Source organism: Elephas maximus, chromosome 26 (genome assembly GCF_024166365.1).
Source record: "Elephas maximus indicus isolate mEleMax1 chromosome 26, mEleMax1 primary haplotype, whole genome shotgun sequence".
NCBI lineage: Eukaryota > Metazoa > Chordata > Mammalia > Proboscidea > Elephantidae > Elephas > Elephas maximus.
In genome coordinates this window covers 40503908-40575996 of record NC_064844.1, presented here as the reverse complement: position 1 = coordinate 40575996, position 72089 = coordinate 40503908, and the positions used below count along the sequence as shown (strand labels likewise).

The following is a 72089-nucleotide window of genomic DNA, read 5'->3' as shown; positions in this document are numbered from 1 at the left end:
TGTTCAACTGCAGTGTAAAAGGTTTAGAGCAAGGAAAGGGAGAGGAAGAGGGAGGGAGGGAGAAGGCAAGAGGGAGAAAAGAAAAGGAGGAGTAAGGAAGACACACATAGCTGTTTTGTTTGGTGATCTCTCTTCAAACAGAGTCAGGAAATGTGATTTGGAGAAAAGAGATCTGGGAAGGTGGGCAGAGGGACAGTGGGCTTCCATGGGGCTTAGAGCTGGGGTGTGGAGAACTGCTAATCCATGCCCCTCTGAAACCCACACTCGTTCTCCAGTTTTTCTGGAACCATTAGGTGTTGATGGCATGTCTTTCAAGAATCATAAGCAAATCACTGTGAGTTCTGTGAGGTGTTTGGATCTCAGAGGCAATTCCAGTCTTTTTTTCCATGATTCCTTCACTAAGAGATTTCAACTGGCTTGAGGATGTAGGTCTTCAGTTCCTCCAAGAAAATCTTCTGTTAAACACCCCAGATAGCTCTGGCCTTTGCTCACCGCTTCTGTAGGCCTATAGCAAACACATAAATCAAAAACAAACCCACTGTGTTCAAGTCGATTCCAACTCATAATGACCCTATTGGACAGAGTAGAACTGCCCCATAAGGTTTCCAAGGCTGTGATCTTTATGGAAGCAGGCTGCCACATCTTTCTTCTGAGGAGTGACTTGTGGGTTTGAACCACTAACCTTTTGGTTAGCAGCCGAGCCCTTTAACCACTGTGCCACCAGGGCACCCTAGCAAGCACATAGCCACCACTAGTATAAAAAAACCATCCATTTTTTCTCTTCCGTGTGACACAAAGCAATTTAGCCAGACAGGGTCCCTGCCCACCAGGGGCTTAGCACAGAAAATGTCGTTTATTTGTGCCTCTTGCTTTGTTCGATGCCCTGCTCACTGCAGACCTGGTACCCTGATTTGATAGTGATGACTGAGTTTTACATCATGCCCTGCCAGGACGTATTAGTGATTTAGAGCACTTTAAAAATCTGTTAAAAAGAAACCTCTTGGCTTTTCTCTGGTGTTATTTTGTATAAGAGAAAAGGGCTTTTCAAAACAGCATTCTGAAACCTGGACAGTTTGGGAACTTAAAAACTTGTCCTAAGACAAGTCAACCAAGCTAAGCTACCCCAGCCAGCTGTGGGAAAAGGAAGATACACGGGAATAGATTGAGCAAATCTCTTCTTATCTGGGGAAGAAGAGATGGGTTTGCCTACCTCATTTCTTTACCTAGGGAAACAAATAGAATGCAGAGAGAGTGATTATTTGAGGTCTTTCCATCCTGCGGTGAAGGGAAGTATCAGCACTGAGGTAGCGGGGATTGGGGGCCAGAAGCTCAGAACAAATGGTCTAGAGGATGCTTTGGTCTGAAACAAACCTGACTGCCAGCAGAAGCTTTTGACTCTAAGCTGTGATTTATAAGATTTTTTTTTTTTTTTTTTTTTTTAATGTGCAGGTGTCAAGAGAACGGTTTGGTGAGTTTTGACATATATGTATATATACCCATGCAACCACACCCCAACCGACACTTAGGACATTTCCATCACCTCTGATCTAAATGAATGGCACCCCTGGAGCTTTGCACCATACCATCTGTGTGGACATGTGTGCTGGCCCAGCAGGCACTCCTGGTAAAGAGCCACTGGTGTGCAGGATAATGAGCAGGTTATTTGGCATGGTAATTATAATTATTATATTCTGCTGTTCAGTTTTCCAAACACTTTCACACACATTTCCTTAACATTTCATCCTAGAGGATGATGATAATGATGGTGATAATAATGTCAACAACGGCAATAATAATAAACAATTTCCACTCTGCTCAGCACCTTCTCTTCAAGCCAGGTATTTAAAGTGCTACTAGATGATGAAAAACAGAGTATTGTTAAATGCAAATCTCTTGAAATAGCTAAACTCACACAAAATATCCTGTGGTGCAGTTTTTATACTGAAAACTAATCAGTTGGTTAAATGAAGATCAAAGGAAAGGTGCTGGTTTCCTGACGGACATTTTACACAGTGTCCTCCACTTCTGTGACAATAATATGGAAAGAAAAAGTGTCTTGGATGATTTAACTGAGGTGGAGCTAAAATGGAATTCTTTTCTTCAGGCTATTGAGAAGATCACTTTGAGATGAACCAAGTTGCAAATTCCTTTTTCTCATCCCTTAAAGCAAAAGAAACTCTGGAAACATGGGTAAGCATGCTATGGGGGGTAGATTTACAGCTTTTTTTTTTCCTCCTTACTTCCCCATTCCGTGAAAATAAACCAGTTGCAGTCAGGAAAAAAAAAAAAGTTGATACAATGCTTACTTTGTGCCAAGCAATATTATAAGGTATTGTACATATAGTATTATATTTAATCCTTTCGCCAGTCCTTTAAGGTATGTATTATTTTGTAGATGAAGACATTGAAGTAAAGAAAGTTTAAGTAACTTGTCCAAGATCACACAACAAGTAAGTATTAGTCAGAGAAGTCTCTAGAAATTGTGCTTTAACTAAACATAAGAGGTTCAGAAAGGCCAAATGACACATTAACAAAGATCACACAGCCAATTCAATAGTGGATCTGGATTCTATACTAGGCTTTTTAAGCCTGACTCAGCTTACCCCTTCAGCCTCATTCCTGCCCCCCGCCCCTGACCCTGTGCACCTTCCACTCTGTGCCTCAGCCCCACTTGCTGGTCCCTGAGCTTACCATCATCTTTCAAGTCTCTGTGCCTCTGAATGTGTTCTTTCCTCGTCTCCTATTGGGAAAATCTCACCCATCCTTTAAGTCTCAGCACTTTCAACACCTCTTCAGTGAAACCTTTTGAACCTCCAGGAGCATGGTCTGTTCCCTTGTTGATATCTTTGAACTACCCCCATTCATCCCATTGATTTGTCTTTGTCTTCCCCTGCAGACTACGAGCTCTTCAAGGATAGGGACTATGTTTTTTACGTCCCTCTACTTCTGATGCCCTGTTGGCACAGTGGCTAAGCACTTGGTTGCTAACTAAAACGTTGTCAGTTTAAACCCACCAGCCACTCCACAGGAGAAAGATGTGGCCGTCTGCTACTGTGAAGACTTACAACCTTGGAAACACTGTAGGGCAGGCCTACTCCATCCTATAGGGTCTCTATGAGTATTTCTGGAGCTTAGCACTGCACTGTGATTGACACCCAATATGTGCTCAGTAAGTATTTGCCAAAGTACCTAGTCGAGTATTTTTTACTAAACTATTTTAATGAAATATTATATTTTCAATATTAAAGGGGAAGAAATGCTTATGTCTATCTCAAACAAATCTGTAGATTATGTCTTACCACTTGGAACCCATGGCTGTGAGTCACCTCTGCCAGGTGGTAGCAATGTGCCCAGTTTAGGGGTTCCTTTTCCAAGAGGTAAATGGTATCCTCTCAAAATCTGGTTGCTAAAATTCCAGACCAGAAGTTACAAAAAAATATTGCAATGAAAGGTGATTTTTATTTATAATTCTGGAACAAAAATAATATGGCCTCACCCATTTATATCTCTAAGAATCTGAACTCCTGCCAGTGAGCCTTTACCCAGACTTTTTAATGCATGGTCAGAACCTTCTTCCTAAAATTCTCCATACCATTATTCCACTCTTTATTTTCATATGATCTTCTCCAAGGAGTTTTTGTGTTGTTGTTATTGTTAACTGTTATTGAGTTGGCTCCAATTCATGGTAACCTTATGTATAAAAGTACAAAACATTGCCTGGTCCTGCACCATCTTCCTGATCTTTGATATGTTTGAGCCCACTGTTGTGTCACTCCATCTCATTGAGAGTTTCACTCATTTTTGCTGACACTCTCCTTTTCCAGAGATTGGTTTTTCCTGAAGACATGTCCAAAGTAAGTGCGCCAAAATCTTGCCATCTTCATTTCTAAGGAGCATTTTACAATATACCTTAACTCAGGATTTCATAACTGATGTTCTACAAACAGTTATCTAGGTAATTCAGAGAGAGAGAGAAACACTCAAGATTAAACATGCATGGCAAGTGCTGAGTTAAATTGGTTTATTGAGAGCAGCTTTTTACAGAATCTCTATCATTCAGTGTTTTACAATTTACTGAAATAGGCAACCCATTTTGGCGAGACTCCAAGAATACTATGCCTATAACAGAGTATGGTAAGTATTGCTGTAATCATTCTTCAACTCTCATGTGTAAATATTCTTGACTCATTTTCCATCTCAAAGTGTATTTCTAGTTGTTTCTTTATGTATAAGACAATGTTGAGTACAACCTGTACTGGGCTATACATTCTCTGAGGACTGTAAGACTAGATTCTACCACAAATTTCAATATAAAATGTGGCACCCTCATAAACACCAGTTGACTGGCAAGTGGTTGAGGCTGGGATCCCCACTTTGACCTGCAGTGGGAATTTTGCTCTGGAGTCTGCTGTATGAATGACTGACTATTAATACAGACTATGTCCCGTGGTGTGCTATCATCCAGAAAACAAAAGTCCTGGGCCATGCCCTCAGTAGCCAGGCAGTCTGGTGTGAGTCTTTGATGTATTTACAATATGGAGTCCTATTTGGGCTTTTTCCATAGACTGAGGTGTAGATAACTGTTACTAGGTGCAGTTCTAACTCAGCATCCGTAAAGTGTATCAATTGGTCAAAAACTTCAGTGTCTTCTTTGTTAAAAATGGGCACTATCAGGATAATACTAACAATTTCACAGGCTTGTTGGGATGACTGAATGAAATGATGTCTTGAATGCACCAAGCGTAGGGCTAGGTATGTAATAAGACTTCAATAAATGGCAACAGTTATTTAAAATCACACTATTAATAGTAATTAATTAGTTAATAGTAATCCCCACTTGTCTGTCAGTTTGTCGTGCTGTGGGGGCTTGCGTGTTGCTGTGATGCTGGAAGCTATGCCACTGGTATTCAGATAACAACAGGGTCACCCATGGAGGACAGGTTTCAGCTGAGCTTCCAGACTGAGACAGCCTAGGAAGAAGGACCTGGAAGCCTACTCCTGAAAAGCATTAACCAGTGAAAACCTTATAAATTGCAGCAGAATACTGTCTGATATAGTGCTGGAAGATGAGCTCCCCAGGTTGGAAGGCACTCAAAAGATGATTGGGGAAGAGCTTCCTCCTCAAAGTAGAGTCAACCTTAACGATGTGGATGCAGTAAAGCTTTTGGGACCTTCATTTGCTGATGTGCCGTGACTCAAAATGAGAATAAACAGCTGCAAACATCCATTGATAACTGGAACCTGGAATGTATGAAGTATGAATCTAGGAAAATTGGAAATCATCAAAAATGAAATGGAACGCATAAATATCGATATCCTAGGCATTAAAAAATTAGTGACCTGAAATAGACTGATATTGACCATTTTGAATCAGACAATCATATAGTCTCCTATGCTTGGAATGACAACTTGAAGAGGAACGGTGTTGCATTCATCGCCAAAAAGAATGTTTCAAGATCTATCCTGAAGTACAACACTGTCAGTGATAGGGTAATATCCATACACATACCAAGAAGACCAGTTAATACTACTATTATTCAAATTCATGCACCAACCACTAGGGCCAAAGATGAAGAAACAGAAGATTTTTTTTAGCTGCTCTAGTCTGAAATTGATCGAGCATGCAATTAAGAAGCATTGATAATTACTGGTGATTGGAATGTGAAAGTTGGAAACAAAGAAGAAGGATCGATAGTCAGAAAATATGGCCTTGGTGATAGAAACGATGCTGGAGTTCGAATGAAAGAATTTTGCAAGACCAACAACTTCTTCATTGCAAGTACGTTCTTTCACCAACATAAACGGCGACCATACACATGGACCTCACCAGATGGAACACACAGAAGTCAAATTGGCTACATCTGTGGAAGGAGATGATGGAAAAGCTCAATATCATCAGACAGGACACGGCCATGGGCCGACTGTGGAACAGACCATCAATTGCTCATATGCAAGCTCAAGCTGAAACTAAAGAAAATCAGAGCAAGTCCACAAGACCCAAATTATGACCTTGAGTATATCCCACCTGAATTTAGACACCATCCCAAGAATAGATTTGATGCATTGAACACTAGTGACCGAAGACCAGACGAGTTGTGGAATGACATCAAGGACATCATCCATGAAGAAAGCAAGATGTCACTGAAAAGACAGGAAAGAAAGAAAAGACCAAGATGGATGTCAGAGGAGACTCTGAAACTTGCTCTCAAGCGTTGAGCAGCTAAAGCAAAAGGAAGAATTGTTGAAGTCAAAGAACTGAACAGAAGATTTCAAAGGGCAGCTCGAGAAGACAAAGTAAAGTATTATAATGACAAGTGCAAAGAGCTGGAGATGGAAAACGAAAAGTGAAGAACACACTCGTCGTTTCTCAAACTGAAAGAACTGAAGAAAAAACTCAAGCTTCGAGTTGCAATAGTGAAGGGTTCCATGGGGGAAATATTAAATGATGCCGGAAGCATCAAAAGAAGATGGAAGGAATACACAGAGTCATTATACCAAAAAGAATTAGTCAAAGTTCAACCATTTCAAGAGGTGGCATATGATCAGGAACCGATGGTACTGAAGGAAGAAGTCCAAGCTGCCCTGACTGCATTGGTGAAAAACAAGGCTCCAGGAATTGATGGAATAAAAACTGAGATGTTTCAACAAACAGATGCTGCGCTGATGGTGCTCACTCATTTATGCCAAGAAATATGGAAGACAGCTTCCTGGCCAACTCACTGGAAGAAATCCATATTTATGCCTACTCCCAAGAAAGGTGATCCAACCAACTATGGGAATTATAGAACAATATCATTAATATCACACGCAAGCGAAATTTTGCTGAAGATCATTCGTAAATGGCTGCAGCAGTGTATAGACAGGGAACTGCTAGAAATTCAGGCTGGTTTCAGAAGAGGACATGGAACCAGGGATATCATTGCTGATGTCAGATGGATCCTGGCTGAAAGCAGAGAATACCAGAAGGATGTTTACCTACGTTTTATTGACTATGCAAAGGCATTCGACTGTGTGGATCATAACAAACTACGGATAACACTGCGAAGAATGGGAATTCCAGAACATTTAATTGTGCTCATGAGGAACCTTTAGATAGATCAAGAGGCAGCTGTTCGGACAGAACAAGGGGATACTGATTGGTTTAAAGTCAGGAAAGGTGTGCTTTAGGGTTGTATTCTTTCACCATACCTATTCAATCTGCATGCTGAGCAAATAATCCGAGAAGCTGGACTAAATGAAGAACGGGGCATCAGGATTGGAGGGAGACTCATTAACAACCTGCATTATGCAGATGACACAACCTTGCTTGCTGAAAGTGAAGAGGACTTGAAGCACTTACTAATGAAGATCAAACACCACAGCCTTCAGTTTGGATTGCACCTCAACATAAAGAAAACAAAAATCCTTACAACTGGACCAATAAGCAACATCATGATAAACGGAGAAAAGACTGAAGTTGTCAAGGATTTCATTTTACTTGGATCCACAATCAACAGCCATGGAAGCAGCAGTCAAGAAATCAAAAGATGCATTGCATTGGGTAAATCTGCTGCAAAGGACCTCTTTAAAGTGTTGAAGAGCAAAGATGCCACCCTGAAGACTAAGGTGCGCCTGCCCCAAGCCATGGTATTTTCAATCACATCATATGCATGTGAAAGCTGGACAACGAATAAGGAATACCGAAGAAGAATTGATGTTTTTGAATTGTGGTGTTGATGAAGAATATTGAATATACCATGGACTGCCAAAAGAACGAACAAATCTGTCTTGGAAGAAGTACAAACAGAAGGCTTCTTAGAAGCAAGGATGGCGAGACTGCACCTTACATACTTTGGACATGTTGTCAGGAAGGATCAGTCCCTGGAGAAGGACATCATGTTTGACAGAGTACAGCGTTGGTGGAAAAGCGGAAGACCCGCAGAGAGGTGGATTGACACAGTGGCTGCAACAATGAGCTCAAGCATATCAACGATTTTAAGGATGGCGCAGGACCTGGCAGTGTTTCATTCTGTTGTGCATAGGGTCGCTATGAGTCGGAACTGACTCGACGGCACCTAACAACATTAATTGTAATGACCATAACAAAATTTGTGCACTACATTATTTGGGACATGCTGCCTTTTGTTACTTTGCAGTCCCTGACACATAGTAAGCATTTAATAAAATTTTTTTGAATGAATGAATGAATACCAGTTTATATGTTCTCTGCCTACATTGACCAGTTTGTCTCCATGTGCTTATGACAGATTTTCTTGTCTGTTTCCTTTGTATCTCCTTATTTCCAATGGATGTCCTTACTTATTTCTGGTACTCCCTTGAGCCACTTGGGAAAATAATTCTTTTACCTTTCCAGATAAAGCGGGAGGAACTCAACTCATACTTGCTTAAGAAAAATGAAAAAGGAATATATGTTTACTTACATAATTTAGAAGAAAGGGCTAGAGAGAGCCTCAGACTTGAGTGGATGCAGGGACTCAAGTGACATCATCAGGGCTCTCTTCAACTTTGAGTTCTGATTTTTTTCTCTGCAATGCCCTCACTTTCTCCTTCTGCAGATGGACTTCCTCCATGCAGTGGCAGGGGAGTGTGTGGCCACAGGAAACTCTAGGCTTATGTTATCTGAACTGGCACTTCCAAAGGAGGGTAAACTCTTCCAGTTTCCATGTAGAAAATTCCATGTGTGGCAGATATTTTTGATTGTTTTCCCAATATCAATTGCTCCCTTTTTATTGGCAGCAGAATCCTGATTTGGTTGAGTGACCACGAGCCCAACCCCTGACAGTGAATTACCATTGGTCTAGAACTATGATTAACACCCTGTTCCTTTTTGCAGTGATTGGTATGGGGTGGGAAAGTGGCCCAGCATTAGTCTAGGGAGAAACCTGCTGGAAGAGATATGGTACAAGAAGAGAAAGCACATTTGCCCCTTCCTTTATTCCCTACTTTGGACACTGTCTTCTGAGGACATGACGCCTGGAGTTGCACAGTTCACTTGACCATATGAAGATAAGCCTGAGATGAGAGTGGGCATTCCAAAGAAGGAAGATGGCAGGTTTGGGTGGAAAGAACCTGGGATCTTAATGCGTCACTGATCCACCAAACCAATCATAGAACTGCCTACCCCTAGACTTCTTATTAAATAAGTGATAAATGTCCATAAGATTTAAGCATTGTTAATTAAGTTTTCTGTTACTGGAAGCAAATGTATCCCACCTGGTAAAACTTGGGAAGAACCGGAGTCACAACAGCACTCATGGGAATAAAAAAAAAAATAGGTCCAAAGTATCACGGGAACTATGATTACCTAGGCCTGAAACACGTGTCCACCCATCACTGGGGGAGGGGGAGTCTGGAGGCAAAAAGTACTGTGATTTGTACTGCCAGAAACATATGCAAGGGAAAGACAGCTCTCCAAAGGGAAGGTGGCGTAAGAGGATGCAGTTACCTGAAAAAGGAGGAAAGAGATGTTTAGCAGGCCAAAACAATACACACCAACTCTGCAAAATGTCTCACTGTAGGGAAACGATATTCCCTCTTTCAAGGGTGCTGACACATATATGTTCCTGCTACATTTTCTGCCGCTGGAGGTTTATTGGCAGTCATTTAAGCCACTTCAGAATGTTCTGGCATCATGGCGGATACTGGTGCAACTGCCTAGAAAACAAGGAAGTTGGTCTGCACCACATTTGAGTATTAAGAGCCATTTGTATGAGGGGTTGTTTTCTGGAGGAGTAATTGTGTGAAACTTTTGTGCCTTTTTGCTTCTGCACAGCAGGATAAATTTTTCAAGTATGTTTACTATTTCCTTTGTGTTATTGGCAAGATACGATTATGGGCCTTGGGAAATATTCAAGCAAATGAATTATTTTTGGAGTGAAAACAGTTTGTGTCGCACTTCCTGGGCCATAGGACCAATATGTGCTGTGTGTGTGATGTACTTCCTGGAACACGGAACCAGTATGGCCCATTTCATTAGTCACCTCCCCAATGGCATTCTCAATAAAGCGTTTGTCTCCCTTATGACACCTTTTATAAAGTGCTTGCCTCCCTGAAAACAGTTAGTGATGTACTTCCTGGGCCATGGGACTGATACGTACCGCATTTGTGTTGTACTTCATGGAACGTGGGGCCTATATGGTCTGCTTGCAATTGGTACCCCATTTTTTTCAAATAATAAAAAACTACCAACAAACAATGATTCAGTATCCATTCCGTTAGTGAAAAAAACATGACATCATTAAAAATAACAAAAACAAAAAATAATAATTCATCCTTTAAAGAATTTTAATGGAATATTATTTCAGCCATTGAAAGTAATAATACGTAGAAATATTTATAATAATAATAGAGAAATGGAAAATTATTTTCCAAATTTTCTTTGATAAAGATACTTTAATAAGAGTTTTGAAACATTATATTTAAGTAGATGAGTCAACCTTTGCTAGCTATTGTAAGAAATAAAATGTTGTTTATGTTGGTATAACACTGAATGCCTTATTTAGAACAATGAGTTGATATCAAAATTTATGCAAAGCTAAACTTTTAAGTGAGACATTTGGCATGTGAAAAGAAATTTAAGGAGATGAAAAGATGTCAAGAACAAGAGTTTGGAATGACAAAAATTTTAAAGGTAATGGATTAAAACAGCTCCAAATTCCTCTTCTCGGCTACTATAACAGAAAAACAACAGCATCGTCTGGAAAAAAAAAAAGGAAAGAAAGAAAATCAACAGCAAAAGCCCCAATCTAGGCTTCGCTTCGTAAACAATGGACAAATCTAAGTAAACACAGTGACCCTGATTCAATTAACCAATTCTGTAACACCAGCTAAAGAAGCTACAGAAAGGCAGGACCAACTCCTGAAGGAGGCGTGAATGACTTGATAAGCTTAGTAAAATAAGAAATGATTGCTAAAAACAGAACAAGTGGCAAAAACAAAGGACTGCCGAAAATGTGGAAAAACCGTAAAGAGTGAAAAAAAGACCACAGGAGGCTGTTAAGAGCCAAATAAGTACAGAAGCCCAGAAACTCAAGAATGGCTAAATATCTCAAGCAGCTGATAGTCATAAAGAGAAGTGGAAAACCATGAAAATAGAGGAAATTCATGAATAAAAGGGGCACTAGAGGAAATAGGAAAGTCAAGCCCTGTGGATACAAGAATCAGGGATATAAGGAAAAAAAAACAACTTCATTAAATAAAAGAAACTACATTTTAAAATTATAAAGGTCCAGAGAGTCCCATTTGAGAATGGTCCTCAGAGAAAGGCCCCTCTTACTCCATTTTGTTGTAACATTTTGAAATATGAGGTTAAAAAAAAATGGCAAGGAGCCTTTCACTTTTATTCTGAAAACTAACTTTTAAAGACTTTGGAATAAGTGTGACTTTTTATTACTTCAACCATCAGGTTTTAAGGAAGAAAATGACTTCAAAATGGTGTGTGCATATATGCATGTGTATGCTCCTGGTTTGAAAAATCATACAAAACTAAACGCAGAGTTATTGAAATGTAGTTATCACCCCAGTTGCTTACTCTCTTAAGGTGTCTTTTTGAGATTTGAACACTAATACTTCATACTCAAGTCCCAGATAAAAACAGTTTTGTGCTTTTACTATTCATCACATTTACAAAGAAAAATTAATTCATGTAGCCATGTCAGGTGGATGGAGCTGTTCAGGCAATGGTTCAGAGAGAGGTAGGGGGCTTCCTGCTGCTGAGCATTTTCGAAGAGTCTGAGTGAGTTCTATTAGCATGTGTATGAATTTTTAAATGTGAAGTGAGTTCTACTTTCAAGATGCAAAAACTTCAGGGTCTCACACCAAATCCACAGGAGAAATAGAGGGAAAAAAAAGAGAAGATTAAACTACAGTGGAAGAAACAAATATGAATTACTTGAGGATAAATCTGATAAAAGAGATTCAAAATCTATACCCTCATGAAAAAAATGTTGCTGTAGAGTTGATTCCAACCCATGGCAACCTCATGTGTGCAGAGTAGAACTGTGCTCCACATGGTTTACAAAGCTGTGACCTTTTGGAAGTAAATCATCAGGACTTTTTTCTGAGGTGCCCCTCAGTGGATTCAAACCATCGAACTTTTGATTAGTTGTTGAGTGCTTAACCATTCATGCCACCCAGCGGCTCCATACATAGATGGTGAGATAGAATGTTTTCATAGATAGGAATGCTTAATATGTCAGTTTCATCAAATTGATTTATAGATTCAATCCAATCTCAATCAAAATGCATTTTTTGGTAAAAGTAGATAAACTGATTTTAAAGTTCATGCGGTAATACAAAGTCCTTATTAGAGCCAAAGCAACTTTGAAAAAATAAGAACAGCCAGAGGAGGAAAAATACCTGATTTTCAAAAGTATCATAGAACTACATTAATCAAGACAACATGGAATTGGCATCAAGCTAGACAAATAGATCAGAGTAGAGTACAGAAATAAACGCACATATAAATGGACAACTGAAATTTTACAAAGGTGCAAAGGCAATGCTGTGGAGAAAAGATTGTCTTCAAAAAATGGTGCTGGAACAATTGGATATCCACACGCAAATAAATGAACTCAGAACCATACTTTACACTATACTCAAAAATTAATTTAAAGTGAACCACAGATTTAAACTTAAAGCCTATGTCCTAAGATTCATAGAAGAAAAAGTAGAGGAAAACCTTCCTGACCTTGGATTTAGCAAAGCTATCTTAGAAACAACACCAAAAGTAGAATACAAAGAAGCAAACTGATATATTGGATGTCATTAAAATAAAAAATTTTTGATCTTAGAAAGACACTGTTAAGAAAATGAAAATACAAGCCACAGACGGGGAGAAAACGTTTCCGATACATATATCTGATGAAGGACTTGATTCCACAATATATAAAAGCTCTCAGAACTCAATAATAAGAAAACAAACAACCAAATAAACAATGGGCTAGAGATTTGAACATTTTGCCAAAGAAGATATATGGATAAAGCAGGAAAAGATGCTCAACATCACTGATCATTATTAGAGAAATGCTAATGGGGGAGGTACGAAACAGAAAAATAGGGTGAGAATGCACAACTCCAAGAATGTAATCAATGTCACTCAATTGCACATGTAAAAAACCCATTGCCATTGAGCCGACTCCAACTCCTAGCGACCCTACGGGACAGAGTAGAACTACCCCATAGGGTTTCCAAGGAGCACCTGGTGGATTCGAACTGCCGACCTTTCTTTAGGTTAGCTGATGTAGCTCTTAACCACTACACCACCAGGGTTTCCAATTGTACATGTAGAAACTGTTAAATTGGTGTATGTTTTGCTGTGTATATTCTCAACAGCAACAACAAAAAATTATAAAATTAAAACAAACACCCAAGGAGATACCATTACACACCTATTAGAATGGCTAAAATTAAAAAGACTTACCATAGCAAGTACTGACAAAGGATGTGTGCAACTGGAACTGTCATAACTCCTGATGAGAATATAAAATGGTACAACCACTATGGAAAACAGTTTGTCAGTTTTTTTTTTTTTAAAGTTAAACACTCACCTAAAGAAAACATAGCTGTTCCATTCCTAGGTCTTTACACAAGAGAAATGAAAGCACTTCTTCATGCAAACTCTTCTACATGAATGTGTATAGCGGCTCGGTGGCACAATGGTTAAGCACTTGGTTGGTAAGTGAAAGGTCAGTGGTTTGGACCCACCAGCCTGTCTGTGGGATAAAAGACCTAGCAATTTGCTCCCATAAAGATTTCAGCCTAGGAAATCCAACAGGGCAGTTCTACTGTACCATATAGTGTTCCTTTGAGCTGGAATTGACTCGATGGTACACAACATTTGGAATGAGGAGCCCTGGTGGCTCAATGGGTTAGTGTTGGGCTTCTAACCAAAGGCTGGCAGTTTGAACCTACCTAGTTTTTTTTTTTTTTTTTTTTTTTTAGCATCTCTGTAGGAGAAAAGACCTGGCAATGTTTCTGTAAAGATTACAGCCTGGGAAACACTATGGGACAATTCTACTCTGTCATATACGGTCTCTATGAGTCAGAATCAACTCATTTTTTTTTTGAGTCAGAATCAACTCGACAGCACTCAATGACAACAGCAACATTTCTAATAGCACCAAACTGGAAACAACCTAAACATCCATCAATAAATGGATAAACAAATTCTGGTAGATCCATATAATGGAATACAATTCAGCAATAAAAAACAAATCAACTATTGAAACACGCTACAACACGGATCAATATCGAGATAATAATTATGTTGAATGAAAGAGCCAGAAAGACAGGAGTATGTACTATATGAGTCCATTTATATAAAATTTGAAGAAAATGCATGCAACTATATAGTGACAGAAAGAAAATCAGTGGTTGTCTGGGGCACAGAGGGCCAGAAGTGAGGGAATACAAAGGGAGAGAAAAAGTCTGAGGGTGATGGATATATACTCATTATTTTGACAGTTTCACTCTGTATGGATGTGTAAAAACTTATCAAATTACACACTTCAAATGTGCAGAGTTTGTTGAATGTTGCGGTGGTTAAGATTGTGTGTCGACTTAGCTGGGCCGTGGTTCTCAGTGTTTATATGTGATCACTCCTGTGATAGAATCTGCTCTGAGCAGCCAATTAGTTGGAAGGGGGTTTCCTTAGGGGCGTGGCCTGCACTCAAATATAAACAGACATTCTAGCTTTTTGCTTGCTCTAGATCCTGCAGCTGTCTCCTTTTTCTCTGACCTTTTAGTTCTTGGGACTTCAGCTATCAGCTTATCTGCCAGTCTTGGAATTTGTCTATCTTTGCAGCCTGTGAACAGAGCCTTGTTCTCCAACCTGCAGATCTTGGGTTCTCCAGCTCCTGTAGCTATGTGAATCAGGAGAAACCTTGCAGTCTTGCCTGCCGATCTTGGGATTTGTGCATATTCACAGCCAGTAAGAATAGCCCTGCTTACTGACCTGCAGATCTTGTGTTTCCGAGCCCCTGTGGATATGTGAATCAGAAGAAGACTCAATCCTAATCCAAATACTTGGGACAGTCCAGCTCTACAATCGCATGAGCTGTTTCTTTGATATAGATCTCTCCGTATATATTTATATGCTTCACTGGTTTTGTTTCTCTAGAGAACCCAGCCTAAGACAAATGTCAATAATACCTCAACAACATCAAAAAAAAAAAAATACTATGGGACTCAAGTAAAGCAGAGTTAAGAAGGAAATGTATGACTTTAAATGAAATTTAAATTTTAGAAAAGACAGTGGTTGAAAATCAATTATCTAAGCTTCCTCCTTGAGAAACTAGCAAATAACAGCAAATTAAATTCAGAAAAAGTAGTATAAAGGAAATCATAAAGATAAAGATATAGGACTTCCGGTCAACAGGGCACATAAACAGAAGCACCATGCCGCCTCTCCACAGCAAAGACCTGAAAAACTAAGTAAAACAGAAACAAATGTCTTTCTTGGAACCCAGAGTTTCAAATGAAGAGATAAAGAACTCAGCCAAATACTGGATGGAATAAGAAACTGACAGAGGACTGAGAGCAAGGAGAGATATGCAGCACGGAGTCACCATCTGGGACTCCTGTCAGAGACTGGCTAACAGGGAGTATAAGAAAGCAGCTTCACAGAGCTCCCAGCAAGAGACAAGCACCCAGTAACCAGTGATACATGCTTTCCCACCCCCTTCCTTTCCCCCTGCTCTACCTCCATGCTTCCTGGCTAGCTGCGGTGGCTCAGATGGCCAGGAAGTGTAGCGTCCACGCCTCTTGGATTCGCCCCACCCACATCACACATCAGCAAACAGGGAAAGCAGCTTAACAAAGTTCCCAGCACAAGACAGAGCACCCAGTAACAAGTGATATACGCTTTCCAAACATCCACCCTCCTTCTCCTCCCCCTTGGACTTCCTCTGCTTCAAGCCAACTGAAGTCTCTTGCTGAGGAGGCAACTGCTTCCACCCCAGGCCACTTGAATTTGCCCCATCCACACTGGCCGGGTCCCTGAGCTGGTGTTGCTTCTTTCCATTTCCTTTGGTTTCTTCTGTGCCTCCCAACAGCTCCCCCTCATTTCTCTTGAGCACCTGGCCTTGTGTGCCATCTTTGTTTCTTCCTGAAAAGCTGTAAAGCCATGCTCAACTGGAGATCCACTCCCCCAGCCCGTCACAACACACTGGTGGGATCCCTAGGGCTTTTTTTTTTTTTTTTTTGCATGATTTGTTTTGCTTTTTTCTGTTTAGCTTTGTTCTGTTTTGTTTTATTTGTTTGTTCTCTTTCTCTTTTTGCACTGGGATCCCCTTCTAGCTGGGCTGCACCATGTGGCCCAGGAGACACTACCCTAATCTGCACAGTCACCTCGGGGGAATTCCTGGGATCACTTCTTTTTTTCTCTCTCTTTTCTGTTTTTTTTTTTCTTTTCCTTCTCTCTTTTTCTCTTTCTGTCTTTCTTCATTTCTCATTTCTCCTCTGTTGATACTTATTTTTTTTTCCTGACTCCTGAATACCTGGTGCTGTGTGACATCTATACCCCCACAGGCCAGGCTACAGAGACTTCCCCTGTCTTTACAGCCACACTTGTGGGACCCCTGGGGGATTTTCTTTTCTTCATTTTTTTCCAAATTTTTACCAAAATTTTTTTTCTTTTTCCTTTTTGAGTCTCTATATTTCTTGGATTCTCATCTTTCCACTCCAATGGCAAGCTCCCTTTACACTCTCGTTTGTGTGTTTCTTTATTTTTCCTTTGTTTGTTTTTGGCCCCTGTTTGTCTATCCTCTTTCCCATACCCATACCCAGCTCCATACATCAAAACCACACCCCTCTTTCCTGCCTACCTGTACCTTGCACTGAGCAACACACCTCCAAACAGTACAGGCATGGCCTATCAGAACCTACCTAGTACTGATTCCTGGCCCACCCTATCAGCCCTAGTACATGCCTCAAACAACACAACCCAGTGCCTCCCATTTGGCTGGACCTGCCCTGCTGCACCATAGCTGAGTGACTGGCCCCACCCATTGGACAAGGAGGTGAAAAGTATTGTGACTACAAACAACAAAGAAGCCACAGCCTGCCTGCTCAGACATAACCAAATAAATCAAAAAAGGAGGATGAAACAAATGAGTCTACCATCAAGAAATGAAGAAAATAACCACTGAATGTCCTGAAGACAGCAGACAATACCAAAACACATTTAAAAAATAACAGGAGAGGATGGTTCCAGATAACTTTCCCGTAGAAGAAAAGGCACTAGAACTACCTGACAGGGAACTCAAATCTCTAATAATCAGAGCTATCCAAGAGTTGAAGCAAAAAGCAGAAAAAATGGACAAATTTTTGGAAAATACAGACAAAAAATGGAAGAATTCAGGAAAATAATACAGGAACAAATGCCAAAATAAATTCGCTACTAGAAATTGTACAAAAACAATTAGAAATCCAAAAGATAAGCAACAAGATTTTAAAAAAATAGTGTCATAGAGCACTGAGAAGCAGGTTTGAAATGACAGAAGGCAGGGTTAGTGAAATTGAAGACAAACACTTGTATACAACTCTGAGGAAAAATCAGAAAAAAGAACAAAGGAAAATGAGGAAACCCTGAGAATTATGTGGGATACAGTCAAAAGCAAAACTTTGTGAGTTATCTGAGTTCCAGAATAGGGAGGGAAAATGGAAAACACAGAGAGGATCTTTGAAGAATTGCTGACAAAAAACTTCTCTAATATCATGAATGATGAAAAGCTGATAATCCAAGAGGGTTAAAGAACCCTATATAGGATAGACCCCCAAAAGAAAAACACCAAAGTATACCATAATCACACTCATTAAAACCAAAGATAAAGAAAAAATCCTGAGAGCAGCTCAAGAAAAACAAAAAGTCACATACAGAGGAGAAATAATAAGACTAAACTGTGATTACTCAGCAGAAACCATGCAGGCAAGAAGGCAATGGGATGATATAAATAATACCTTGAAAGAAAAACATTGCCAACCATGAGTAATATATACTGCAAAACTTTCATTCAAATATGATGGTGAAATTAGGACATTTCCAGATAAACAGAAACTAAGGGAAAATGTAACAACCAAGCCAAACATACAAGAATTATTAAAGGGAGTCCTTCAGTCTGAGAACAAACAACATCAGACCACAGCCTGAATCTAGGATGTGAGGTTGTACCAGCAGGATACCACTGTAGGAAACAAACTCTTAAGGACCATCCAAACCCAAAAGAATTGCAACAGGAAATGAGAGAGGTTAATCTCTCAGTAACAATGTCAGAACAATAAAAGCAGGAATAAACAGTACTTTCTAATGGAGAAGGAGGCAAGGTGAAAAAGTAATAATAGATTTATTCAAAATAGGAAGATAAGGGTAAACTTCAAGGTAACCACAAAGAAAGTTAACAAACCTACTCATCAAAATAAAGAAGAAAATCATGAAGTCTCAATAAAAACTAAACCTGCAAAACAAAAAAGAAATCCACAAACAAAAGGAACTTAGCACAGGAGAGTAAGAGGAACAAAGAAAATGTTAGCACCACAAAAAAGCACTACAGAGGCGGGGCCAAGATGGCGGACTAGGTGGACGCTACCGCGGATCCCTCTTGCAACAAAGACTCGGAAAAACAAGTGAATCGATCACATACATAACAATCTACGAACCCTGAACAACAAACACAGATTTAGAGATGGAGAACGAACAAATACGGAGAGGCAGCGATTGTTTTCAGAGCCTGGAGCCAGCGTACCAGTCAGCGGATTTTCTGGAAAAACTAGTTTCCCAGTGATGGCTCGGAGACAGCAGTCCATATCAAACCACATAAAGAAGCAGACCATGACAGCTTCTACAACCCCCCAAACAAAAGAATCAAAATCTTTCCCAAATGAAGATACAATCCTGGAACTATCAGATACAGAATATAAAAAACTAATTTACAGAATGCTTAAAGACATCACAAACAAAATAAGGCACTCTGCAGAAAAAGCCAAGGAACACACTGATAAAACTGTTGAAGAACTCAAAAAGATTATTCAAGAACATAGTGGAAAAATTAATAAGTTGCAAGAATCCATAGAGAGACAGCATGTAGAAATCCAAAAGATTAACAATAAAATTACAGAATTAGACAACGCAATAGGAAGTCAGAGGAGCAGACTCGAGCAATTAGAATGCAGACTGGGACATCTGGAGGACCAGGGAATCAACACCAACATAGCTGAAAAAAAATCAGATAAAAGAATTTAAAAAAATGAAGAAACACTAAGAATCATGTGGGACTCTATCAAGAAGGATAACCTGTGGGTGATTGGAGTCCCAGAACAGGGAGGGGGGACAGAAAACACAGAGAAAATAGTTGAAGAACTCCTGACACAAAACTTCCCTGACATCATGAAAGACGAAAGGATATCTATCCAAGATGCTCATCGAACCCCATTTAAGATTGATCCAAAAAGAAAAACACCAAGACATATTATCATCAAACTCGCCAAAACCAAAGATAAACAGAAAATTTTAAAAGCAGCCAGGGAGAAAAGAAAGGTTTCCTTCAAGGGAGAATCAATAAGAATAAGTTCAGACTACTCAGCAGAAACCATGCAGGCAAGAAGGGAATGGGACGACATATACAGAGCACTGAAGGAGAAAAACTGCCATCCAAGGATCATATATCCAGCAAAACTCTCTCTGAAATATGAAGGGGAAATTAAGATATTTACAGATAAACACAAGTTTAGAAAAAAAAAAAAAAAAACAAGTTTAGAGAATTTGCAAAAACCAAACCAAAGCTACAAGAAATACTAAAGGATATTGTTTGGTCAGAAAACCAATAATATCAGATACCAGCACAATACAAGGTCACAAAACAGAATGTCCTGATATCAACTCAAATAGGGAAATCACAAAAACAAACAAATTAAGATTAATTTTAAAAAAATAAATAAATAACAATACACATAACAGGGAATCATGGAAGTCAATAGGTAAAAGATCACAATAATCAAAAAGAGGGACTAAATACAGGAGGCATTGAACTGCCATAAGCAGAGTGATACAAGGCGATATAGAATGAAACAAGTTAGGATTTTACTTAGAAAAATAAGGGTAAATAATAAGGTAACCACAAAAAAGGTATAACAACTTCATAACTCAAGAAAAACGTAACGACTCAACTAACATAAACTCAAACACTATGAAAATGAGGATCTCACAATTTACTAAGAAAAACGCCTCAGCACGAAAAAGTATGTTGAAAAATGAAATTGCCAACAACACACATGAAAAGGCATCAAAATGACAGCACTAAAAACTTATTTATCTATAATTACGCTGAATGTAAATGGACTAAATGCACCAATAAAGAGACAAAGAGTCACGGACTGGATAAAGAAACACGATCCATCTATATGCTGCCTACAAGAGACACACCTTAGACTTAGAGACACAAACAAACTAAAACTCAAAGGATGGAAAAAAATATATCAAGCAAAGAATAAGCAAAAAAGAAGAGGAGTAGCAATATTAATTTCTGACAAAATAGACTTTAGACTTAAATCCACCACAAAGGATAAAGAAGGACACTATATAATGATAAAAGGGACAATTGATCAGGAAGACATAACCATATTAAATATTTATGCACCCAATGACAGGGCTGCAAGATACATAAATCAAATTTTAACAGAATTGAAAAGTGAGATAGACACCTCCACAATTATAGTAGGAGACTTCAACACACCACTATCGGAGGAGGACAGGACATCCAGTAAGAAGCTCAATAGAGACACGGAAGACCTACTTACAACAATCAACCAACTTGACCTCATTGACTTATACAGAACTCTCCACCCAACTGCTGCAAAGTATACTTTTTTTTCTAGTGCACATGGAACATTCTCTAGAATAGACCACATATTAGGTCATAAAACAAACCTTTGCAGAGTCCAAAACATCGAAATATTACAAAGCATCTTCTCAGATCACAAGGCAATAAAACTAGAAATCAATAACAGAAACACTAGGGAAAAGAAATCAAATACTTGGAAAATGAACAATACCCTCCTGAAAAAAGACTGGGTTATAGAAGACATCAAGGAGGGAATAAGGAAGTTCATAGAATGCAACGAGAATGAAAATACTTTCTATCAAAACCTCTGGGACACAGCAAAAGCAGTGCTCAGAGGCCAATTTATATCAATAAATGCACACATACAAAAAGAAGAGCCAAAATCAGAGAACTGTCCCGACAACTTGAACAAACAGAAAATGAGCAACAAAAGAACCCATCAGGCACCAGAAGAAAACAAATAATAAAAATTAGAGCTGAACTAAATGAATTAGAGAACAGAAAAACAATTGAAAGAATTAACAAAACCAAAAGCTGGTTCTTTGAAAAAATTAACAAAATTGATAAACCATTGGCTAGACTGACTAAAGAAAAACAGGAAAGGAAACAAATAACCCGAATAAGAAACGAGAAGGACCACATCACAACAGAACCAAATGAAATTAAAAGAATCATTTCAGATTAACTACAAAAAATTGTACTCTAACAAATTTGAAAACCTAGAAGAAATGGATGAATTCTTGGAAAAACACTACCTACCTAAACTAACACATTCAGAAGTAGAACAACTAAATAGACCCATAACAAAAAAAGAGATTGAAACGGTAATCAAAAAACTCCCAACAAAAAAAAGCCCTGGCCCGGACGGCTTCACTGCAGAGTTCTACCAAACTTTCAGAGAAGAGTTAACACCACTACTACTGAAGGTATTTCAAAGCATAGAAAAGACGGAATACTACCCAACTCATTCTATGAAGCCATCATCTCCCTGATACCAAAACCAGGTAAAGACATTACAAAAAAAGAAAATTATAGACCTATATCCCTCATGAACATAGATGCAAAAATCCTCAACAAAATTCTAGCCAATAGAATCCAACAACACATCAAAAAAATAATTCACCATGATCAAGTGGGATTTATACCAGGTATGCAAGGCTGGTTTAATATCAGAAAAACCATTCATGTAATCCATCACATAAATAAAACAAAAGATAAAAACCACATGATCTTATCAATTGATGCAGAAAAGGCATTTGACAAAGTCCAGCACCCATTTATGATAAAAATTCTTACCAAAATAGGAATTGAAGGAAAATTCCTCAACATAATAAAGGGCATCTATGCAAAGCCAACAGCCAATATCACTCTAAATGGAGAGAACCTGAAAGCATTTCCCTTGAGAACGGGAACCAGACAAGGATGCCCTTTATCACCGCTCTTATTCAACATCGTGCTGGAAGTCCTAGCCAGGGCAATTAGGCTAGACAAAGAAATAAAGGGTATCTGGATTGGCAAGGAGGAAGTAAAGTTATCACTATTTGCAGATGACATGATCTTATACACAGAAAACCCTAAGGAATCCTCCAGAAAACTACTGAAACTAATAGAAGAATTTGGCAGAGTCTCAGGTTATAAAATAAACATACAAAAATCACTTGGATTCCTCTACATCAACAAAAAGAACACCGAAGAGGAAATAACCAAATCAATACCATTCACAGCAGCCCCCAAGAAGATAAAATACTTAGGAATAAATCTTACCAAGGATGTAAAAGACCTATACAAAGAAAACTACAAAGCTCTACTACAAGAAATTCAAAAGGACATACTTAAGTGGAAAAACATACCTTGCTCATGGATAGGAAGACTTAACGTAGTAAAAATGTCTATTCTACCAAAAGCCATCTATACATATAATGCACTTCCGATCCAAATTCCAATGTCATATTTTCAGGTGATAGAGAAACAAATCACCAATTTCATATGGAAGGGAAAGAAGCCTCGGATAAGCAAAGCCTTACTGAAAAAGAAGAAGAAAGTGGGAGGCCTCACTCTACCTGATTTCAGAAGCTATTATACAGCCACAGTAGTCAAAACAGCCTGGTACTGGTACAACAACAGGCACATAGACCAATGGAACAGAATTGAGAACCCAGACATAAATCCATCCATGTATGAGCAGCTGATATTTGACAAAGGACCAGTGTCAGTAAATTGGGGAAAAGATAGTCTTTTTAACAAGTGGTGCTGGCATAACTGGATATCCATTTGCAAAAGAATGAAACAGGGCCCATACCTCACACCATGCACAAAAACTAACTCCAAGTGGATCAAAGACCTAAACATAAAGACTAAAACGATAAAGATCATGGAAGAAAAAGTAGGGACAACCCTAGGAGCCCTAATACAAGGCATAAACAGAATACAAAACATTACCAAAAATGATGAAGAGAAACCCGATAACTGGGAGCTCCTAAAAATCAAACACCTATGCTCATCTAAAGACTTCACCAAAAGAGTAAAAAGACCACCTACAGACTGGGAAAGAATTTTCAGCTATGACATCTCCGACCAGCGCCTGATCTCTAAAATCTATATGATTCTCTTAAAACTCAACCACAAAAAGACAAACAACCCAATCAAAAAGTGGGCAAAGGATATGAACACACATTTCACTAAAGAAGATATTCAGGCAGCCAACAGATACATGAGAAAATGCTCTCGATCATTAGCCATTAGAGAAATGCAAATTAAAACTACGATGAGATTCCATCTCACTCCAACAAGGGAGGCTGGCATTAATCCAAAAAACACAAAATAATAAATGTTGGAGAGGCTGCGGAGAGATTGGAACTCTTATTCACTGCTGGTGGGAATGTAAAATGGTACAACCACTTTGGAAATCTATCTGGCGTTATCTTAAAAAGTCAGAAATAGAACTACCATACAACCCAGAAATCCCACTCCTCGGAATATACCCTAGAGATACAAGAGCCTTCACACAAACAGATATATGCACACCCATGTTTATGGCAGCTCTGTTTACAATAGCAAAAAGCTGGAAGCAACCAAGGTGTCCATCAACGGATGAATGGGTAAATAAATTGTGGTATATTCACACAATGGAATACTATGCATCCATAAAGAACAGTGATGAATCTGTGAAACATTTCATAACATGGAGGAACCTGGAAGGCATTATGCTGAGCGAAATGAGTCAGAGGCAAAAGGACAAATATTGTATAAGACCACTATTATAAGATCTTGAGAAATAGTCAAAACTGAGAAGAACACATACTTTTGTGGTTACGAAGGGGGGAGGGAGGGAGGGAGGGAGAGGGTTTTTTGTTGATTAATCAGTAGATAAGAACTGCTTTGGTGAAGGGAAAGACAACACTCAATACATGGAAGGTCAGCTCAATTGGACTGGACCAAAAGCAAAGAAGTTTCCGGAATAAAATGAATGCTTCAAAGATCGGCGGAGCAGGGGCGGGGGTCTGGGGAAAATGGTTTGAGGGGACTTCTATGTCAATTGGCAAAATAATTCTATTATGAAAACATTCTGCATCCCACTTTGAAATGTGGCGTCTGGGGTCTTAAAGGCTAACAAGTGGCCATCTAAGATGCACCAATTAGTCTCAACCCACCTGGAGCAAAGGAAAATGAAGAACACCAAGGTCACACGACAACTAGGAGCCCAAGAGACAGAAAGGGCCACATGAACCAGAGACCTACATCATCCTGAGACCAGAAGAACTAGTTGGTGCCCGGCCACAATCAATGACTGCCCTGACAGGGAGCACAACAGAGAACTCCTGAGGGAACAGGAGATCAGTGGGATGCAGACCCCAAATTCTCATAAAAAGACCATACTTAATGGTCTGACTGAGACTAGAGGAATCCCGGCGGCCATGCTCCCCAGACCTTCTGTCGGCACAGGACAGGAACCATCCCCGAAGACAACTCATCAGACATGAAAGGGACTGGTCAGTGGGTGGGAGAGAGATGCTGATGAAGAGTGAGCTAATTATATCAGGTGGACACTTGAGAGTGTGTTGGCAGCTCTTGTCTGGAGCGGGGATGGGAGGATAGAGAGAGAGGGAAGCTGGCAAAATTGTCACGAAAGGAGAGACTGAAAGGGCTGACTCAATAGGGGAAGAGCAGGTGGGAGTACGGAGTAAGATGTATGTAAACTTATATGTGACAGACTGATTGGATTTGTAAACGTTCACTTGAAGCTTAATAAAAGTTAATAAAAAAAAAAAAGAGGACCCTGAACTCCAGATGGGCCGCCACTTACCTGCAACTTTGTAAGAGCCTGAGGAGAGGACCCAACTCTGCTGTGCCTGGACTCTTGACCCACAGAAACTGAGATAATAAACGTATGATGTCTTAAGCCACTAACTCTGTAGTAAATTGTTATGCAGGCAAAAAAAAAAAAAAACTCTACTACATTACTGAATCATTTCTACAGGATTGTTCTAGGTTCCATGAAGGAGGGACTAGTCAGAGTTTCTCCGAAAAACCTGTGAAATTATGCTAAACTTCTCCAAATCAGCAAGCACAACTATCATATGGGCTGGTTTATTACTAAATTCTGGTCACCTATTACCAAACAAGGCCAGAGCAGTGGAAAGCCAACAGAATGTGCTCACCTTGGCAAGAGTGTCCTCCAGTGCCCTAGTCACATCCTGCGCCAGAGCCATGGGGCAGCAGAGGCGCAAGTCATTGAAGGCGACCAGAATATTGTTGAGGAAGCAGGCAAGGGGTGGAAAGTCTAACAGCACCATGGGTGGCTGCAGTGTCCCCGGCTGAGTCACCGGCATGGCAGCAGGAATGTTACTGCTGCCCAGGATGGCTGGAATCAAGATGAGAGTGTAAGAGTTCATTTCATCCTGGAACTTCTGCACAGCTTCCTGAATGGCTCTTTGGAAGGTGCTGATGGCCACCCGCTGGAAAACAGGAGCCAACTGGCCCCAGAAATCAGCCCCTACTCAACTGAAGGAAAGCCCAAAGTACATGCACTGGCCTAGCAGGGAGTCCAGCCGGCCGCCTACCCCCCAGTGAAGGTCGGCCTCTAGCACCTGCAGGAACTGTGAGACTTTCTGTAGCACCCAGCCATGGAAGATGGCACTGTCATTCACAGTGTGCTCCCCCTTGACAGGGAGCAGCAGTGGGTCCTCATCTGAGAAGGCACGGTACTGGGTGATGATATCGAAGAGGTGGACTCGGCAGGCCTCAATGGTTTTTGTGATGTGAAAATAGGGATCATCATTGGGGATGGCAGTCAGGATGGAACGCAGCCAAGCATCTCGCGCCTGAAGAAACTTCACCCTCAGCTCAGCCTCTGTGAAGACATCCATGCGCCACAGGTAGCCAATGACACGGAGGCAGGCGGAGAGCTGGATGTTGGTTCTCAGCTGTTGGATCAGCTGGCTCAGCATCAGCTGCATGGACTGGCGCACTTCGTTCACAATGCCCTGACAACACAGGGGGTTAAGTTATACCACGCTGGTGAAAACACTCACTGGAACACGTTCCACTAACCCTGAACACTGCAGACTACCACTTCCACTGGTTTCCTGACATAGGAAGTTGTTTTCCTAAAAGTGATGCTTCCAGGCTCACCAACAAAGATCTGGTTGGGCCACTCACTTACTTAAATGCTTAAAACGCTCCAATGACTTCCCATTGTAATCAATAAAGTTCAACCATTCACCTGGTCTGGCTCTGCAAAAAAAAAAAAAAAAAAAAAAAGCACTACAAAATGATATTAATCAACTCACATCTATCAATAATTAAACTGAATGTAAATGTCCTAAATGCTCCCGTAAAGAGACACAGAGTGACAGAATGGATTAAAAAAATAGGATCCATCAATAAGCTGTCTACAAGAGACACACCTTAGAAACAAAGACATAAATTTATTAAAAATGAAAGGATGGAAAAAATAGATCAAGCACATAACTACCAAAAAAGAGCAAGAGTGGCAATACTAATCTCAGATAAAATAGATTTTAAAACAAAATCCATCATAAAAGACAAAGAAGGGCACTATGCAATGATTAAAGGGACAATCTGTCATGAAGACTTAACCATAATAAACACCATTGCACACAATGACAGGGCTCCAAAATACATAAAACAACTCTAACAGCACTGAACAGAGAAATTGACAGCTCCACAATAATAGTAGAAGGCTTCAACAAACCACTCTTGGTAAAGGACAGAACATCTAGAAAGAAACTCAGCAAAGGTACAGAGGAGCTAAAGGGCACAATCAGCCAACATGACCTCATAGAAATATAAAGAACACTCCACCCAACTGCTGCAAAGTACACATTCTTTTCCAATGTACATGGAACATTCTCCACGTCTTAAGCACAGAGCAACCTCAACAAAATCCAAAATATTGAGATAATACAAAGTATCTTCTCTCACCATAATGCCATCAAGGTAGAAATTAACAACAGGAAGGGCCAGAAAAAAAATCAGTTACATGGAAACTGAATATCACCCTGCTTTAAGCCACTGGGTAATAGAAGAAATCAGAGATGGAATCAAAAATTCCTAGAATCAAACAAGAATGAAAACACATCATACCAAAACCTTTGGGAAACAGCAAAGGCAGTCCTCAGAGGCCAATTTATAGCAATAGATGCACATATCAAAACAGAAAGGGACAAAATCAAAACATTAGCTACACAACTTGAACAAACAGAAAGAGAACATCAAAAGTGGACCACAGCCACCAGAATAAAGGACATAACAAAGATTAGAGGAGAAATAAATGTAATACAGAATAGAAAAACAATAGAAAGAATCAACAAAAACAAAAGTTGGTTCTTTGTAAGGATCAACAAAGTCTACAAACCACTGGCTAAACTGACAAAAGGAAAACACGAGAAGATGCAACTAACCCAAGTAAGGAATGAAATGGGGGACATTACAACACGCCCAACTGAAATAAAAAAGATCATAACAAATTTCTATGAGAAATTATACTCCAACAGGTTTGGAAACCTAGAGGAAATGGACAAATTAATAGAAACACACTACCTACCCAAACTAACACAAAATGATGTTGAAAATCTGAACAGACCCATAACAAGAAAGAGATTGAAAAGGTAAAGAAAAAAAAACTCCCAACCAAAAAGAAGGCCTGGCCCAGATGGCTTTACTGGAAAATTCTACCAAACATTCAGAGAAGAGCTTATACCAGTGTTACTCAAACTATTTCAAAACATAGAAAATGAAGCAATAGTTCAGAATTCATACATAAATCTGATACGAAACCAGGCAAAGATACCACAAAAAAAAAATTACAGACCAATATCTCTCATGAATATAGATGCAAAATTTCTCAATAAAATTCTAGCCAATATAATTCAGCATCATATCAAACAAATAATACACCACAACCAAGTAGGATTCATACCAGGTAAGCAAAGATGGTTCAGCATTAGACAAGCAATCAACATATCCATCACATAAATAAAAAGAAAGAAAAGAATGACATGATCATCCCAATCGATGCAGAAAAGGCATTTGACAAAGTCCACTACCCATTCCTGATAAAAACTCTCAATAAAATAGGTATGGGAGGAAAGCTTCTCAACATAATAAATGGCATCTATACAAAACCAAAGGCCAATATCATTCTTAATAGAGAGGAGCTGAAAGCATTCCCCCTGAGAACAGGGACAAGACAAGGATGCCCTTTATCACCACTCCTATTTAACATTGTGTTGGAAGTCCTAGCTAGAGCAATAAGGCAAGAAACAGAAATAAAGGGCCTCCAAATTGGCAATGAAGAAGTTAAACTTTCTCTATTTGTGGATGATATGATACTATACATAGAAAACTCAAAAGACTCCACGAGGAAACTACTGGAACTAATAGAAAAATTCATCAGAGTTGCAGGGTACAAAATAAACAGACAAAAATTACTTGAATTCCTATATGTCAATAAAGAGAATGATGAAAAGGAAACCAGGAAAACAATATTCAAAATAGCCCCTAAGGAAAAAAAATACTTGGAAATAAATATAACCAGGGATGTAAAAGACCTATAACAAGGAAAACTACAAAACAGTACTACAAGAAATCAAAAGAGATCTGCATAAATGGAAAAACATACCAGGCTCATGGATAGGTAGACACAACATTGTGAAAATGACAATTCTACCCAAAGCGATTTACAAGTACAATGTGATACTGATCCATATACCAACAACCTTCTTTAAAGAGATGGAAAAACTTATCACTAACTTTATATGGAAAGGGAAGGAGCCCCAGATAAGTAAAGCACTACAGAAGAAGAATAAAGTAGGAGGATTCACACTACCTGACCTCAGAACCTACTGTATAGCTACGGTAGTCAAAACAGCCTGGTACTTGTATAAGGACAGATACATGGACCGATGGAACAGAATTGAGAACGCAGATATAAATCCCTCCACCTAGGATCACCTGATCTTTGACAGGGGACCATCAAATGGGGAAAAGACAGCCTTTTTTAAAACGGTGCTGGCAAAACTGGATGTCCATCTGTAAAAAAAGGAAACAGGACCATACCTCACACCATATACAAAAATTAACCCAAAATGGATCAAAGACCTACATATAAAGCCAAAAATCATGAAGTTCTTAGAAGAAAAAAGTAGGATCAATGCTAGAGGCTCTAATACACGGCATTAACCAGATGCACACCACATCCAACAACATACAAGTTCCAGAGGATAAGCTAGATAACTGGGATCTTCTAAAAATTAAACACTTATGCTCAACAAAAGACTTCACGAAAAGAGTAAAAAGAGAACCTAAGGACTGGAAAAATTTTTTTGCCTATTACAAATCAGACCAAGGTCTAGTCTCTAAAATCTACAAGAAAATCCAACACCTCTACAACAAAAAGACAAATAATATAATCCAGTTTAAAAATGGGCAAAGAAAATGAACAGACGCTTCACCAAAGAAGACATTCAAATGGTCTACAGACACGTGAGGACATGCTCATGTTCTCTAGCCATCAGGGAAATGCAAATCAAAACCACAATGAGATACCATCTCAACCTGCCATTACTGGCACGAATCAAAAAAACAGGAGATAACAAATGTTGGAGAGGCTGAAGGGAGATTGGAACTCTTATGCACCACTGGTGGGAATGCAAAATGATACAACCATTTTGGAAAACGATATGGTACTTCCTTAGAAAGCTAGAAATAGAAATACCGTATGATCCAACAATCCCACTCCTAGGAACATATCCTAGAGAAATAAGAGTTGTGACATGAATAGACATATGCACACCCATGTTCACTGCAGCACTGCTCACAATAGCAAAAGAATGGAAACAACCTAGATGCCCATCAACAGGTGAATGGATAAAAAAAAAAAACTGTGGTACATACACAAAATGGGGTATTACAAAAAAAAAAAAAACCCTGCTGCCATCGAGTCAATTCTGACTCATAGTGTCCCTATAAGACAAAGTAGAACTGCCTCATAGAGTTTCCAAGGAGCACCTGGTGGATTCAAACTGCCAACCTTTTGGTTAGCAGCCATAGCTCTTAACCACTACGCTACCAGAGATTCCAATGGAGTATTATGCAACAATAAAGAGCAAAGATCAATCTGTGAAGCGTCTCATAACATGGATGAATCTGCAGGGCATTATGCTGAGTGAAGTAAGTCAATCACAAAAGGACAAATATTGTATGAGACCATTATTGTATGAGACCGCTACTGTAAACAATATTGGATGGTTACGAGGGAGGAGAGGGGTGATGTCTTAGTCATTCAATGCTGCCATAACAGAAATATCACAAGTGGATGGCTGTAATAAACAGAAATTTATTTCCTTACAGTAAAGTAGGCTAAAAGTCCAAATTAAAGGCCTCAGCTCCAGGGGAAGGCTTTCTCTCTATGTCGGCTCTGGAAGAAGGTCTTTGTCCTCAATCTCCTCATGGTTGAGGAGCTTCTCAGGTGCAGGGAGCCAGGGTCCAGAGGACTCATTCTGCTCCTGGTGCTGGTTTCTTGCTGTTATGAGGTCCCCAACTCTCTGCTTGATTCCCTCTCATTTATCTCTTGAGAGATAGAAGGTGGGTGCAGGCCACAGTTCAGGGAAGCTCCCTTTACCTTGGATCAGGGATGAGGCCTGGGTAAGTGTGGTGTTACAATCCCACCCTGATCCTCTTATCCACAGGCAGAGATTATGATCCACAACACACAGGAAAATCACAAAATGGAGGACAACCACACATGGCCTAACCAAGTCGACACACATTTTGGAGGGGACACAATTCAATCCATTACAGGTGGGGGTGGAAAAAACACTTAATAGATAAGTTGAAATTTTGATGAAGGGTAAGACGGTACACAATACTGGGGAAGCCAGCACAACCTGCACAAGGCAAGGCCATGATAGCTCCATAGTTACATCCAAACTCTCTGAGGGACCAAATTGCTGGGCTGAGGGCTGTGGGGGCCATGGTCTCAGGGAATATCTAAATCAATTGGCATAACACAGTTTATAAAGACAATGTTCTACATTCTACTTTGGTGAATAGCGTCTGGGGTCTTAAAAGCCTGTGAGCAGTCACCTAGGATACTCCACTGGTCTCATGCCTTCGGAGGAAGGAAGAATGAAGAAAACTAAAGATACAAGGGGAAAATTAGTCCAAAGGACTAATGGACCACACATACCACGGCCTTCACCAGACTGAGTCCAGTACAAGATGGTGCCCAGCTACCACCGCTGACTACTCTGGCAGGGATCACAATAGAGGATCCCGCAAAAAGCTGGACAAAAATGTACAACAAAATTTTCTAACTCAAAAAGAAAGACCAGGCTTGCTGGCCTGACATATATTGGAGAAACCCTGAGATTATGGCCCCCAGATATGGCCAAAGATTGAACAGACTCATAGAACAAAACAAGACTAAAGGGGTGCACCAGCCCTGGGGCAGGGACTGGAAGGCAGGAGGGAATAGGAAAGCTGGTAATAGGGAACCCAGGGTTGAGAGAGAGAGTGTTGACAGGTCTTGGGGTTGTTAACCAATGTCATAGAACAATGTGTGTATTAACTGTTTGATGAGAAACTATTTTGTTCTGTAAACCTTCATCTAAAGTGCAATTTAAATAAATAAATAAGAGTAGATAGAAAAATACAGAAAACTAGGTAATAGAAAACATAAAATAGAAAATAATCATAAATTGATCAAAAAGTCAAAAGTTGCTTCTTTGGAAACTTAAGTTGAAAAACCTTTAGCAGACTAATCAACAAGAAAAAAAAAACAGAAATTAAAAACATCAGGAGTAAAAAAGAGAACACTGCATATCCTATAGAAATGACAAATGTAAGAAGATAATGTGAACAATAAATATTAAAATTTAGAAAAAATGGACAAATTCCTAGAAAAAACACAATTTACTGACACTGACACAAGGAAAAACAGAAAACAAACCTCTGAACAAATCCTGTGTCTATTTTAAAAAATCTTATCTATAATTAGAACCTTTCCCTCAAATAAAATCCAGGCCCAATGACTTCATTGGTAAATTCCTAATATTTAAGTTAAAAACTAAACAAATTAAACCTAAAGTCTTCTAGAGACTTTCCAACTAAATTTATGAGGCAGGCCAGCATATCCATTAAGCCAAAACCTGAGAAGAACATTACAAGAAAAGAAAATTACAGCCATTATATGGTTAATATAGACACAAAAATCCTAAATAAAGTATTAACAAATCAAATTCAGCAAAATATAAAAGATATCATGACCAAAGGATGTTTATTGCAGGAATCAATTTAGTATTTGAAAATCAATCAAACAGCAGGTAGCCCCCAACTTACAATGGCTCTCTTATAAGCTGGTTCAGACATAAGTCGAACACCTCATTTATTTTTTTATTTCACATTTTTATTGCCTTTTATTGTCAATATCTTTGTAAATCATAACATCGAACAGCTGTAAGTGAACATCTGAGAATGATAGCATCAGCAAAATATACACTGCAACATTGTGTGTAGCACATGTTGCTAACAATGAGGTGTACACACACCAGAAAACAAATGGTCATAACTTCAGTATGCCATAAGCCGGAGACTACTTGTAATTCAAAACATTAGCAGGATAAAAAAGAAAAACCCGTATGTTATCTAAGAATATGCATAAAAACCATTTGATCAAATTAAAAACCTATCACAATAAAAATGCTCACAAACAAGTGATTGATGAAAATATTCTTAATCTGATAAAGGGTAATGAGAAAACATTAATAGTTAACATTATACTTAATTTGAAATACTGAATTGTGACCCTGGGATTGTGAGAAAGGCAGTATTCAACATCGTATTAGAGTCTCTAGCCAGTACAATTATCCAAGAAAAAGAAAGAAAAGATATACAGATTGGAAAGAAAGAAAAGAAACTCTCATTATTTGCAAATGACATGATTTTGCTTGTAGAAAGTCCAAAGGAATCTACAAACTATTCATAGTAATAAGTACATTTTAGAATGGTCTCTGGATATAATATCCATACAGAAATTAATGTTATTTCTACATACTATCAACAACAAAAAAAATCATTGAAAAATGAAATTTAAAAATACCATTTATGATAGCACCAATAGACATCAAATGGAGCAAATGTAATAAAACATATGCAAGACCTATATACTGAAAACTATAAAACATTGCAGAAAGAAACAAAAAAAAGACAATAATATATGGGAAAAATATGATGTTGATGGATTAGAAGGCTTAATATTGTTAAGAACTTTTCCCTTCAAATTAATCTATAGATTCAATGAAATCACAATCAAAATTCCAGCAAGTTTTGTGTGTGTGTGTAAGGAAATTGACAAGATGATTCTAAAATACATATAAAAATGCAAAGGCCCTAGTATAGCCAAAGAAATCTCAAAATAGGACAAAACTGAAGTACTTACACTAACAGATATCAAAGCTTATTATAAAGCTACAGTAATTAAGACAATGTATTATTGGTGAAAGCATAGAGAAATAGACTAATGAAACTGAATAAATAGTTTAGAAACTGACTCACATGTGTATAATCATTCGATTTACAACAAAGCTACCACTATAATTCAGGGGAGAAATGATGGTCTTTTCAATCCAAAAAAAAAAAAAATCCATTGCTGTCAAGTCAATTTAGACTCTGTCAGCAAGTAATGATGCATATTCTATTGAAGTAAAAGCAGTCCAAACTGAAGTTTTGAAAACAGTCCAAACTGGGGAAATGTCTTATCTCACAAAGTAAAACAAATGCTCTACTGTGATGGAGCTGCTGAGACATAGTGTGAGAACAAAGAATTTAAGGTATGTAATTATGATTTTTTTTTTTTTTTTAATTATGATTGGAAGTTACAAACTTAGGCCAGGTGGGATCATTGGAAACAGGAGCTCGAAAGAGATTGGTTTATCAGAGTATGTGTGCATTCTGGATTGGTGGCTTACAGTTAAGCTGTTTGTTTCAAGACTCCTTGGGAACAAGCTGCAGATAAGCTGTTTGTTCTAAGTGACCTTGGGAACAAGCCATAGAGATGAACTGTTTTAAGGCTACCTGGGAATAAGTTAACAACATTCTGGTGATTAGTGAGTTGAGATAGTTGAGGGTGGGCTGTCTGGAAGCAGGCCTTTTGTATGTGGACTCCAGGGCTTGGATACAGTGATTGCAGAAGTACATGCTTGCAAGGACATCACAAGGAGGTCACAAGATGATTACATTATGGATTCTATGGGAACAGAGGGTAAAGATTAACTTGTTTAGGGGAAAGTTCTCCTGAGAACATCTTACACAAAGGGTTTCTATATTATTGCTTCTCTTAACTTCATATGATGTGATTTTTACATTCTGTAACCTAGCTACAGAGAAAAATATTTCCTTGCCATATGATTAAGTCTGTACAAAGATTAAGTGTTGCTATGGCAAAAACAGAAAAAGCAAAATGGAGTCTGACCGAAACCTGAGCCAGCTTTTTCAGATTACCGGGCACCTTAATTTTAAAAGCCCTTACACAATCCCTCCCTTTGACCAAGATTTTCAAGAGAAACTTGATCACTTTATCAACCACCATTGAAAAGAGTGACTTCTTCTGCATGGATTTCAGGCATGCAGTTATTTTGGATGGCTGCCCATCCTCGTGAGCCTTTGAGACCCCAGGTACTACATTTAGGCCATGGGTTGTTTGGCAAGTTCTTGGGGTAGCCAGGCACCATCCATCAAGTTGACAACTTCACAATGCTATAGCTTTAACTTCTTGCTTCTGTGGTCTCTTTATGTAGAGTTAGTGTAGGGCAAGGCCATATTACAGGAAATACCTGGGTTCTGAAGGGCTAGCTCAGGACTGAGCTTGAGTCTGAAATATGAGTACTGTCAATATTCACTACTCTTTTCATAGGCATTACATTGGATTTTTGAGTTATAAAATTTGTAAAACATTTCATACATTTAATTACTACTAGAATAACAACTGTGGTAAATACCAACAAACCAGTGAGTAAAACAAAGTGAATACAAGATAATACCCCTTAGGTAACCAACTGAAGATATCAAGAAAGGGAGATTTGGGCATAGGAAGCACATGGAGCCAAACAGCCTTCTGGCTTATCTGTCTAATGTCTTTTTTCATCTCTCTTGATGTACTTATCCATGAGCAGCAGGAGGTGTTAGCAATAGCACAGACTCCTCCTTGCTGGCCAGGATAAAATCAAGAACTATTCTATAATCTAGCACAACTTTGATAAATGAGTTTAAAGAATTTTGTTGAGATGTCATTTCATCAACAACATCACTACCTATCCATGGTAGGTGATAGGTTACAAATAGATCTTTCAAGCTCAGGGATACCACAGACTGCTAGGAGGCTCAGAGGAACATGTATCCATCTCCTCAGTCTTCCTACTATAGACCCAACAATCTCCCTACAGGATCAGGTGAAAATTTTTAAACCATGTGTTCACTGAATAGATTTGTTGCAAGCATGGAGGGCTAGTGGAACTCCCAGCATTCCTAAGGTGCACTGGCCATTCATATTCCATCCAACTAAACAAAGTAAGGCCCAAAATAAAAGGTTTGACATCAGAATTTTTCTCTAGTTTAACACTCCATATAGGAACACATACCCATAAGGGGCACATATCTCTTCAGCTCTGGTTCAAATAGAGAGAAAAGGAATAGTCCGGTTTACTTTTTCAAGCCATTTTCCAGTAAGGGAGTCATTACACATAGACAAGCTTCCTAATTCCAATTTTTCTTTAAGATAGGAACAAACTGGGGCCTCTGAATCCTGATAATTACAAAAAAAAAAAAAAAAAAAACTGCTAAAATCAGTATAATACCTGTTGTTGGCGAAAAAAGCAATAGGATATCTGTCACCATAAATGACACCAGGACAGGTGAATGCATGGGCAAGATAAAAGCAAGTCACTGAGGGATAAACAGGGGAATTAAATGCCATAACTTGATGTAGATGGCTCATCTGACAATGGTGCTGGCATTGATAGCAGCAGTAGATACGTGTCTATAGCTGAAAATGGGCAACACTAATGGATCAGAATTATCATGTACAATTTGTGGAGAAGGGTGATAAATCCAACATTCAGTTAAGTTACTGGCGCTTGCCACTGATTGGGCAAGTTTAACAAAGGCATTTTCATGCCAAGCCTCAATGGAGGTTATGATTATGACAAAGAGATATTCTGAGAAAAGCTTCATAGGGAAGGAAAACTGCCTAAAATAATAAAAAAGCATACAAATTGCAGTAAGTATGAAATAATTGCCTTTGGTTACTGGCATATATGAGAATAAAATACTTGAAAGGAGGCAAAAGATAAGAATAGTTCCAATACTAAAGGGGAAGCTGTAAAACAACAGGGATGAATGTATTTATTATCAATCGATAAGGCCTAACACAAAATAAAGCAGTTCCAAAGGCTATGATTATTAAGCAAAAGGCAATAATTTCAACAGTTTACATTACTAGGTAGTAAGACCTACTTTACATAGTGCATAAATCTCTATAAGAAAACTCTAAACCAGAAAACACAGTCCAAAGATGTCTTCAACTTTGATTTTCATGAGGTCTTGTTCCATGATCTTGGGAGAAGCTTTCCACCTTGGGTGCAGTCATCCGCTTCTGGCCCCCAGAACAACTGAATTTTAGTTTAAGTTCTTTGATTGGTTGCACAGTCTAAGTAGGGACTATGGTTCTCTTTAACTAGGAGAGATGAATCCAAGTTTTGACTTCCTATAATTTAGCAGCACATGGATTAATGAGAAGGATCGGATGAAGTTCCTTCCATCAAAACTCAGTTGAATCTTTTAATTGGCGTCTTTACCAATAAACATAATCTCCAAGGGCAATGTTATACAGATTTTTGGATTCCAGTCAGCAAAGATTTCTTGTACCTGTGAAAAATATTCCTTAGATTATTGGATTAAAAAAAAAAAATTTTTTTTTATTGGATTAGAGACTAATATTTCAATAATTCTGGTTGAACAATATTGGAATCAGTACAAGCAACATAAAGGATGGAATGGGCCTTCCAATGTCTATTTTAGAGGAGGGAAGCTTGTGAGATCCAAATGACATCAACTTCAGGTATAAAAAAAGAACTAAAATAAGGGAAAAACTGGTCTAAGCTGACTAAGGTGCCAAGGTGAAGGATTTATATAAAAGGAGCAGTTATCTGAATAATTTGGCACCCACAGTTTGTAATGTATGAATATGTTTCTCTAAGGATGTACAAGTATCAACAAGAAAGCTTAAACTATGTCCATATTTTGACATAAGAGAATGCATTAAAATATTTTAAATATATGTACTGTTATTTCTATGACTACGTTTTTTTATGGTTTAGTCTCTACTAATCACATTGTTTATGGTCGCTTTAAGTTTAATAACATAAACAGTTTAAACTTGTAGCAAAGTTAATCTTATCAGCCTGAAATTTTATATATTAGACATTCTTTTTTTCTGAGACAGAATCTGATCTTCATTTTCATATATTATTAAGCTTTTTTATTTTAAATTATCTTTAGATTTGTAGTCCACTTTACTGCTTTCTGACTATAATCTTATCATTTTTATGCTCAAGTTATTTTTTTTAATTTAGCTCTATTGACACTGTACTTACATACTCATAGACCTTTCATTTACACAGATTTCCTTTCTTTTATGTTAAACCTCATTTTCATAGGCTCTTTCCTTCCATCTCTGTTCCTTAAGCCACTGTCTTAAAGAAAAAAAAATTACCAGTCATTTTTCCTTCTTTCTTGTTTTTCAGAACATACTAAAACTTTCAATCTGATTCTTCAGGTGGTTTTTTTTTTTTAAATAATTTTTATTGTGCTTTAAGTGAAAGTTTACAAATCAAGTCAGTCTCTCACATATAAACTTATATAAACCTTACTGCATACTCCCATTTACTCTCCCCCTAATGAGTCAGCCTGCTCCCTCCTTCCAGTCTTTCCTTTTGTGACTGTTTTGCCAGTTTCTAACCCTCTCTACCCTCCCATCTCCCCTCCAGACAGGAGGTGCCAACACAGTCTCAAGTGTCCACCTCATACAAGTAGCTCATTCCTCATCAGCATCTCTCTCCAATAAATTGTCCAGTCCAATCCGTGTTTGATGAGTAGTCTTGGGGAATGGCTCCTGTCCTGGGCCAGCAGAAGGTTTGGGGATCATGACTGCTGGGATTCTTCTACTCTCAGTCAGACCATTAAGTCTGGTCTTTTCATGAGAATTTGGGGTCTGCACCCAACTGTTCTCCTGCTTCCTCAGGGGTTCTCTGTTGTGCTCCCTGTCATGGCAGTCATCGGTTGTGGCCGGGCACTATCTAGTTCTTCTGGTCTCAGGATGATGTAAGTCTCTAGTTCATGTGGCCCTTTCTGTCTCTTGGGCTCATAGTTAACCTGTGACCTTGGTGTTCTTCATTCTCCTTTGATCCAGGTGGGTTGAGACCAATTGATGCATCTTAGATGGCCACTTGTTAGCATTTAAGACCCCAGACGCCATACTTCAAAGCGGGATGCAGAATGTTTTCTTAATAGAATTTATTTTGCCAATTGAATTAGATGTCCCCTGAAGCCATAGTCCCCAAACCCCCACCCTTGCTCTGCTGACCTTTGAAGCATTCAGTTTATTCAGGAAGCTTCTTTGCTTTTGGTCCAGTCCAGTTGAGCTGACCTTCCCTGTATTGAGTGTTGTCCTTCCCTTCACCTAAAGTAGTTCTCATCTACTATATAATCAGTAAATAACCCTCTCCCACCCTCCCTCCCTCCCCCCTCTTGTAACCACAAAAGAATGTGTTCTTCTCAGTTTAAACTATTTCTCAAGTTCTTCTAATAGTGGTCTTATACAATATATGTCCTTTTGCATCTAATTTCACTCAGCATAGTGCCTTCCAGGTTCCTCCATGTTATGAAATGTTTCACAGATTCATCACTGTTCTTTATGGATGCATAGTATTCCATTGTGTGAATATACCATAATTTATTTATCCATTCATCCATTGACGGACACCTTGGTTGCTTCCAGGTTTTTGCTATTGTAAACAGAGCTGCAATAAACATGGGTGTACATATATCTGTTCGTGTAAAGGCTCTTATTTCTCTAGGGTATATTCTGAGGAGTGGGATTTCTGGGTTGTATGGTAGTTCTATTTCTGACTTTTTAAGGAAATGCCAGATAGATTTCCAAAGTGGTTGTACCATTTTACATTCCCACCAGCAGTGTATAAGAGTTCCAATCTCTCTGCAGCCTCTCCAACATTTATTATTTTGTATTCTTTGGATTAATGCCAGCCTTGTTGGAGTGAGGTGGAATCTCATCGTAGTTTTGATGTGCATTTCTCTAATGGCTAATGATCAAGAGCATTTTCTCATGTATCTGTTAGCCACCCAAATATCTACTTTAGTGAAGTCCGTGTTCATATCCTTTGCCCAATTTTTAACTGGGTTGTTTGTCTTTTTGTGGTTGAGTTTTAAGAGAATCATATAGATTTTAGAGATCAGGCGCTGGTCGGAGATGTCATAGCTGAAAATTTTTCCCAATCTGTAGGTGGTCTTTCTACTCTTTTGGTGGAGTCTTTAGATGAGCATAGGTGTTTGATTTTTAGGATCTCCCAGTTATCTGGTTTCTCTTCGACATTTTTAGTAATGCTTTGTATTCTGTTTATGCCTTGTATTAGGGGTCCTAATGTTGTCCCTATTTTCTCTTCCATGATCTTTATCGTTTAATCTTTGTGTTTAGGTCTTTGATCCACTTGGAGTTAGTTTTCGTGCATGGTGTGACGTATGGGTTCTGTTTCATTTTTTTGCAAATGGATATCCAGTTATGCCAGCACCATTTGTTAAAAAGACTATCTTTTCCCCAATTAACTGACACTGGGCCTTTCTCAAATATCAGCTGCTCATATGTGAATGGATTTATATCTGGGTTCTCAATTCTGTTCCATTGGTCTATGGGCCTGTTGTTGTACCAGTACCAGGCTGTTTTGACTGCTGTGGCTGTGTAATATGTTCTCAAATCAGGTAGAGAGAGGCCTCCCACTTTCTTCTTCTTTTTCAGTAATGCCTTACTTATCCAAGGCTGCTTTCCCTTCCATATGAACTTTGTGATTTTTTTCTCCATCACATTAAAAAATGTCATTGGAATTTGGATCGGAAGTGCATTGTATATATAGATGGCTTTTGGTAGAATAGACATTTTTACTATGTTAAGTCTTCCTATCCATTAGCAAGGTATGTTTTTCCACTTCTGTAGGTCCCTTTTAGTTTCTGTCTTTTACGTCTTTGGTAAGATTTATTCCTAAGTATTTTATCTTCTTGGGGGCTACTGTGAATGGTATTGATTTGGTGATTTCCTCTTCGATGTTCTTTTTGTTGATGTAGAGGAATCCAAGTGATTTTTGTACGTTTATCTTGTAACCTGAAACTCTGCTGAACTCTTCTATTAGTTTCAGTAGTTTTCTGGAGGATTCCTTAGGGTTTTCTGTGTATAAGATCATGTCATCTGCAAATAGAGATAATTTTACTTCTTCCTTGCCAATCCGGATCCCTTTATTGCTTTGTCTATCCTAACTGCTCTGGCTAGGACCTCTAGCACAATGTTGAATAAGAGTGGTGATAAAGGGCATTCTTGTCTGGTTCCCGTTCTCAAGGGAAATGCTTTCAGGCTCTCTCCATTTAGAATGATGTTGGCTTTGTATAGACGCCCTTTATGTGTTGAGAAATTTTCCTTCAATTCCTATTTTGCTGAGAGTTTTTATCATGAATGGGTATTGGACTTTGTCAAATGCCTTTTCTGCATCAATTGATAAGATCATGTGGTTTTTGTCTTTTGTTTTATTTATATGGTGGATTACATTAATGGTTTTTCTAATATTGAACCAACCTTGCATACCTGGTATAAATCTCACTTGGTCATGGTGGATTATTTTTTTGATATGTTGTTGAATTCTATTGGCTAGAATTTTTTTGAGGGTTTTTGCATCTATGTTCATGAGGGATACAGGTCCGTAATTTTCTTTTTTTGTGTTGTCTTTTTTTTACCTGATTTTGGTATCAGGGATATGGTGGCTTCATAGAATGAGTTAGGTAGTATTCCATCATTTTCTATGCTTTGAAATACCTTTAGTAGTAGTGGTGTTAACTCTTCTCTGAAAGTTTGGTAGAATTCTGCAGTGAAGCTGTCTGGGCCAGGGCTTTTTTTTGAGGGGGGGGGGAGTTTTTGATTACCTTTTCAATCTCTTTTTTTGTTATGGGTCTATTTAGTCGTTCTGATTGTGTTAGTTTAGGTAGGTAGTGTTTTTCTAGGAATTCATCCATTTCTTCTAGGTTTGCAAATTTGTTAGAGTACAATTTTTTGTAATAATCTGATATGATTCTTTTAATTTCAGTTGGGTTTGTTGTGATATGGCCCATCTCATTTCTTATTCGGGTTATTTGTTTCCTTTCCTGTATTTCTTTAGTCCATCTGGCCAATGGTTTATCAATTTTGTTAATTTTTTCAAAGAACCAGCTTTTGGCCTTGTTAATTCTTTCAATTGTTTTTCTGTTCTCTAATTCATTTAGTTTAGCTCTAATTTTTATTATTTGTTTTCTTCTGGTGCCTGATGGATTCTTTGGTTGGTTGCTTTCTATTTGTTCAAGTTGTAGGGACAGTTCTCTTATTTTGGCTCTTTCTTCTTTATATATGTTGGCATTTATTGATATAAATTGACCTCTGAGCACTGCTTTTGCTGTGTCCCAGAGGTTTTGATAGGAAGTGTATTTATTCTCATTGCATTCTATAAATTTCTTTATTTCCTCCTTAATGTCTTCTATAACACAGTCTTTTTTGAGCAGGGTATTGTTCAGTTTCAAAGTATTTGATTTCTTTTCCCTGATTTTTCTGTTATTGATTTCTACTTTTATGGCCTTGTGGTCTGAGAAGATGCTTTGTAATATTTCAATGTTTTGGATTCTGCAAAGGCTTGTTTTCTGTCCTAACATGTGATCTATTCTAGAGAATGTTCCATGTGCCCTAGAAAAAAAAGTATACTTTGCAGCTGTTGGGTGGAGAGTTCTGTATAAGTCTATGAGGTCAAGTTGGTTGATTGTAACAATTAGGTCTTCCGTGTCTCTATTGAGCTTCTTACTGGAAGTCCTATCCTTCTCCGAAAGTGGTGTGTTGAAGTCTCCTACTATAATTGTGGAGGTGTCTATCTCACTTTTCAATTCTGTTAAAATTTGTTTTATGTATCTTGCAGCCCTGTCATTGGGTGCATAAATATTTAATATGGTTATATCTTCCTGGTCAATTGTCCTTTTAATCATTATGTAGTGTCCTTCTTTAACCTTTGTGGTGGATTTAAGTTTAAAGTCTGTTTTGTCAGAAATTAATATCGCCACTCCTGCTCTTTTCTGATTGTTGTTTGCTTGATATATTTTTTTCCATCCTTTGAGTTTTAGTTTGTTTGTGTCTCTAAGTCTAAGGTGTGTCTCTTGTAGGCAGCATATAGACGGATCGTGTTTCTTTACCCAGTCTGAGACTCCCTGTCTCTTCATTGGTGCATTTAGTCCATTTACATTCAGCGTAATTATAGATAAGTATGAGTTTAGTGCTGTCATTTTGATGCCTGTTTATGTGTGTTGTTGACAATTTCATTTTTCAATTCATTTTTTGTGCTGAGATGTTTTTCTTTGTAAATTTTGTGATCCTCATTTTCATAGTAGTCGAATTTATGTTTGCTGAGTCATTATGTTTTTCTTGGTTTTTATTTTGAATTATGAAATTGTTAGACTGCTTTGTGGTTACCTTAATATTTACCCCTATTTTTCTAAGTAGAAACCTAACTTGTATCATCCTATATTGCCTTGTTTTCCTCTCCTTATGGAAGACCTATGCCTCCTTTATTTAGTCCCTCTTTTTGATGATTGTGATCTTTTACCTAATGATTTCAGTGATTCCCTGTTTTGAGCATTTTTTCTTTTTAAAATTAAACTTAATTTGTTTTTGTGATTTCCCTATTTGAGTTGATATCAGGATGTTCTATTCTGTGACCTTGTGTTGTGCTGGTATCTGATATTATTGATTTTCTGACTAAAGAATTTCCTTTAGTAATTCTTGTAGCTTTGGTTTGGTTTTTGCAAATTCTCTAAGCTTGTGTTTATCTGGAAATGTTTTAATTTCACCTTCATATTTGAGAGAGAGTTTTGCTGGATATAGGATCCTTGGCTGGCAGTTCTTCTCCTTCAGTGCTCTATATATGTCATCCCATTGCCTTCTTGCCTGCATGGTTTCTGCTGAGTAGTCTGAACTTATTGGTTCTCCTTTGCAGGTGACTTTTTTTTTCTTTTTTTTTTTATCCCTGGCTGCTTTTAAAATTTTCTCTTTATCTTTGGTTTTGGCAAGTTTGATGATAATACGGCTTGGTGATTTTCTTTTTGGATCAATCTTGTGTGGGGTTCAATTAGCATCTTGGATAGATATCCTTTTATTTTTCATGATACCAGGGAAGTTGTCTGTGAACAGTTCTTCAACTATTCTCTCTGTATTTTCTGTTATCCCTCCCTGTTCCGGAACTCCAGTCACATGCAAGTTATTCTTCTTGATAGAGACCCACATGATTCTTAGGGTTTCTTCATTTTTTTTTTAATTCTTTTATCTGATTTTTCTTCAACTATATTGGCATCAACTGCCTTAACTTCCAACTCCCCCACTCTGCATTCCAATTCCTCGATTCTGCTCCTTTGACTTCCTATTGAGTTGTCTAATTGTGTAATTTTACTGTTAATCTTTTGGATTTCTGAATGCTGCCTCTCTATGGATTCTTGCAGCTTATTAATTTTTCCACTATGTTCTTGAATAATCTTTTTGATTTCTTCAACTGCTTTATCAGTGTGTTCCTTGGCTTTTTCTGTAGATTTCCTTATTTCATTTCTGAGGTTATCCCTGATGTCTTGAAGCATTCTGTATATTCGTTTTTTATATTCTGCATCTGGCAATTCCAGGATTGTGTCCTCATTTGGGAAAGATTTTGATTCTCTAATTTCAGGAGTTGTAGAAGCAATCATGGTCTGCTTCTTTATGTGGTTTGATATCAACTGCTGTCTCTGAGCCATCTATGATATTGTAATGATTTATTTTGTATTTACTCACTGAATCTTATCTTGTTTTGTTTTCTTTCAATATACCCAGGCGGGCTACTAGATTGCGCCATCTTGATTGTTGTAGCCTTTGAATCACTTATGTCCTATTACCAGCTGGTTTGGGTTGTTACCAGATATATAAGCCCAAGAGTCCTTTCACTATTCTGGAATAGAATCAGCTTAGGTGTTCTGATTTTGGGTCACCAAGTGTGTGGTGTAGACTGTCACCTATTAACTTAGAGGAGTAGTGGTGATAGTTGTGTGCACCAGAGTCTAGTAGCAGCAGGGAGTCACACTCCAGGGGAGGCTGGATGCTGACAGCTTTCCCCCACATGCCAGTGAGGTAAGTGTGTCTCTATCTCTGAAGCACATTGGTAGATGGGCTCTGCAGCTGTACCTTAGGCACCCAATGCTTGTACCTCTAAAGACTGGTTGGCGTCAGTATCCTCAGACCCCTTTGGCAGGTGGCTAGGTGGTTTGGGTGGAGTTTCAGCCCTTAGTTCCTGATTGTGGATCAACGAGTTCTCTGTTTAATAGGTAGAGATATCAGACCTGGAAAACTTGTCTTTCCAGTATTCTGCTGAAACAATTACAGTCAGATCTCTATCAGAATTGCCTTTGCATTATAATAGCCACCTTGTTCCCTGTAGGGATGAAATCCCAAGACTGTGGATCTCATATGCTTGGCTGGAACTGGTTCTGTATTTTTATTCCAGTTTAGGGAAGTCAGGGAAGGATTTTTCATCCCTGGATTTTTAGTAGCTCCTTCTTTCAGGCCAGGAGAATGGGTTAGGAAAAGAAAAAAAAACTGCAGAGCACTTCACTCCGTGGCCCAGGAAATTCCAATATTAATGAAGCCACCTGGGGCAGGGACAGGAGGGACCAGATAGATAGGAGAGAGTAGCACCCGGCAATATAGACAAAATTACTTATCTTGCTTGGTGATGACTGTTTTACCTGAGATTACTAAGGGGCGTGTAGCCTGTGTGTGCTGGCTGGGTCGAGATTACCCCCAAGGGTCAGGCCCATGTCCTGTGCTTGTGCTGTCTCAGAAGCAGTGGCCAGCTCCTCTGCTCCCAGTCCAAAGCCCAGCGCCAAGGTTCCCTGGCTGGGACGCCACACTCCAGGCTCCAAAACCAGTTGTTTCCTCCCAGTGACTTCTCCTCCTGTCATTGTGCAGCCTGCACTTGCTGGCTGGGCTTCCCCCAGGTCACTTCAGCAGGCTAGGGCTGCGTCCCGTGCTTGCGTTGTCCCAGGAAGCCATGCTCATCTCCCCTGCGCCCAGTCCAAAGCCCGGCACCAAGGTTTTCTGACTGGGACGCTGGCTCCAGGCTCTGAAAACAGTCACTGCTTCCCCGTGGTAGCTCGTTCTCTAGTTAGCCACATCAGTGTGCAGCCTGCTTGTGCTGGCTGAGTCTTTACTGAGGTTACCCAAGGAGCCTAGGGGTTAGGGCTGTGTCCTGTGCCTGCCCTGCCTCAGCAAGCTCCAATCAGCCCGGCCACTCGGCACCAGGGAACTGCGAGGGCTCAAGGCTGTGGAGCAGGACGCCAGTTCCAGAAGTGGTCGTTGCTTCAGGGTGCGGCTTTTTGCTCCCCTGTCACTCAGGTCAACTCTGTGTTTGATGATCAGAGTTTGTATATTGTCATGTATGTGATCAATTCACTTTTTTTTTCTGAGTCTTTGTTGCAAGAGGGATCCACGGTAGCTTCTACCTAGTCAGCCATCTTGGCCCCAGTTAAGTGTTTTTAGTGAATCAGCAAAGTGGAACTTATCTGCAAAAGACAACTTAAAAATGTCTATGGTTAGCTTATAACAATAATTTTTTAAAAGGGAATGATTTGATGGGCATTAACTACAAAGTAATGCAAAGCCAAATAAAGTCAATTCAAAATAAAAACTTTTAGGGAAAACATAACGATTAACCTTATTTTCAAAGAGCTTCAGATTTTCAAAGAGCTTCAGATATAACATATAATAATTTTGAGGCATAACACTAAATAGTAAGTACATACTGAAAATATACCAAGATTATCAAGTCTTTAAACATCTAAATAGTAATAAGAAACTCCAGGGGTAAACAATGAATTCCTCAGTTAAAATCATTGACTTTGATGATACTAGATTCAAAGGAAACAAAGCTGTGATTGAGTTAGTAATTGAAATAATAAAATCGTGGTACAATATTCTGTTTGTTTAATATCAAGTTATTTCTCTTGCTTTGACTACATATTTTATGTAATTCATAGTATACTAAATAAACATTTTTTAGTACTTTTTATGCAAAAGAAACAAATATTTTGTGTCCTTTTAAAGTTTCAAAATTGTCAGGAGTTTATAACAAGTCACTAAGGAAAAATATTCGAGTTTTTTAATCAAAGATCTTAAAGAAAAAAACATTTTTTTTTCCCTAAAATCAAGCAGCTTGGTTTCTTCATTAAGGGCATAAAAGCTAACATAAACTCAGAGACAGATTACATAGAATACACAGTAAATTAAGGAAATAAGACTATTAGAATTAAGCAAACTTTGTTAGGATTTTAAGATATTTCTGAGCATTTTAGTCTCAGGGAGTTATTTTGTTGAATGCTTGCCTTCAAGGCGGATTGAACAAAGAATAAAATCAATTCTTTAAGGTAGTAAATAAATAAAATCTTGTGATCTTAACACTGAGAAATTTAATTCTTTGTTATTTGATATTAAAGCACTTAAAATTTCTCATAAATTAACCTATTAAACTTTTGGTTGCAGCAAATAAGAACTTCAACTATATCAAATAAATTCTCTTTCAATAAATCTTTTAAATTTCTTGTCTTTTATATATCTTGTATAGTACAATGTTTTAAGTGTCAAAATGAACACATTTATTATTAAGTTCAACTATCAGGATATCTTTGTAACTTAGAAAAGCAAAAACCTATAAATTTTACTTATTAAAAAAAAGCTACTAATTTAGTGAATATTAGTAGGTATCTAAAATTCTTGGAAACTAAGCCTATATATTCTTTATTTTCTTTTGTCTTAAAGGGTTTTGGTTTGGTTAAGAGGGTTTTTTTATATTTTTTAAAAAAATAAAAAGCTTTCTCTGGAACTATGTGTGTCTCAGATGTTCATTATTAAGAAAAGAATTGATTTGTTTCAACTCATTTACCTATGTTTAAATTGGCTTTAGGTATTTAAAAAATCGAGAGATAATTAAACTATTTCCTTCTCATTATTATTATATTCTTGGTAAGTAGATTAACCTTTTTTTCATATTCTAATTTTGTCTGTTTGAGCTAATTGTTGATATTTTAAAAGTCTCTCTAAAGTTAATTCATGAGAACTAGAGTCATTAATAAACAGATTTGAGAAACTTATTTTCTTTACTCATCATAGAGGCAAGAGTAATTTTAGCAGCAGCTTGTTTAACTGCCTGGTCTGCAAAGTTGTTTAATTTCCTCGGTCTTACTTTTTTTGAAAGTCAGAAGCTTGGGCAATGTTTTTGGAGCTCTTAGTCTTTCTGGAATTAATAAAAATTACTACTTTTCCTTAGATCAAACATATTTTATATAACACCTAGCTTAAGTTACTTAAAGGAGTTTACTTTTAAGATTTTGCTTTCAAGGTTGACATAAGCTCACTTAGAAGAATGTTATCCAAGAATATCTTACATAAAGGGTTTAGATATAAACCCACTTCTCACTTGTCAACAGGGTTAGTTTTCAAAGACCAAGTCATTATATGAAAATCAGTATTATGCAAAAATGGAGGATGGCCACATCAGATCAAAAAGTGGAGGCAACTACATCATTATATAACTTCCAAATTACATCATTACATAACTGCCTGATTACATAACTACCAAATTACATCCTTACATAACTGCCAACCACTAAGAATCACCACCCAGCCAAGCTGACACATAACCTTAACCATTGCAGCCAGCATTACTCTTGCCTCACACCTTGGCTTTCGTTACCGTCATACGTACATTGTTCATGTGCAAATTAGTCAGATAGTAGATTTTTTACTATTGTCATAAATGTGAAATGTCAGATAATAAGATAGTCGATCAGTGAGGAGTAGGTGTACTTCTTTCTCCTGGCTTGGCAGGGTGTGCTTTTGACATTCTGTAGCCTAGCTATAGAGAAAAATATTTCCTTCGCTGCATGATTAAGTCTGTACAAAGATTAACTCTTGTTATGGCAAAAACTGGAAAAACGAAATGGAATCCAGCCCAAGGCTGAGCCAGCTTTTTCAGATTCACAAGGCACCTTAATTTTAAAAGCCCTTTACAACTTATAGTGACCCTACAGGACAGAGTAGAACTGCCTGTAGGGTTTTCAAAGCTGTAATCTTTACGGAAGTGGACTGCCACATCTTTCTGCTGAGGAGCCACTGGTGGGTTCCAATTGCCAATCTTTCAGTTAGCAGCTGAGTGCTTCACTGCTGTGCCACCAAGACTCCTCTGTCTTTCCAATAAGTGATGCTGCATAAATTAAATATCTACATGGGTACTAAATGAATTTTGTCCCCGCCTCATGCCATACCCAAAAATTAATTCAAGAAAAATCATAGACCTAAATCTAAAAGGTAAAACAGTAATGCTTCTAAAAGAAAACACAGAAGCACATCTTCAGAATTTTGAGGAAGGCAAATATTTCTTAAAACAGTACACAAAAGGCAATAACCACAAAAGAAAAGATTAATTGGATGTTTTTAAAACTGAAAACTTCTGTTTATGAAAAGACACCATAAAGAGGGTAAAGAAGCAAACCGCAGACTTGTTAAGAGCCATCAAATCGGTTCCAACTGACAGAGACCCTATGCACAACAAAATGAAACAGTGCCTGCTCCTGCACCATCCTCATAATCATTGCTACACTTGAACCCATTCTTGCAGACACTATGATAGTCCATCTGATTGAGGGTCTTCCTTTTTTTCGCTGACCCTCTACTTTACCAAGCATGATGTCCTTTTCCAAAGGCTGATCTCTCCTGATAACATGTCCAAAGTATGTGAGACGTAGTCTGGCCATCCTTGCTTCTATGGGGCCTTTTGGTTGTACTTCTTCGAAGACAGATTTGTTTGTTCTTTTAGCAGTCCATGGCATAGTCAATATTCTTTGCCAACAGCACAATTCAAAGGCATCAATTCTTCTTCAGGCTTCCTTATTCATCGTCCAGCTTTTGAATGCATATGAGGTGATTGAAAACACCATGGCTTGGGTCAGGCACACTTTAGTCTTCAAGGTGACGTCTTTGCTTTTTAACACTTTAAAGAGGTCTTTTAAAGCAGATTTGCCCAATGCAATGTGTCATTTGATTTCTTGACTGTTACATCCAGGGGTGTTGATTATGGATCCGAGTGAAGTGAAATCCTTGACAAATTCAATCTTTTCTGCTTGTATCATGATGTTGCTTATTGGTCCAGTTGTGAGGATTTTGGGTTTTTTTTTTTTTTTTTTTGTGGAGGTGCAATCCACACTGAAGGCTGTGGTCTTTGACTTTCATCAATAAGTGCTTCAAGTCCTCTTCACTTTCAGTAAGCAAGATTTTGTCATTTGCATATCACAGATTGTTAATGAGCCTTCCTTCAATCTTGATGCAAAGATCTGCTTCTTATACTCCAGCTTCTCTGATTATTTGCTCGGGATACAGGTTGAATAAGTATGGTGAAAGGATACAACCCTGACACACACCTTTCTTAACTTTAAACCACATGGTATACCCTTGTTCTGTTTGAATGACTACTTCTTGGTCTAAGTAGAGGTTCCTCATGAGCACAATTAAGTGTTCTGGAATTCTCATTCTTCAAAATGTTATCCATAATTGGTTATGATCCACACAGGGAAATGCCTTTGCATAGCCAATAAAATACAGGTAAACATCTTTCTGGTATTCTCTGCTTTCAGCCATGATCCATCTGACATCAGCAATGATATCCCTTGTTCCAAGTCCTCTTCTGAATCTAGTTTGAAAATTTCTGGCAGTTCTCTGATGATGTACTGCTGCACCTGCTTTTGAATGATCTTCAGCAAAATTTTACTTGAATGTGATATTAATGATACTGTTTAATAATTTCCACATTCTGTTGGATCACCTTTCTTGGGAACAGGCATAAATACGAATCTCTTCCAGTTAGATGGCCAGGTAGCTGTCTTCTAAGCTCCTTGGCACAGACGAGTAAGCACTCTCAGCGCTACATCTGTTTGTCAAAACATCGCAATTGATAGACCATCAATTCCTAGAGCCTTTTTAAATTTTTGTCGTTGCCTTCAGTGCATCTTGGACTTCTTCCTTCAGTACTATAGGTTCCTGATCATATGCTACCTCTTGAAATGGTTGAATGTCGACCAATTCTTTTTGGTTTAGAGACCCTGTGTATCCCTTCCATCTTCTTTTGATGCTTCCTGCATTGTTTAATATTTTCCCCATAGAACCCTTCATTTTTGCAACTCGAGGTTTGAATTTTTTCCAAGTTCTTTCAGCTTGAATTTTTTCTCAGTTCTTTCAGCTTGAGGAATGCTCGGCATGTTCTTCCCTTTAGGTTTTCTATCTCTAGCTCTTTGCACACGTCATGATATCTTACTTTGTCTTCTCAAGACACCATTTGAAATCTTTTGTTCAGCTCTTTTACTTCATCATTTCTTCCTTTTGCTTTAGTTATTTGGCATTCAAGAGCAAGTTTCAGAGTCTCTTCTGACGTCCATTTTGGTCTTTTCTTTCTTTCCGTCTTTTTAAATAACCTCTTGCTTTCTTCATGTATGAGGTCTGTGATGTCATTCCACAACTCGTCTGGTCTTTGGTCACTAGTGTTCAATGCATCAAATCTACTCTTGAGATGGTCTCTAAATTCAGGTGGGACATACTCAAGGTCATACTTGGGCTCTCATGGACTTGTTCTAATTTTCCTTAGTTTCAACTTGAATTTGCATATGAGCAATTGATGGTCTGTTCTGCAGTCAGCACCTGGCCTTGTTCTGACTGATGATATTGAGCTTTTCCATCTTCTCTTTCCACAGATGTATTCGATTTTATTCCTGTGTGTTCCATTTGGTGAGGTCCATGTCTATAGTCACTGTTTATGTTGGTAAAAAAGTATATGCAGTGAAGAAGTCGTTGGTCTTACAAAATTCTATCATGTGATCTCCAGCATGGTTTCTATCACCGTTGCCATATTTTCCAACTACTAATCCTTCTTCTTTGTTTCCAACTTTCACATACCAGTCACCAGTAATTATCAATGCATCCCGATTGCTTGTTCCATCAATTTCAGACTGCAGGAGTTGGTAAAAATCTTGAATTTCTTCTTCTTTGGCCTTAGTGGTTGGTTCATAAATTTGAATAATAGTTGTATTAACTGGTCTTCCCTGTAGGCCTATGAATATTATCCTACCACTGACAGCATTGTACTTCAGAAAAGATCTTGAAATGTTCTCTTTGACAATGAATACAATGCCATTCTTCTTCAAGCTATCATTTCTGGCATAGTAGACTGTATGATTGTCTGAATCAAAATGGCCAATACCAGTCCATTTCAGTTCACTAATGCCTAGGATATTGATGTTTCTGTGTTCCAATTCATTCTGGATGATTTCCAATTTTTCCCAGATTCATACATCATACTTTCCAAGTTCTGATTATTAATGGATGTTTGCAGCTATTTCTGCTCATTTTGAGTCATGCCACATCAAAAATTGAAGGTCCCGAAAGCTTGGCTCCATCCACATCATTAAAGTGGACTCTACTTTGAGGAGGCAGCTCTTTCCCAGTCGTATTTTGAGTGCCTTCCAATCTGAGGGGCTCATCTTCAGGACTAAAAAAAAGGACTATATTGGAAAAATTTTTGCTGCTATTCATAAAGTGTTCACTGGTTAATTCTTTTCAGAAGTAGACTGCTGGGTCCTTCTTCCTAGTCTGGCTTAATCTAGAAGCTCAGCTGAAACCTGTTCACTGTGGATGACCCTTCTGGTATCTGAATACCGGTGGTATAACTTCCAGCATCATAACAACACGCAAGCCCCCATAGTAGGAGAAACTGAGAGATGCATGGGGGGAGCCACAGACTTGGAGAAGATATTTTTAATACGTATATTCAACAAAGGATTCATGATTGCAGTAAGTGGATAATTTCTTTGAATTGATAAGGAAGAATGATAACCCAAAGAAAAAGTAGACAAAAGATCGAATGTTTATGAAAGAGACTATCCAAAGTATCAATAAGCATATTAAAATGAGTTCAACATCGCTAGCCACAAGAGAGATAAAAATTACAATCACAATGAGCTAAGACTACACCCCACTAGGATGGCTAAAATTGAGTGATAAAACCCAAAGTGGGTAAGGATGTACAGCAATTGGAAATCATTTTGGAAAACTCTTTATCAGTATATTTTCCTAGATAAATATGAGCAATTAAAAAAATAGAATCTGTTCATGAGATACCAAGCCCACTTATAAAAAAAAAAAAAATCTTGAAGGAAGATTTATTGAAACAAAATGCATAATTACTGAGGAAGTACTACAACAGTCACTGTCCTAGCTGATTTACATATATTGTCTTTGTGATCTGAATTTATTAAGTTTACCACTCTGTGAATGCAAATGTGGCAAAGTGGGCATGGTGGTATCAGAAAGAGAATGATCCTGATCCCCTACCCCAATTCCAGGCTTCGCTTAATCACCCAAACCCAGAAGCAGATCCACGTGGACTGTCCAGTTTTGCAGTTTCCCTTGTACAGCTCCTTCAATCTCTTTCTCTCATCTTCATCTATACTAGCAGGGGGACAAGAACATAACACAACCCACAAGACCATCCTCCCTTTGTCTTCTCCCCCCAGGGGTCTCTGACTGAAAACCCTTTCCCCTTCCTCCTTTCTCTGCCCACCAGCTGAAGAGGTCACGTTCATGCAAACATTCTGTAGGAGGGCATGTCACCCAAATATAAAGGAATCTGAGTCTCACTCTGGCCAGAAAGCACACTCCGTTTTATCCCATTTAATCCTATGAGGAAGATTTAATTATGCTAATTTTACAAGAAAGGAAATAGGGTCAAAGAGAATGGGAAAAAAGTTCACCAGCAGAGCAGGGTTCTAACAAGGAGAGCAAACTCCCAAATCCAGCAGTGTACAATATTGCCCTCCTCTTCCATATAGAGATGGAAACATTTGAGGTTAACAGTGATTAATAGGGACTTTCTTTCACGGAAGAAAGATCTGGCCAACTGCTGCCATAAAGATTACCACCTAGAAAACCCTATGGGGCAATTTTACTCTGTAACACAGTGTCGCTATGAGTTGGAACTGACTTGATAGCTCCTAACAACAAGAGCAATCGCCATTTGGAGTCCCTGGGTGGCACAAACAGTTAACACTCTAAGCTGCTAACTGAAAGATTGGAAGATTAAGCTCACCCAGAGGTGCCTCAGAAGAAAGTCTTGGCAATCCGCTTCAGAAAAATCAGGCATTTGAAAACCCTATGGAACACAGTTCTACTCTGACTCAATCACATAGGATTGCCATGAGTCAGAATTGACCTGACCACAACTTATAATTATCACCACTTATGATTCATAATCATAAGTTAATTACCACATATGACTATTTCCTCAGCATTGATTACTGAGACTCAAACTCCAACTTGCCTGCCTGTGGTTTGGTCTCTAGTCGAGCCATTCCAGCTATGTGGTAGGACTTGAGTTATTGTGACTTGTTTCCTAAACAGACTCCCCTCAACGCCTTTTGCCACTGCTGGATGAGTTCTGATTCTGGCTCATCCAAAAAGAAAGCAAGAGAGAAAAGCCTTTTGCTTGCTGCCTCCTGGAATTCTGCCACATCTTTCACTTCCCATTCAGACATGGCCGTTGGGACCACAACTTTATTAGGGCCACAGCTTTGCTCTGACTTCTAAGTCCCTCCATCTGCTCTTTTTCCTCTTTTACCCACAGTTAATTAGGACTTAATTGGGCTCTTACTGCTTTGAGTCTTGCAGTGTTCCTGTTTTTTACATTCTGCTATAGTCCATGAGAAACCAAGACAATGAATAAGGAAGAGAGAAGAATTTATGCCTTTGAATTATGAAGTAGTGAAGAATATTGAGCATACCGTGGACTTCTAGAAGAAAGATCAAATGTATCTTGGAAGAAGTACAGCCAGAATACTCTTTGGAAGCAAGAATGGAAAGACTTTATCTCATGTACTTTGGACATGTTATCAGGAGGGACCAGTCCCTAGAGAAGGACAACATGCTTGGTAAAGTGGTGGGTCAGTGAAAAAGAGGAAGACCTTCAATGAGATGGACTGACACATTGGCTACAACAATGGGCTCAAGCATAACAAATAATGATTGTGAGGATTGTGAGGTGCAGGACCAGGCAGTGTCTCGTTCTGTTGTATATGGGGTTGCTATGAGTCAGGGCCAACTCAATGGCACCTAACAACAACAACAACACAGTCCAGTGCTTAAAGAGGTCAAGTTTCTTTTTTCTCCTTGGTCTTTTTAACAGCACAGACCATAACATCTCTAGAGTTATCCTAAGCTTTGACATTCTCAGATTGCTATAAGATGCGAGGTGAGGCCACCATCCCACCTAGGAATATTTACATAAATCTGGACTCATATTAACATTTCTATGATAAGATCACGAATATTCTGTGTACCATAAATGGCTGTTTTCATTTAAGCTAAGAGTTCTACTAAATAAATGATTATACATTTTAATTTCTGGTCATATTTCCCAGGGAGGGGTGTGTCAGGATAGGCTAGGTTATGCAGCAGTAAGAAAAACAGCAAGCACTTAGTGTTTCTTAATAACAGGGTTTATTTCATGCTCATGTTACTGGACCATTGCAGACTGGCTTGGTGGCTCTGCACCATGGCTCCTCTCTCCAGGGTCTAGGTTGGTGGAGCATCCACCATATTGAATATTGCTGGCAGTCATGTCAGAAGGAAAAAGTACTCTGACAAATTGTGCCCTGGGTCTTTAAATTTCCTCCTAAAAGTGTGACATGTTACTTCCATCCACATTTTATTATCCAAAGAAAGTTACATGACCACATATAACTTCAAAGGGTCAGGGAAGTACAACCCTGTCGTGTTCTGGAAAGTGGGGAGAGCAAGAAATATTTGGTGAGCAGCAGTAATAATGACCACCAGGGAATAGGGTAAATACTAATACCCACAGACAGTGCAAATGGTCCTAAAGGAGTGGAAAAGTGAAAAATATTATCTTTTTCAAGGGATACAGTAACCATCCAGTTGTTCTCCATTGCCTTTCAACTGTAAACTCCTTGAAAGTAGGGACCCTATCAAAATTATCTCATTGACGTGACATAGCCTAGTGGCTTTGGAATCAGACAGACTCAGCTCCATAATTTATTTGTTGTGTGACCCCACTGATTTTTGGGGGAGGAAAGAAAATTAAAAACCTGATTATACCAACCCCCTGAGATTTTTGAAAGCCCACACTTTTATTCAGAGTGTAGAATCCACAATAATAGCTATTTTTTACTGAGTCCCCATGGAGTTCAAGGCTGGATTTCATATGCTGTGGCAGAAACTGGCTAGTTGTTTATCATATGTTTGTTCTTTTTTCCTGGGCACACAGCTGGACTATACGTAGTTAGATGTGGCCATGTGATGAAGTTCTAGAATGAAATGTGAGGGAAAGTGATGTGTGGCATACCCAGGCCTAGACTATTATATCCTCATGTGCATAATCCTCCATCCTTTTTCTCCTTCTACTGGCTTGATGCAGGCAAGGATGGTGACCTTAAAAATCATGTGTTGAGGATGGCAGAGCCACAAAATAGAAGGAAACTGGGTCCCTAAATCATTGCTTGGATGAGGGCCGCCTGCCTATCAGGAACTGTCATTTTGGACTTTACCTGAGTAAGGAAGAAACTTCTAACATGTTTGACCCATTATTATTTTTTGTTTGATTGTTAGGGCAGCCAGCATTCTCTTAGCTAATACGAATCTTTGACAGGTCTTGGTGAACTGGCCCTCTGAGGAGACAATTTGGGTGCACATTTTGGCAGAATGTTCCAGACAAAAAGGATGACTGGAGAGAGAGGTTGGAATAAAAGCAGAGGGTCACTCTAAGATTCCCTAGCCACCTGCCCAACTCTATCCATTTGGGGAAATTTGAAGCTATGGGGTAATAAGGGGAATTCTCAGTTCTGTGTGAACAGAGAATCTTAGGCCTTCTGGAGAACATTGATGCCTTAGTGATGGCAAGCTGAGAGTAGTGTGCAGTAGATAACAGCAAGTCTAATGTAAGGCATTAGATGCCTTCAAAACTTTCTCTACCCCCCCACCCCTGCCGCCATCAACACCAGAAATTCCCACTATTAGTCATTCCTTTGAGCTTTGGCATTGATTCCATAAAGTCTTCATTGAATTGTATGTAAATTATCGAAAAGCATAACTAATAAACCCAGTAGAATAATTTATCATTGAGAAATGTCACAATGTGAGACATCTAGGAATAAGCTGGGAGGAGGCTGGGGTAAAAACACAGCAAGGATCTGGGCACCTTGGTTTCAGTCCTGGCTTGGCCAACGTGGTATGTAACTGTGAGCAAGTCGTTGGTGGTCTGTTATCCATCTTCCTCTTATCATTCCTTTGCTTCCTTCTAGACTCACCTCAGACATCACCTCCTCCTTTAAGTCATCACTAACCCCAGTCTGGGTTAGGTACCCTGGTAAGGTGCACACTGCCTCATGCTCCCACAGAGGAGCCCCGGACTATAGCACTGTGATTTTGTGTTTCCCCAATGGACTAGATGTTCTTCAGGATGGGAGCTATGTCTTACTCGTTGTTGGACCCTCAGCACATGACCCAGGGTCTGGTATACCAAAGATGTGCTAAACTTATTAGTAACTAATTCTGCAGAGAGATGTGTCCCACATAAAGAAGGGGTCAGGCCAATCTTCATCCCCAAAAGCAAGATGAGCTAGGGCCTGAAGGACAGCAGGAGATTGAGAAAGAGGAATTTCAAGCAGAGGAAATTCTGTGAGCAGGGCCCTGGGCCAGTACAGGAACAGCCCTCACAGGGCTATTGGGTGGGACAGAATTTCCTTGAATCTTGGGTAATATGGGTCAGAGGCCTCTCCATGCAGACACTGCAGAGAGGCTGGTAGGACTGGGATCCTGCACTATTGTCCCCAGAAATGACCTGTCACCTCTGGACCTATCTGACTGCTGTTCTTACTTGGCCTGTCACCAGTAATGCCAGTGTCCAGAGAATGAAATAAATAAATAAATATTACTATCAGCTCCATTAGAAAAGTAGGAAATAAATTAATGTTGGCCAAATGGGAAAAGGAAAAATCAATAGGGAAATATTATGTTTAATCTTCATAGAAGGTTTTTATAAACAATAGAAAGGGGAGGGACCATGAAAAAGGATCTGCCATCATCCTTTTAACCTTTGTTTATTATCACCCATTCTATATCATCCCATACTACATAATTTAAAATTTCATTTTAATTTCAAAGTATCATAATTCAACCTAGCCTTTTACAGCACTTTTTTTTAACTGAAAATGTTTAAAGTGTCTCAAAAGGAAATACAGCCAGAAGGAGGGAGGGAGGGAGGGAAGTCCTGTAGCCTTCTAGGGTGGTCATTAATTTTTTAGATTAAAAGTTTTGTGCAAAATTACAGTAACTCTAAAAGCAACAAACAAGAACAATGTGAATGTTCCTTAGTGGCATGCTGAATGGTGTCAAGTGGGTATGGCTTGACTGACTCTGGGTCTTCTGTGCTTTCATTTGAATTAAAATTATTTTAGACTCTGGGCCATTTTGGTCATTTTAGGAGAATATTATATCATACATTTCTACCTTGTTTATTATATTCTGAGATGGTGGCTTCTTCTTTCTGGAATTTGTCCTGTAGACCCTACCTGAGAGATGTCTAGAGTTTAGGAAAATAATGGCATTAGTAAACCAGCTGCCATCAAGTCAGCTCTGACTCATGGTGACCCCAACTGTCAGAGTAGAACTGTGTTCCACAGGATTTTCAATGCCTCTGGGTAGACTCAAACTTCTCACCTTTCAGTTAGCCACTGAGCACCTTAACTGTTTGTACCACTAAAGAACTAGCTAACATTTATTCAGCACATGCTCTGTGCCAAACACTGAGTTAAGCACTTAATATGCATTTTGTAGCTTAATTCTCACTGCCCTGTGAGATGAGATATTATTGTTCACATTTTACAGGTAAGAAAACTGAAGCCCAGAGAGGTTAAGTAAACTGCCCAAAGTCACATAGCTGAGAAGAGGTAGAAATTTGAACCCAAGCCCAGCAGAGTCCAAAAGTCATGCTTTTACCATCATCCAAGGAAGCTGATTGGTGGGAGGGAGCCAGGTAGGTGCTGGGCTTTCTTCCTCACACTGCCCACCCAGGTTCCTGCAGGAGAGATCCCTCTCTACCATGACTCTTTTGGAAGATCTATTTTCTAGGTGAATAACTTACTGAGGGTCCCTAGGTGGCACAAATGGTTTGTGCCCAACTGTTAACCTAAAGGTTGGTGGTTTGAACCTATGCAGTGGTACCTTGGAAGAAAGGCCTAGTGATCATGGCCAAGACAACTCTATGGAGCAGTTCTATTCTGTAATACATGGGGCCGTCATGAGTCAGAATTGACTCGACAGGAACTAACAACAACAACAAACTTACTGAGAAGAAACACAGTGTGTGTGACAACTGATGCGAAGTCAGGCTGGATACTGTCAATACAACTTTCACTTTGTTCTGTACCCCCCGTCCTGGTCTCAGCGTCCTGACCTTGGCCCTGGTCCAATTACACTATTGGCTATGGGCAACTCTGAGTTAGCCTGTGGTTACTGAGGCCAGCGAGGCTTGCTGCCTGGCTGAGCAGTTCAGCTGACTGGGTATAGCATTTATTCATTCATTCAGACACTACTTCAGTCAGAATAAGCCAGGTTATGATGAAGTAACAAAAAAACCACCCCCCACAAAGATGAAATGTTTAAAATAACAAGTCTTATTTTTCTCTGATAGATGTCAAAGTTGAGTTGGCAGGTGACTTTGCCCAGGTTCTAGTTTAACAGGTTTTTTTCTATGATCTCTGCAGTAGGAGGAAGGGAATGTGGTGAATCATGCACTCACTGGCTCTTAGAGGTTCTACTTGGAAGTGATACATGTCATTAACTACACCTCATTAAATCTCATTAACTTACATCTCATTAACTAAAGCAAACCATTTGTCCAAATATACTTGGAAGAACATGAACTGGAGTATTTGTGAACACCATAGATGACCTCTATGGCACTGTGGATACTGTGGAAAATCTTCATTCTAGTTGGGCAGGCAATTAATGAACATGTGAATAAATAAATATAGGGTGCAATTTCAAGCAGAATTAAGTGCTATACAAAACTAAAGCGGAAGAAGAGTAGAGAGTGATGGAGGCAATGAGGAGAAGAAGTTTTTTTAGATAGGGCAGTCAGGAAAGACCTCTCTGAGGACATGTCATTTTTGCTGGTAATTGAGATGAAGAAATTAGCCACAAGAAGATCAAGGGGAAGAACTTTTAAGGAGAGGGAACAGCAAGTACAAGAGGTCCTGAGGTTGGAATGGGCTCCACATGTTAAAGGAACAGCTGGGAAAAACAGAGGACTGGAATTTAATGAGGGAAGAGGAGGATGGTTGGTAACAAATGGAGGAAGAAACCGAATCACAAGAGCCTTGTAGAACATGATAAAGGTTTTGAATTTTAATTTGAGTGTAATGGAAAATCATTGGAGGGTTTTAAACAAAGGAGTGGTGTGATCTGATTTACATATTTAAAAAAATCATCTGGCTTTTCTGAGGAGAATGGCCATTAGGGGGCAAGGCTGGGAACCTGGAGACCACTCTGGAGGCTATCAGATCAGTCTAGTGTTGATTCCTAGCCTCGGGAAACCAGAGACAAGTTCTGATGATGTTCTGATTTTTCTGTCCTTCAGAGCTGCCCTTCTTGGACCTCCACTGGGCCATCCACAGAGGGGAGGCCTGGCTTGGGAAACTGTTTATAAGGGCAGCATGTCTTCTGCCTGTAGTGTAACAAAGAACTTGTTAAGGGAGAAAGGCACTCAGACTCCAGATCTCTTCCTCTCTAATTCAAGAATATGGTATCAATGGCCGCTAGAAGTAAACCAAGCCCTGTGGAACCTGTTTATGGTGGCTGAGAGCCATCCCCACATTTGATTGCCATAATTTTTCTTGCTAATCATGACTGAACAACACATTTCTTGCTTAAAACAAATTATTATTCTAAAAACTCCTGAACATTAATTTGCTTAATGCTGCCCTGTCATAGAGGAGGTGTTTGCCTGATGCTTTGGCACAAGCTACGGGCAGAAGGTGCCTCATATATTTATGTCAGGCCTCATCAGCTATAGTGTTTGTCAGGAGCTGCTTAAGTGACAGCCACAAACACCTGATTGTATACCTAGAATTACCTATTATGGTAGAGCAGCTCATACCAGTATCTGCCATCAGTGATTTGTATGTTTCGGCTGAAATGGGCATGAAACAAATCTGGAAGAAAGTAGATACCCAAATTAGTTCTCTGACCAACATCTCACAATGAATACAGACATCTTCTAAAAGTTTCTGTGTGACAAGTTTACTTGGGCCTTTGTTTGCTGTCTCTCTTCTGCCCAAACATAATTACTCAGGCTCAATTAATCCTGGGGGAAAGGGCCTGTTTCAGGCATTGCAAATTAATTTCGATATGAGAGGATTCATTTCTAGTGTTTCTGAGTCTAACCCAAATTGGACTACAACCCTCCAGACCAGAAAAGAGAAATAGATAAGTTTCCTTACATTTGCAAAATTCAAGCTGACATTTTTCTGGATTTAAATATAAATTATTATGGAAACAAAAACAGTGCACTAAAATAATGGTAAATAAGAAAGGTTATAGTAGGTGCAGTAAGTTTATAACCCTGCCACTTTCAGAAGGTGGCTGTAATAAATGCAGCACCTATTTTATTTTTATATATATATTTTTAATAGCTAATATTTTTACATTTTAAAAATCAAAACAATGTATGCATATTTGAATTTTTTTAATTTTAATATTAAATAATTTTAGATTTATAGAAGTATTGCAAAGACAGTACAGATTTGTCATAAGAATAATCTCACTTATAATTATTACTGACCTATAAGCTGGGTGTCCTCATTAGAAGTGAACAAAATTCCTCTTCATTAAAGGACACTTTATCTACTAAATTATAAGAAGAAAGTTAGGGGGGATGGAAACTTTATTTTATATCAGGGTTATCATTACTTCTCTTCTCCATAAACGTTAATTCTTGCTCACTGCACAGACAAAACACACACACTCTTATTCATTCAACAAACACTTATGTGTGGTTTACCTCCCTGGTTGAGACCATGCTTGTCTTTAATTGCTACCATATTATTAGCATCTCTAATAATAATTCCTAGCACATGGTAGATACTCAGTACATAATTGGAAAGCGAATGAATGAGACCTTCTATGAGCTGGTGGTCCTTGGAGACTCAAAGATGAATGAGATCTAGTCCTTCAGTCAAGGGAGGGATACAAGTAGGTGAGTGCTATGACCAATGCCTTGCGGACGAAGGCCTGGCTGGCTCCTCCCTGGTGGACTGAAAGATGACACTTTGAGACAGGTCTCAAATGATGATTAGAAAGCCACTAAGTGGGTAAGGGGAGAAAGGGCATTTCAGGCAGAGAACTTGACACATATAAGCACCTGGAGGCTTGAGATATCTCTGTATGTTCTAGAAATGATGAGTAGTATGATGTGGTTACAAGGTAAATGCTTGCAATGGGGAGGCAGGAGCTGAGACCAGCTTGAAGGTCAGAGTTAGATCTTGAAGGTCCTACCTGAGGGCCGTGGGAGCCAATGAAGGTTTTTGAGTAAGGGGGTGTTTAAATTTGTGTTTAGGTGTATTAATGAGGTTACCATATTGATAGTGGATAAAGAGTAGGGAGCATTTCAGAAGCAACAGAGACAAGCTGGAAGCTGTAGAGAAATCTAGGGGAGAGATGACAGTGGTCTGAACTGGAACAGTTGGCAAAGAAGGGAAGGGCTGGGTTAATATTTTGGCTCTAGGTTTGACAGGATTTCAAGATCAATTTTATATAGAGGACTAAGGACAGAAACAAGTAGAGAAAATAACAGCCCTTGTTTCTCTTTTGGGAAACTGTTGGGTGGTGATATCGTGATATCATTCCTGGATACAGGGTTTCAAAAAAAAATTGCCATAGAGTCAATTCTCATGCATGGTGACCTCATGTGTTACAGTGTAGAATTGCTCCATAGAGTTTTCTTGGCTGAAAGCTTTACAGAGACAGATGACCAGGTCTTTATTCTGCAGAGTTGCTGGGTAGGTTGGACCTCCAATCTTTTGGTAAGTAGCCAAGCGCAAACCACTTGTGCTACCAGATACCTGATATAAGGATTTGTTTTTGTTGTTGCGTTCCCAGTCATGGCAACTCTATGCAAGGGTTACCAAAAACCAAAACCAAACCCATTATCTTTGGGTTGATTCCTACTCATAGCAGCCCTATAGGACAGAGTAGAACCGCCACATAGGGTTTCCAAGACTGTGATTTTTACTGTGGAAAGGACATGCTCAGGACTTATCAAGCTGAAAGAACTGAAGAAAAATTCAAGCCTCGAGTTGCAATATTGAAGGATTCTACTGGGAAAGTATAAAACAACACAGGAAGCATCAAAAGAAATACACAGTCACTCTACCAAAAAGAATTGGTTGACATTCAACCATTTCAGAGGTAGCATATGATCAAGAACCAAAGGTATTGAAGGAAGAGGTCCAAGCTGCACTGAAGGCAACGACAAAAAAAAAAAAAAGGCTCCAGGAATTGACAGAATACCGATTGAGATATTTCAACCAATGGATACAACCCTTGAAGCACTCACTTGTCTATGCCAAGAAATTTGGAAGACAGCTACCTGGCCAACTGACAGGAAGAGATTCATATTTGTACCCATTCCAAAGAAAGGTGATCCAACAGAATGCAGAAATTATCAAACAATATCATTAATATCACACACAAGTAAAATTTTGCTGAAGATCATTCAAAAGCAGGTGCAGCAGTACATTGACAGGGGACTGCCAGAAATTCAAGCCAGATTCAGAAGAGGACTTGGAACAAGGGATATCATTGCTGATGTCAGGTGGATCATGGCTGAAAGCAAAGAATACCAGAAAGATGTTTACCTGTGTTTTATTGATTATACGAAGGCATTTCACTGTGTGGATCATAACCAATTATGGATAACATTGTGAAGAATAGGAATTCCAGAACACTTAATTGTGCTCATGAGGATCCTCTACTTAGACCAAGAAGCAGTAGTTCAAACAGAACAAGAGGACACCGTGTGCTTTAAAGTTAAAAAGGTGTGTGTCAGGGTTGTATCCTTTCACCATACTTACTCAATCTGTATGCTGAGCAAATAATCAGAGAAGCTGGAGTACGTGAAGCAGAACGCGGTATCACGATTGAAGGAATACTCATTAACAACCTGTGATATGCAGATGACACAACCTTGCTTACTGAAAGTGAAGAGGACTTGAAGCACTTACTGATAAAGGTCAAAGACCACAGCCTTCAGTACAGATTAGACCTCAACATAAAGGAAACAAAAATCCTCACAAATGGACCAATAAGCAACATCATGATAAATGGAGAAAAGATTGAAGTTGTCAAGGATTTCATTTTACTTGAATCCACAATCAACGCCTATGGAAGCGTGGTCAAGAAATCAAATGGCACATTGCACTAGGCAAATCTGCTACAAAAGACCTCTTTAAAGTGTTAAAAAGCAAAAAATGTCACTTTACAGACTAAGGTGCACCTGATCCAAGCCATGGTGTTTTCAATCACCTCATATGCATGTGAAAGCCGGACAATGAATAAGGAGGACTGAAGAAGAATTGATGCCTTTGAATTACAGTATTGATAAAGAATATTGAATATATCACGGACTGCCAAGAGAATAAACAAGTATGTCTTGCAAGAAGTATAGCCAGAGTGCTCCTTGGAAGCCAGACGGCGTGACTTCGCCTCACGTACTTTGGACAAGTTATCAGGAGGGACCAGTCCTTAGAAAAGGACATCATACTTGGTCAGTTAAAGGGTCAGTGAAAAAGGGAAGACCTTCAAAGAGGCGGATTGACATAGTGGCTGCAACAATGGGCTCAAAGATAACAACAGTTGTGAAGATGGCACAGGATCAGGCAGTGTTTCTTTCTGTTGTACACAGGTTTGCTATGAATGGGAACAAATTCCGCAGTGCCAAACAACACGATCTTTACTGTGGAGCAGCTGGTGGGTTCCGACTGTTGGCTTTAGGTTAGCAGCCTTAACCACTTAACCACTGTGCCACCATGGCTCCATTTAAAGGTTAAAAAAAAGACCTGGGTAAATATGTTTTGGGAGTAAAAAAGCAAGTTCAGGTGCACAAGTGCATACACCTGTGCACAACTATGCATTCACACCATTCACCCACTAGTAATTATTGACATTAAGACAAGGAACACAGACTCAAAAGTGACAGAGGGGGTGTATGGGTGCTTGAAATGAGCATCAGGAAGAACACATCTTCCCAAAAGTTACAGAGGGAGGTTGGGGCCTGGGAAGAAACAATGCCTATGGGATGACCTAGCCCTGCTTTGTCTTCAGTCACCTCTGATTGACATGACTTTTCCCTCCAGTGGTGACCTTCAATAGATAAAGTAACATCCTTTGTTACTTGTCTATGATGCCACTGCCCACAAGAGAATCCCTTTGAGTTCCCATCACCCCTGAAATGATGACATTTCACAGAGGCATCTGGTCTTGACTACAAGTGCAGCCAGAGACCTTGGAGCAGAAGAACACTGAATGGTCCCATGAGAACTCAAGCTCTTTGACCTTTCCCTTGACAATGGCACTGTAATCAATGGAACAAGCCAGCCACTGGAGGCAGAGGGTGCTTTGCACTGTAGTTACTGCCTGTTTTCCTGAAATAACATGTCCTGTGATGTCCACATGGAAATGGAAAGCTAAATTCAGAGGAAGGGCCATATGTTATGGAAAGGCAATTCAGAACAGAGTTTAAGAGAATGTGGGCTTTGTTCTGACACATTCGTAAGGCGCACAGGGAGGCCTAGGCCTTCGATCAATCAAATGGGATAGGGGGTGACTCTCATTGTAAACGTGCATGCATCACAGGGTCAGGTGGGAGTGGGTTTGCACTCAACACTTCCATGAATATCATAGGACAGCTTTATGTCAAGCAAGGAGGCACATGTATTACATATCCTCTCTTGCTCCAAGCTGCGATGAGAGAAATTCTCTAATCTCACTCCATTTTAATCCTGGATTAAGGCAGATTTGTTAATAAAACACTAGTAAAATCAAGAATAATTTGCAATTATCTTCAACTTCTGCTACATTATATGGTTTAAAAAAAACATATACAGATGAAGGAAAGTAATTTTAAATTCCCTGTACCCTTGAAGAAATAATTCAGGAAAATGGAGAGTCTAGAAAAATCAAGGAAGAGAAGAACAAAGAGCAGAAAAAAGTGGTTAAATTAGGATAACATTTTCAGTTTTTATGTAAACTGGCTAATTTAAATTAGAAAGCTGACCCCAAACAGTGCTGGTGTTGAGGGTAATCCGGGTAGGTTGAGATGAATGCACCGTAGCATGTGCTGAGCTCAGACTTTGGTGTGCTGACCCAGACTTTGCCTTTTTTAAAGGGAGAGCTGCATTGTCTGAGCAGACAGGTATTTCCAGGGCAAAAAAAAAAAAAAAAAAAACAGTGCCTTCAAACAGACTCGACTCCTGTGTGTCAGAGTAGAGATGTGCTCCATAGGATATTCCATAGCGTGGCTGATATTTTGGAAATAGAATGCTGGGCCTTTCTTCTGAAGTGCCTCTAGGTAGACTTGAACCTCAAACCTTTCAATTAGCAGCCAAGCTGGTTTACCGTTTGCACCACCCAGGGAATTAACTATGCCAATGCATCAGCTTTGCACATAAGACTTAGCCAAAAATGATCCCTCCACCTGATGAATCTATGAAATCCTGAAGGGGGCATGGTGGTAAAAACTCCAGGAAGCCCTGTTAGACTGTGCTGGGCCAAATTCTCCGAATGACACTGCAATTCCAGGGAACATCTCAAGCGGCTACCTCTTTTCTCATTTCTGGAAGCTAGGCTGCTATTGGTGCCAAGACGCTGCCAGTTGGGTGCAAGACAGCCCCACTCCTCTGAACCACCCTCTGGCAGACAGTTAGCACCCATCTGTAAGAACTAATCGCTTCTCAGATGCTCTTTTTGTGCAAACATGTCCACATTTGTTTCAACCTTGCTTTAGATTTAGGTTTAGTCATGCACAGCTCCTCCTTTCCCAGGGAGTACCTGGACTCTCTCCTCCCTAGAAACTGATTGGAGAGGTAGGGAGGCTGCAAAGAAATAACTAATCCCAACAGTACACAGGTGGGATTCAGCTCACATGTATATTTTGTTTGTTCAACACAGAAATAGCCTACACAATACTGTGAGGGAAAGCACACATTTTACATAACAATCTGGATTTCTGGCTCCTCAAATATTTGAGCACTGTAGTAACTCTAGGAAACCCTGGTGGCATAGTGGTTAAGTGCTACGGCTGCTAACCAAAGGGTTGGCAGTTCGAATCCGCCAGGCGCTCTGGAAACTCTAGGGGGCAGTTCTACTTTGTCCTATAGGGTCGCTGTGAGTCGGAATCGACTTGACAGCACTGGGTACTGGGTAGTAACTCTGGACTCACTGCGTGGCACAAATGGTTAAGCACTTGACTATTAACTGAAAGGATGGTGGTTAGAACGCACCCAGAGGTGCCTTGGAAGAAAGGTCTAGTGATCTGTTTCTGAAAGGTCACAGCCAAGAAACTCTGTGGAGTAGTTCTACTCTGTAAACATGGGATAGCCATGAGTCGGAATCAGCTAGATAGCAACAGGTACTGGTAGTAACTCTGGGGTGTGTTCCCACCTGGGGACCCCTGCAGGAGAGGAGAGGCAGCTGTTCCCATCAGGTTAGATGGGTGTGCACACACTACTCACCACCAGCCAAGCTACTCCCTGGTTACCACTTATCACTGAGGCTGAGTGTAAGATGCCATTTGTTACTTCATTTGTATTGTTGTTTACCGTCTTGTGAAGAAGAAATCAACTCTTTCTTGTCTCCCTGGAAGGAAATGATAGACCATGAGGGCTGTATGCTTCATCAGCATGCTTCACTTACTTCTGGTACTTGCCTGTCCCCTCTAGGCATCTGTTTTCGTAACTCCTTCAAGTCTTGGCATGTACATAGGTGAGAAGCTGAGATCTTTGGGAATTAAAAATGCCATGACAGCTTTTATTTCTGCTTCAAAACTGCCAAGTTTCAGTTAAGAGCCATAACTTCCTTCTATCTCTCCCGTTTCATCACCAGCTCTGCAATTGGCTCTCTTTTTAGAGTCATTTTCAAAAGAAAAAAGTGTTTAATCACTTCTTGAGGGCTATAATTCCTGGACAGCCTGAGGACAGTTGCTGTTAATGTTGGCAGCAGCTGGGGTCACTCACAGGGTCGGGGACTGGCCCTGACTGCCTCCCTACAGCATTCAAATCTGCTTCTCAAGAAAATTGCAAAGTATTAGATCCCATGGATCTTTAGGGATGCCAAATTACCCAAATCATTGTCAGATCCATAAATATTCTTGATATGAATTTGGGGAATATTTTCCCAGAATTCAGGTATAGCTTTGGGAGGTTTGGAACACCCTGAAATTGTCCGCAAAATTTTACCTGAATAAGAGAATGTGCTTTTTGCTAAGATAGGGTTGATAACCCTCATTAGATTCTCAAAATAGTTCATATTCCAAAAGAGTTAATAACTGTTAGGGTACTGTATATATGTCCACCCCATCTTGTTAAAAAATAAATAAATAAAATAACGTTGTTCACAAAGATGTCTACAACATGAAAGTTATAATAAATTAGGACTGAGTACTAAAAATGAGGGTTGGTTCAACTGATCTGGCTGGTTGGGGCCAAGCTCTCCCAACCTTGTCACGTGCCTCCTTCGTGTTCATTATTCATGATCACTGCGGTTGCAGTGCTTCTAGGCTGTTGCCACTCAACAAGGTCTCAAAGGAAGAATGAGTTTGGGAAGGTCCTAAGCCCCTAGAACATGTTGGTCAGAGAGAGGAGAACTTTCACATAAGCAGAACTAGGAAGTTGTGTGTGTGCACAGGTATGGATTTCTTTGTGTGGTGCCCAGTTACTATTGTAAGTAGGTGTGTGACCACATGTGGAAAAGTGTGTAGGTGTGAGTTTGAAAATATGAGTGAGCATGTATGGTGATATGCTCAAACTTACATACGTGTTTGAGCTTCATTATGTGTTTTATGTAAGTTTGCGTATGTAAATCAGTATGTTACAGTCTGGAAATATACAAAACATGGAGGGTCAGGGAGGGCAAGGCCGAGTGGACACATAATAGGGAAATAGTGAAGGAAGAATTGTCTGGGAAGACTGGTGCATAATTTTAAAGCAGCAATGAACATAAACACTATTTCAAGATATTTTCAATGATTTAACGTAACTGTAAATTATATTGGTGATAAACTCACAGGTACTGCTAATACTACTGTAGTTTGTTGCCTACATTCATAATTAAAGGAAATATTAAATTTAGTTTCAGCTAGTGAAAATGAAGATGTAAAGTTTTTCCATCAAAATTTACAAACCTTTTGAAGTATATTCACAGCCTCTGTACATGTATCTGTTGATCCTGTGTTAAGAATCCCTGGTTGAGAGAGACATGGCCAACATTTTAAAGGGAAATATAGAATGGAAAGGAATAGAACAATATGAAATGGAAAATAATCAGAAAATATGTCACAGAGTATTATACTGAATATTTTGTTTCAATGACTGTGTTCTGTGTGCATGTGCTTGTTCTGGGTCATGATGTAAGAAGGGGCAAAACAGAAAAGCATTGTGCCAGAGAACTAAATTTTAAATAAATCCTAAACCTTCTGAAATCCTAGGGAAGGATTTGAATGCAGGAGGCACCTGACTAAGGTTTGGTTTCAAAATCCTTCCTCCAACAGCAGTGAGAAGGATGAATGGAGTGGTGTGAGCTGAGAGAGGGCAGTGGTTACAGGCCATCATGGATGCAAGGAAGCAGGAGAGTACCTGTACAATGGTGAAAATGAAGATGAGGGGCAGGTTCCAGGGCCATGAAGGAGATAGCACCTCAGGATTTGGTGAGTCTTTGGAGGTGAAAGATACCTCAAATGGATGAATCTTGATTTCCTCCTGGGGTTCTGATTTAGGCCCATAGGTGGATGGACATGCCTGTCTGAGACAGAGCTCACAGGAGCAAGAGCAAGTCTGAGGGGGAAAAGGAATTTGGGTTTGGAAGTGCTGATTTTTGGCTTAAGTTACTTATCCAATTTAGGATAAGTAACTTAACCTCTCTGGGTCTCCATTTTATCATTTCTGAAATGTGGCATTTTAATCTAAAAAGATATTTTTGAGGTTTGTTAGATGTAAGATTATACCTTGGGAAGGTACTTAGTTGATTATATTAAATGAAATCATGCATGTAAATAGGACTTTATAAACTGAACTGCAAAAGCCTTTCTATAAATGATAATTATTTACTGTATAAGTAAAGTCTTTTTTCTTTGCAAGGGACAAAAACACAGAGCATACTGAATTGGACACATTTAAATAGAAAATCTAGAGATAGGTCTAGCTTCAGGGAGAGCTGCATCTGGGGTTTCTGAATTTGCTCTAGCTCCCAGTTGGGGTCTGCCCTTCTCTGTGTAACGGCTCTATTCCCAGAGGAGCTTGCCCCTCATGGGATCAACTTGGGGGAAGCAACTCCAGGCTCCCTGCTTCCTAGGTCCGAGTCCAGGATAAGAGAGTCTGTTTTCCCCCTATTTCCTGAAAAGTATTACTCTTATTAGACAAGTTTAGGTCACTTGCCTCCCCCTGGACCAATCAATGTGGCCAGGGGACTATGACTAATTTGTTTTGGGTTGGAAATAGGGATGGATCCCATTCAGAGCAATGGCCTGAGAAAGGAGGAGGGAGAGATCCCTGAATAAATTCTGGGGGCTATTACAAGAAAAAGAACAGATACTGGGGAATGAAATATAAAAAATCTGGATATATACATCAGAGAGGATTACAGTATAGAAATTTAGTGTGGAACAGTGTATAGAGAATATGTCAGGAACACATTTGTTGAATTGAACATCAGCATTTGGAACCAATATTCATATAGCTCTGGAGAATCAAGCTGTTTTTAGGAGACTGACTGGGGTGAAAACTCAAGGAGCCCTAATATCTGGAAGGCCTTGGAATCCCTGTTCAGGGAGGGAAGCCAGGATTCATCAAGTGGAGGTATCTAGAAGCCATTTTAATTCTCCTGCAGACTATTAAGTGAGAGATTACTTGACTTCTGCAGGAGTCAGACGAGAATCTGAAGCCCAGGATCTTCCTAGGCCACCACAGAAAGAACAGTATCACATCCCTTTTCCCTCTGCTGCCTCACACTCTGGAGCCTCTGCTCCTGGAGCCTGTCTGTTGTGGCTGAGTTTTCTTTGGACCGGGTACCCTGAAAACAGGCAGGATGAGCTTTGAGAGTTAAGTTTGTTGTTAGCACTTTCATTTTGGTCCAGTTGACCATAAACAGATTTTTAAATGTGCACATAAAGTACTCTGATTGCACACGTGCACCTACAAGGGATTTGCACATGTGTGTACACAGACACACACACAGATACACCTCAGAAAGCAATTTTCCCCCCAGAGCATCGAGAAAGTTCCCCTTTCCACTTAAATGCTTTTCCAAATAGTCTTATTTTATTTTATTTATTTCTCTGCCATATCCTTTTCAATCTGGAAAGTGGCTTGGCCTCTTCCCCCATCTATTTTCTGCCTTCCTGCTATTCAGTTTAGGCATGAAACACAGAACTAGATTGAAAGCATTCAATGGCTATTCAATCGGAGAAGAAAAGAGCCCCTTGGAGCTTTATTAGATATGAAGATCCACAATAAAAATCAATTTCTGCCTCTTTATGCAGTTTAAATGACAAAGCACCCACCCATTCTGCAGCCATTGTGCTGGGGAAATGTAATTCAGTCCCCGAGCTGGGCCCAGAGCACCGCGGACTCCCTGACCTGCACTGACAGATTCCAATATGATACAGACCTTCGGAGATAATGACAGCCACTTCATCTCACTGCAAGAAAAAAGTTATCTGATATCTTTGAGGGTTAAAAGGCTATGTGGGCAGCATTTTCAATAACCCACTAAATCAGCATCTTAAAAAATACCTAAGTTTTGTTCCTTTTAAAGAAAAAAAAGATTTTGCCCCTTATTCCTAACTCCTTTTCCAGGCCCCAGCTGATAGCATCCCAAGTGCCTCCTGCCAAACCTATTGAGCCTTCTTTGGCATAGAAGGGGACCCTCCTAGGTGATTAGCCCAAAGGGAAACAAGGTGAGAGAAACATCTTTATTCCTCTAAGGAATACAGATCT

The 72089-nt window shown here is 39.2% G+C and overlaps 1 pseudogene; it reads right to left on the bottom strand.

Annotated features, from left to right (window-relative positions):
* Positions 1-25438: 25438 nt before the first annotated feature.
* LOC126067943 (conserved oligomeric Golgi complex subunit 8-like) lies at positions 25439-54344 on the bottom strand (annotated as a pseudogene).
* Between the last annotated feature and the right edge of the window lie 17745 nt (positions 54345-72089).